Source organism: Asparagus officinalis, chromosome 7 (genome assembly GCF_001876935.1).
Source record: "Asparagus officinalis chromosome 7, Aspof.V1, whole genome shotgun sequence".
NCBI classification, from domain to species: domain Eukaryota; kingdom Viridiplantae; phylum Streptophyta; class Magnoliopsida; order Asparagales; family Asparagaceae; genus Asparagus; species Asparagus officinalis.
Genome location: NC_033800.1, coordinates 6,712,595 through 6,773,616, shown reverse-complemented (window position 1 = coordinate 6,773,616; position 61,022 = coordinate 6,712,595). Strand labels below are relative to the sequence as shown.

The window sequence follows — 61,022 nt, the reverse complement described above, 5'->3', positions numbered from 1 at the left end:
CCTCTCTGCTTAAAAGTCGGGACTAGCAGTCCCGACTTTTAAGCAGAGAGCCCAGCCGCTGGTCAAGACGAAGTGCACGGGACTAGCAGTCCCGTGCACTTCGTAAAACACATTCGGCTGCAAAACCGACCCTTTTCTTCAGAAAAGGGTCGGTTTTACTAATATTTTTCACTTTAGGTCGATTTTGCCTATTAAATTCTAAAAAAGGTTGGTTTTAAAAATTTCTCCTTCTTTTTATATTTGAAAGTTATATCACAAACACTCGGTAATTTTTTTCTAGTTTACACGTCATGCTAATTTTCTTTGTGAATCACAAATTCCGTAATTAATTTGGTAGTCCAGTGTGAGATACTTATAACACTTATCTAGATGCATCTTTGTTCTCTTAGAGGTCTGAGAGCTTATGCATTGTTTCTGCATTTTTTGCTCGGATAGCGAACATATATGAGCATTGAATAAAGACTTCTAAATTTCATATGAATATATGATGATGCCTTATCTTGCTCGGATAGCGAACATGAGCACGGATCTGTCCTATTTTGGGTGAATTGAGATTTTTAGAGGGTTAATTCCCTCCTTTAAATACTGCCACGTCAGAAAATTCGTGCTACATCAGCAGCTAAAAAATAGTTTAAGTCATCACGTGCCACGTACATGACGAGCTCTCGCCGGAAAACTGGTCACCGACGAGAAAAAAGAGCCTTGTTGGTAAGTTGAATCAATTAAAATGTCTTAAAGCAGGTTTACCTAATTAAAATACCTTCTTGGTAAATGGGGTGAAATTAAAATACCAATATGGGTATTTAGCCTAATTAAAATACCAATATAGGTATTGTAACCAAAAAAAATCGTCAGAGGATGCTGCTAATGTCATCACTGAGAAGAAAGTTATTACTGTAAGTTCTCCTTTTGCATCTCCCTCCCTCTATAATTTCCTCATTAGCTTAATTATCTCCCAACTCGCGGTCATATTAACTAAATGTTATTATAGGTGGGGGTGTTCCCTGAATTTTCTGGTGAGGAGTTTGATAACTTCATCGCGGTAGCAGAGAAATTGCGTTCTGATTGTGACTTTAGTCGTGTGTCTGATGCTAATTAAGCTCCTTCCTCGTGTCAGATTCAGCAGCAGTTGCTCTCTTCATCTTATTTGCTCCACAGCTCTTGCCACCACAAGTACCCATCTCGACCCGTGTCATTTTTGAGGATTTTATCATTTGTTTTCAAATGTATTCTGAATAAACAAAGAGATGTTTGTATTAATATGCTGATCGCATTTGCTAACAGAAATTTGTTCAGGTTAGCCGAATCAGGATCCTCGACAGCTTAGCTTTCTATGTTGCGGGTGCAATCATGGTGCAGCAAGGGAGGTTAGAAGCACGAAGCATAAGCTGGCTCCATTTATTCGAGTTCTTTCATTATGTGCTCGGTTTCTCAATCAAAGTATGAGAGATTTTGATCAATATTTCTAATGTTTTTTATTTGATTATATTGATGTTAGAAAAGAAATTAGATTCAACTATTTTGATTAATTTAGCTGGCTGGACTACTGTTATGATTAACAGTAGTCCATCCTTTCTCTCAAAAAAAAAAAATAGATTCAACTATAGTGATAATAGAGAGATTTTTGTGGAATTAGCTTTAGGCGTGATTATTAAGTGGTACGTCTATGGATTTTGAAGTTGTGAATAATACACTTGTAGTTTGGAAACAATAACTTTTAAGGTATCTATATTTTATTATGTGAAGTTCATTTTTTTTCCCTCCCTATGAGAAGTTACTTGGCGGAAGTGCTTACTAGTTTATCATCAACCAAATCCATTTAATTAATCTTCATGCATACACCGACTTTATTCTTTCTTATATGGTCATATAGTTTGAAGTTGTGCAATTAAATTGTTATTTGGTACCGTGACATGTTAACTTCTCCTTTACTGAAAATTTAAGATATGTATAGTATATGATGCAAAGTGCAACTTTCATGTAGGCTTCATCTTGGATAATCAAGAATGAGAATATGACGAACTCGTAGAGAGTTTCAACTGGTGGTTGAGATTCTCGAGAAGGAGATGTAGAGGATTCATGCAATTGTACTCATTTTTTTTAATGATTTATAATTTTTGTTAGTGTACTGATTTTTTTTTATTTGATGTTGGCGAACATTAAATTGTATGCTATCTTTTTTTCTAGTTGTTAGGAGAATTACACTAATACTTGTACTTTCGATTTTTGTGACATTCAATAATATACTCATTTAAAGCTTTACAATTTGTATTTTTGTTGATGAGAATTGTATTAGTGTTTGTAATTAGATATTGTTGATAATCAAGTGGATTAGTGTGGTCGTACAGGTGAAGAATTGGCGAACGCGACGAGCGAAGTGTAGGAAATCAGCAAGAGAATTCAGCCAGGCAGACTGGCGGTCGACCGCGAGTCAGCGACGATCGACTGCGAACGTGCACAAGAGGGCAGTAGGATTCGAATCTGAAGGCGATCGACCGTGGAGGTCGACCGCGCCAACCCTGTAGGTGATTTTGGTCTTGGGATGAAATTCGGTCGACCGTCGCGGTCGACCGTGGGTTTCCTGTAATCAATTTAAGTCTCTGTCGTTTGGTTTGGTCGACCGCCACGGTCGATCGCGATACCTGCGCGGTCGACCGCCACGGTCGATCGCGATACCTGCGCGGTCGACCGTCGCGGTCAACCGCAGAACAGTTTGGGCTGGGCTTTCGGTTTTCAACCCGTTTCGTTTTAAGTTAGTATATAACTCTAATCCTGATTAGTTAGGGTTAAGCAATGACGTTTTAGGGTCACATAAGAGTCCAGAGGCATGCCTCCAATTTACTTAGCTCGAATCTAATTCTATGAACCACATCTATCCATAATCTAACGATCATGAAGAGTAATTGACTCGAAAAAAACGTAAAAAAAAAAGAAAGTGATTACTCTTAGGTATCTCTGGATTTTCAATGTGTTGCTTGTGGTGCACGTGATGCATGCATAACATGGTAAACACTAGCATTTAATAAAAAGCTATCAGTAACAAGTTCACACTGAAGCTAATATGAATAGACATATAAAAACTTATTGCAATGTGTAATATAAATTTATCTCAATTCACAAATCAATATTGTCTTAAACAGATTTTCTCAGATCTAATGAGAAAATTTTGATGGTCCCCTCGGATCTTCACTATTTTGATAGTAGTCCACCCAAATCATTAAAATTTAAAAGTACTTTACATATTTAACTTAATAACCAAAACCTATTCCAAATTCTCATCTTCTCCATGTTATCCATTCACAAGTCTCTTACTCATTTAACTCAATTACAAATTCAAACTCATTTCAAGCTCTCATTTTTTTCTATTTCAACCCCTTAAAAGCCCTCTTATTCATTTAACTCAATTACAAACCCAAACTCATTCCAACTCATCTTCTCTGTTTCAAACTCTTTTGAAATGGAGAAATGAAATGGAGAAAATGAGTGATTGAAGTGGACTTGAATTTGTAATTGAATAAAATGAATTTGGGGTTTGTAAGGAAATGAGTTTGGGTTTTTTATTGAGTTAAATGCGTAAGGGTTTTGTTGAGTTAAATGCGTAAGGGTTTTGTAGAGGGGGGATAGAAAAGATGACCGTCCGAAATGAGTTTGAGTTTGTATTTAAGTTATGTATGTAAACTACTTTCAAATTTTAATGATTTCAGAGGCTAATATCAAAATAGTGAGGATTTGACGGACTAATTTCAATTGTTTTTCTTGCCAGCGACTAAGTTTTGGGCTTAGTTGACTAACAACAAAAATATCAAATTGTCACCGGAGTAACAAAAAATACCAAGCTGTCAAAAGGGTCAAAAAAAATACCAATCTGGTAATTTAGCCCTGAGGAAACTATTTGGAAGTACTGCTCTACTTCAAGATATGCATCTGAACTTCGAACTTTCTATTCTAACAAAATAATTTGCAGCGTCAAAGATAACAAGCTAACTGAAGTTTTAAACAAGCAACCAGAATCATAAAATGTTGGCAAGTCAACACCAACATCATTGTGTTGATGAAAAAGTCTGTTCATAAAATAAGCTAAAAGCAAAATCCCAAAATACATAACACATAATTTATCATATGCTGCTCTATGCTTTGATGGCGTACTTCCTCATTGGGAAGTACATTTCTCTCTTCTTCTCGCGCTCTGTCTTCAAGGATTCCTATGGTGCAAACACAAAAGGTAATCAGCAATTAATTATACAAATTATAATCAGAAAACGTGATGGTATCATTCCGTTCTGCAGAGTATTAATCAAGTAACATGCATCCAGATGATTAAAGCCATACGTGAGAAGCATTAGAGGAGACTATGACATGGTTTCTGTTATAACTAAACCCCTCTTTATACGCTTCAGTGGAAAATAATGATCATACTCTCCAAAACTCAGTCTTTTGGTATTTGGGGACGTTCACAATAGTTCTTGCATGCGCTGAATGAAGGCACTAATATCTATCAACACATTGTTGAACTGTGCGATAAAGAACAATATTTTGATCACAAACAAACTACTAACAACTTCTCCTTTTAATTAGAGATGTAAGGACTAAAAGAAATCCATATTGTTCAACAAACACGTGATCACCTAACAAGAAGCATTATTATCAAACCCTGACCTGAGTAGTATGTCAGAGTAGCATTTCGGTATTTGCTTCCAATGTACTTTTTGACACATCCACACACTTCTTTGTGTCTGCTTTATTACTACCAAATATTCCTCGAGTCCCTTCATGGTTAATTTTGTTTTAGGGCTTCTTTGCTTCAACTTGTTTGTTGTGGCCTTTTAAGCACTATAGCATTTGTAACGAGTCATGACTGCTATTAATGTCAATGGAAGTACTTCTCATCCCCCTTCAATTGGTTATTATTGGTCCAACACCTATTATGATGATGGACACCAATTACGATGGACAGAAGAAACTCTAAAGGTAAGTTTGAATTCTGTCAAGAGCCAAACGACTTGAATTAGAAGACACCAACAGATGCTTCCTTCTGCTACGGGCAGAGACACAACGACGGCCTTTGTTGCAGGTGGAGACAAAGGAGAAGAGAAAAGCAGAGAGAGCAAGAAAAAACAGTGACAACAAAGTCAGGTGTGGAAAGAAAGAGAACGAAATAGAAAGGAAGCAGATTGAGAAGATGAAGCTTGTAATATGATATTCAAAAATGGGATGCTTCAAATAATTCTAATGCTTATACTAAATCAGATTTCCGTTTACGCTGGATATCGAGTTTGAACCTCATTTTTTCCCATTAAGTACATTTTTATTTAATATGGACATTGGGTTTTTACACAACTTTTCTACCAGAGACCATGCTAGTGCAGACTATATAACCATTTTTCAACTTAGGAATGTACAGCACTTAAGCAGGGGCACCTAAGATTAAACCATGTGGCCCTAGTTAGTCACCTCCACAGAGGGAGTTATACATGCGACTCTTTAAAACAATGATTTTGTCCGTGTATTGTTCAAAATTGCCAATTTTCAAGTCTTATGATTTTGTCCAGCACACACAACATGTACTAATTTCTAAAACGTATAATAACAGTAAACTCTATATTTTCTCAAGGCAAACATTTGTATGATATACTTCTAGTTCTTTTCAAATCACACAGCCTCCAACTCTCTACTAAACCTATTCCATCAAAATCCAAAACCTTTCAAACAAAAGAAGAGACTAGACAAGCTAACATCAAAGCACTTGCAGGTTCATTCGAACAAATGTTAAGTTTGAAGAACCAAAATGTTCTAAAAACAAAACACGATCTAAATCTCACCTCACCACCATTACATATTTAATCAAAATTTCATTATTTCTATGCATTATAAGATATCACATTATCCAAGGTTTATACGCAGAAACAAAAAACAAACCTAAATCTTCTATAAAGAGCCCGACCTTACGTTCACCCAAAATAATTTCAAGCAATGAAATAAGTCAAAGACAACTAAACGCGCTAGTTAGGTAAAGTAATAAGAGTACACTTAACTTATCAGAGGAGATGACCTATAACAGAAATGAATGGAAAAAATGGGATTCATGCAGTCGACCTAAAATTTTGGCTTAATGAAAAATCACTCAACAACATAAAACTAAAAATTAGTAAATTATAGCACACTCAAAAAAGCCAAAACAAAGATCACCACGCAGCAAGTAACTTAAAACGAGCAAAAAAAAAAGTGTCAAATATTGAACCTGATGCTTAGTAAGCTTTCGCCTAATAGCCCTAGTCTTCTTCGGCCTCAGATCCAGAGGCAAAAACTTCTTCTTTTTGTACGCTTCCCTCAGCGCCGCCTTCTGCTTCTGCGAGATCACCGTCAGCACCTGCGCAATCCCGAGCCTAACCACTTTTCTGCACTCAAAAACCAGAGCAATTTCAGGTCCAGTCCAGTCAACGAAACAACGTTAAAACCCTAGAAATCGAAACCGTAGAAAATAATGGGAGGTTATCTTACATCTTCGAGAGCTTGTTGGGGGCACCGCCGGTGACTTTAGCGACGCGGAGGAGGGCGAGCTCCGCCTTGAGATCCTTCAGTTGGTTCAAAAGGTCGGCCTTTGACTTCCCCCTTAGCTCGTGGACCTTGATTCTCGCTGCAAAAGAGAACAAGAGGGTGAAACTTCGCGGAGGTTTGAAGAGAGTTGAGAAATTTAAGATCTGAGATTCGAAATTTTACCCATTGGGAATGTTCGATGGCCTCCAATGGAAGAAACCCTAGAAATGAATGGAGGCGGGGATTTTAGACAGAAAGAGGTATAAAAACCTCTACAGTTCGCGAGAAACCCTAGTGGGCTGTACAGAATGGGCCGGGTATTTTGACATAGTGGGCTTGGCCCAGTAGTAATTTTTTGACAACTAAAATCAGTATTAGGTATTTGTCCTCTCAAATTGTGCTCAGCACTCTAAATTAGAACGAGAAGCCCGATAGCCAATGTCTCGCTAGTTGCTACCCATTAATCTCAAGGGTTAATCTCACAAAACCCTTTGAACATTGAAAGCGCTGTTTTTTTTTTTGAGAGAAAGGATGGAATATCACAAAGGTATTCCAGCCAGCTAAATTAAGATAGTTGAAAGCGCTGTGCTTAACCTCCTAAACTCTGTTTATCTCACATAACCTTTCTAAACTTTGCACTTTCCTCGTCGATTCCCCTCCACGTAATTCACAAATAACTAACAGTTCGTAGAGAGAGAAAATTAAGATATTTTTTTAAACCCATTTTGTTATGCGTGAAAAAAAAAATTCTAAAATTTAAGAGACAAATGTGTAGGGTTATTTTAATGATTTGGAGGGTAAAGTTGGAAAATATGATTTTACCCCGCTGTACGTGAACCCAACTTGGCGCTAACGCAATCGTCACTTTCTCGTCGGCGCTCATCTTTCGATCTCAAAAAAAAAAAATCTATCTTCGTTCCAAAAAAAATAAAGTACCTGCTCCAGCTCACCTGAAGCCGGTGAAATTTCAAACTAACTCTCTCTCTAAAAAAAATCCTCAGATCCGCCAAAACCCCCCCCCCCCCCCCTCTCTCTCTCGTCAAAATCCCCAAAAATTCTCAATCTCCGGACCTCAAATTGCCCCAAAAATTTTCCACCATGAAGCAGCTCTACAAGCAATCAAACAGCTTCGGGCGCCAATCGCCGACCTCCTCATCTCAGATCCCTTACACATCCAAACCCTCAAAACCCCGATCTCAGCAGATCTCCGTAGCCCACCGCCTTCCTCTTCCTCCTCCTCGGCGCCCTGATCGCCTCCTCCCTCTTCCTCATCCAACCCTACCTCTCCTCCTCCTCCGACGCCGCCGCCGCCTTCGCAGCCGCCGCCGCCGACGACCCTCCCAACGTCGAGTACGGCCACCGTGCTCTCTACCACCGCCGCTCCCGCCCGTGGGCCCCAGCGGGTCCCGTCGCCCTCAAGAACCCTCGAAGCGGATCGTGGTCACGGGGGCCGGATTCGTCGGGAAGCCATCTCGTGGATCGGTTGCTGGATCGGGGGATTGCGGTGATTGTGATTGATAATTTCTTTACGGGGAGGAAGGATAATTTGGTGCATAGGTTTGGGGATCCGAGGTTTGAGCTGATCAGGCACGATGTTGTCGAGCCGATTTTGCTTGAGGTTGACCAGATTTATCATCTTGCGTGCCCGGCGTCGCCCGTGCATTACAAGTATAATCCCATCAAGACCATCATATCCTTTTTGTTCGGTTTTAATCTGTTATTGTGTAGGAAAGTTTGGATTTTGTAGTTGGAATTGGCTGCAAGGTTAGTCTTCTCGTTGAATTTGGCAGAAAGTACATAGCTTCGGTGATATGGGTATATCTAGTTATCTTATAGGAGATTTTGATATGGGTATGTCTTAGTATAGGAGAATTGTAGGAATTTTGAAATTTTGATTTTAGGGCTATGTTTGTGTTTGATTATGTGGGAGCTATTATGTTTTTTTTCTTTATGGTTTAGAATGTTAGTGATACAAAAAACATCCAAATTTGGTAGTTGATCTAGTGGTCTTTACTGATCTGCAAGTTTTCTGATCAGAGTGTATATAACCTTTTTAGATCTGTTGTTGTTATTATTAAAAGTTTTGTTTTGTTGGCTATAAAAATTTGTCTCTTACACCATGATTGCTGTTTTGGAGTTTTTCTATAATAATATTTATTATAACATGTTGTCTTTTATCTTTACACAGTTTAGTTCACATTAGGACAAAGGAGTTAGTTATGATGTTAGTTAGTTGAAGGACGAAAGCAATTTGGAAGAAATCTTTGTTTCTGCAAAAATATGATGGAATTACTTAATTTTTTGAGAAGAGTCTCTCTTTGTTTTATGGGTTCATCATAGATCACATTATCTAGGATTGAATGTTTTCTTTGGTGAGGGTTATCTGTTCTATGTTGAAGTGTCAGTTATTCTGGAATGATTTTAACGGTAACAATACATCTGGCATAAAGGTAGTGTTAGGTAATGATTTCTTATCACTTACAGCAGAAAGTGGTACAAAATTGATCTTATATGTGGACGTGTACAAGGTGTCTATTGATAGTAGATTTTGCCTGCAGTTTATGTTTCGTGAAGCTTATTGGATTTTGATTGAATTAGGAATAGGACATTCAGTTAGAAGGATAAAATATGATTATTGGATTTACTAATACTATGTTCATCTCCTGTCAATGTTTTGACATGTTATTTTAGGTCAACCTTAGATAATTTTGATCTGCATACAACTTTAATCTATTTATGATTCTTCTGTCGAATTTATCTGGGGATCCTTAACCATGAATACAAGACAAATGTGATGGGAACCTTGAACATGTTGGGGCTGGCAAAGAGGATTGGGGCACGTTTCCTGTTGACCAGCACTAGTGAAGTTTATGGTGACCCACTTGAGCATCCACAGAAGGAGACTTACTGGGGCCATGTCAACCCTATAGGTTAGTGATCCTCTTTTGCTAGTTTTAGTGAAGCTAATGTTTGTTCATGGACTTTTTTGAAAGAAAGTAAGCTTCCATTATTCTCTTAGTGAGTTATCATTATATTAATTTCACTGTTATGCCTTTCCAGGAGTTAGGAGTTGTTATGATGAAGGAAAAAGAACAGCAGAAACATTGGCTATGGATTACCATCGAGGTGCAGATGTTGAGGTAAGCTAATTTAGTTTTAATATCATTTATATGTACTGATTGTCTCTTGCTAAGTACAACACTGTCATAAGCATATGGTAGCCTGGCCTTTAAAGTGGCTTAGCAAGGGAAATCCCAAAACATTTTCTCCCCCAGTCTCTCTTCTGGATAGCTGTTAACTATCCGTACCAAAAGCATTTGAAATATGCGCCCAAAATATTTATGTTTCCGTTCCAATCCTTTGGCTTCCACTACTTGTTCACAATTTGGAAACTCCTCTCGTGCAAACATTACGTACCTAGTTGCATGTATTTTGCTTTAAGATCATTTTGTTCATATCATTTTGGCTCTTCGTTTTGTTTATTAATTCGTTCTACGATTGATGTAAGAGAAATTGCAATATTGGTTTTATCTTTCAGACACATTAACATGCAATCGTTTACCTTGCAATTTGTATGTCAACCAAGCAGAAGCTGTTAAGTTCTTGACTGTCCTCATGCTCATAGAAGAGACTGCTGACACTGTTCAAATACATTGAATACTGAAGTCCATAACAACTAAAGATCCTTACTTTAATGCCTGTAATTGGCAAAGTACCACTTTGTAGGTTTTCAGAATAGTTTGAGGGCGCTTCATAAACTAGGATTTAATGTGGTCAATGTATGCTGCAGTTGATCATATGATAATTATCAGTAGCCATTTACAATCATGTATTTATGATCGGGCCTGATAGCATTTGCATGTACTACATATGACATATTTAGCACATATTACAAAAAAAATAATATCAAGTGATTCAACACTGAAATACAAAAAACTACCTCTTCCTGAATATAATTCTGGAGTGTGGATTGCCTGTTTTTACCTCGGAAGTGGGGAAGCGATCCGGGCATTCTACCAAAGCAAGGCGGGCGGTTCGTGAGTCCGTGACCTTGTCTTAAGAGTTCGATCCAGGCAGGGAGAAAAGAAGGCATTTGACGTGAAAAGACTATTGCCATTTAGTATTGGTTGCAGCAGGAAGGAGAGAGGGTTCAATACCCGATTTGAGAACCTGGTAACCTAGCATCCTCACTATTAAAGTATGAGTTAAGCGCGCCCCGGCTTACTCCCCCCCTCATGTTGTTGACATGGGTGAAGTACTCTCCTTGGCCTTAGGTTAGTACTACACTGCTACCTTTGTGTGTAGATGTGGTTAGGTTCCGGGTATTGGTGTGGTAGTCTATTCCTGATGCAGAGTGTGGGTAGGTCGAGCTAGTAGTCTTTCCTCGGGTTATTCGTAACTACGTAATTGGTCTTACGCCGACGAAAGCGATGAGCTTGGATGGCTCCATACTGTTCCCATGTATTTCTAACCAGTTGGTCTTCCTGCTAGTCGAATAGTTGTGACTCTGTATTTGCTTCGGATTGCTTGAATTTTTATATTGAAAATTTATCGTCAGAATTGCCGAATGAAACAAAAAAAAATACAATTTGGATAAGAATCTACAAACATCTGCATCTATTACATATGACATATTTAGCGCATATTACAAAAAAAATGATATCAAGTGGTCCAACACACTGAAATACAAAAAACTACCTCTTCCTGAAGATAATTCTGGAGCGATGAATTTTTGTATTGAAAATTTATCATCAGAATTACTGAAAGAATTAAGAAATACAATTTGGATAAGGATCTAGAAATGTTTGCAATACTGGAAAAAGTAACATATTTTGTTGAATAAAAGTCGAATACTGAAAATGATGGAGATGGTAAGGTAATGTTTTAAGACATTTCCTTGCCCTTCACAAGCTAATTGACAAGTGGGCATCATGGTTGGTGATGAATTGAGCTATTGGAGGGAGCTTGATAGAGTAGGGAGAATGGTTTAATTAGACACGGGGGCAAGGAGAGAGGCAGAATAGGGAAGGTGTTATTATGCCCTAGGCACGCGGTCTGTTTGGGACCTATTGAGTCAGTGTAGCGCATTGTTTTAGCTCAAACCACTGCCAAAATCAACTAGCCGATGCTACACTTGAACTGCATGCTTTATTATTTAAACACTCCAAATTATTCAGAACCCACCAATGTGGGACTAAATGTTATGGGGCATCACAGAAGGGGACACTGAAATATGAAAATTAGGGTCAGTGAGACTTGGGCTGAGCGTAACTTGAATTGTTCCCCACTTGGGATGAGCTTAAAGATATGGCACGAGGAAGTTACATCAAAGTAAGTATCATGTTGACAAATGCTCCACATACATGCTTACATGAGCTATCTAGCCTATCTTTATATACACATGTATACATCTTTAACTTTATATGCCCTTTGCAAATCGTACCGGAATGACTTGGGTAGACCACTTACACATCTTATGCTTACTTGGTTTTTATATTTCAGGTTCGTATTGCTCGTATTTTCAATACATATGGACCACGGATGTGCTTAGACGATGGGCGGGTTGTTAGCAACTTTGTTGCACAGGTGAGTTATGCCTTTGCCGTTGCGGATAACTATTTTCGACTGCTAGTGCAATGCAATGATGCACAGAAACTGGCAATTTTCAAATTTTCTAATGAAGCTTATCATTCGTTCTACATAGGCCATCCGGAAGCAGCCAATGACAGTATATGGTGATGGAAAGCAAACTCGAAGTTTCCAATATGTTTCTGACTTGGTACCGAAGTCCCCCTTCATCCTGCTTATAATATGCTATTGCGTTCAAAGCCATTTGTTTGTGTTCTTTATACATCAGTGATTGCCTTCTACTGTTTTAGCACTTATTTTTCTGCAAAAACTATAAGCAGCTGTTCTTTACCTTTGTTTATGAATGCATCTCACATCCTCCTCAAATTTGTTTATGTTGAGCATATATTCAGTAATGTGCTACGAATTGTGGCTAATTTACTGTCGCTTCTTTTCCATATCATAATTGTGCACACAATAGTAAAAGCTTAATATAAATACACCAAAAAAAAATCTTGCATAATGCGCAGGCAATTAATAATCCATAATTCACATAGCAAGTTGTACCGCCAGTGTATCTGTACCGAAGAAGCATGAACAAATATTAAACTCTGCTGTGTGGATAGACAGAATGACATGTTATGCGAGCTAGAGTTTGGGGAATAAAGTTTCAAATTTGGCCAGAAAATCAGGTCTTGAAATCAGGACCGGTCTTCTTTATTCTTGAACAAAGTCCAATATCAGTTTTCTCTTCAGCTGAACCATAAATTCTGCTTAGGTGATGAGCAGCATTATCTCCTAAAGTTAGTAGAAAAAATAAATTAGCTGTTGAGCTAATGATATTATTTAGTTTTGGTCCTGGAGTCTTATGATTCTTACATTAAGTAGGTATTGGCAGTCCTTTCCGTAAAACAGGCCAGCCGTTTAGATAAAGTAATATTTGACCAATTTTGATGGTGAACACCAAAGTTACCTGGATACTTCATCTTGGCTCCCATATCCGTATCCATATCGGACACTTCTTGGACACTTCTTGAGTATATACATACATTTATGCAGATATGTGCCCCATTATACAATACATGTTATAGTTTATAGTTTAAAACATTTGTGGTACACTTTTTTTACGTATATCTTATACTTCACATCAAATTTCTGCAACTTGTTAGACTCGGATCGGGTTCATTTCAACCCATATCATGTTCATAAGTATGGTTTTAAACGATGATTTGGATATCAAGTCCAAAAGTGAGCAATTTTTGAATTTATAACCTACTCAATAAAAAAACATAAATAAGTTATATGGACTTTAGTTCTCATAATATGTAATACAAAAAACAATATCAACCTAATATATTTCAAATGAATAATTGGAAATCAATATAATGTAACGGTTAGATGGATGAAAATTTATATATTCCATTTACTTGACTTTATAGAATTGGCGGAAAGGTTCTTGAACCTCAAGTAAAACAAAATCCGTCTGTATAATATATTATGTATTGTTATTGTATTGTTCTATTTCAAAAACAGCGGCCCTTTCAAATCAAAAGGGTCTGTGATTCTTTAAATATTCATGATTACTTCTGGTACCAATCGTTCGTTGTATATGATGGATACGAAAAGATTAGGTTCTTGCGACCTTTTCGCGTCATCGAAATAGCTTATATTTGGTTAATAACTAAGTTCCGGAACTGGAAATCTATTAAGAGCCTTTCTTTTGAGGTTTAGAATTTATTTGTTCGAGAAAAACAGTTTTCATGATTCACCATCCCGAAAAATCTGTTGAAGATGTAAATAATACTTAAGTAAACCCATTTTTCGTCTTTTTTTTCTCTTTTTCATTCATATGATAGAATATGGGACTTAAATCTTTTCTAAGACTTTTCTAGATAACTATTTATCTATCCATAGATACATAGAAAGTATTATATACCGTTGATCCAATGACTATTCATGATTCTATCTTGAATCAATTCCATACCGGTTAGAAATTTAATTAGAGGAATGTTATGGTAAAACTTCGTTTGAAACGATGTGGTAGAAAGCAACGTGCGACTTGAAGGACATGATTCGATGTGGATTCTTACATCCACCATTTTCTATAGGAATGAAGATGCTCTTGAATCGACATAGTTTGTTCTGTTCTTGCTAGGAACCTAATTTGTGTTGGGTTGGTAAATAGGAATAGTACATGATGGAGCTCGAACAAAAAGTATTGATTCATTTATTGGGGGGAAGAATCTAGGATATATATATATATATATATATATATATCGCGGTGTTACCTATCTTACATTTTACAAATTGGATGTGTCCCGTATTTGCACCCGTGTCCGTTTTTGCACCTGCACCCATACCAGTATAACATAGGTGAACACTAAACAGATGCTGCTGTGGTTAAAAGCTTTTAGTGACAAAATAAATGATTTCATTGGAGTCTGTAGCTTGTTCATCAAAATTTTCACCTCCGCTTATGCACCTTCTCTCGCTGGAAGTCCACTGAATGAAGTTGTGTTTGCTTCCTCTTCAATGGTTTTAATGCCATTTTTTCTTAAGCTGAAAATTCTACCTATTTGTCAAGGACATGTTCATTTCACCAAATTTTAAGATCTTCTCTATGAAAGCAAGTTAGTAATTAGTTCGGTATGTTGGTAGTGTTAAGGGTTCATATTCTTCTGTAGGGTCTATTTATTTTGGAATATGCATAAGCGATTATTGTTACAAGACATCAAAGTTCTAAAGATGACAGTAATTTAGTTTCTCCATTTGGTTTCTAGGTTAATGGGTTGATGGCACTGATGGAAGGAGAACACATTGGACCGTTCAATCTTGGCAATCCAGGGGAATTCACCATGTTAGAGCTTGCTGAGGTTTGGCAACAAAAAAGAACAACATGTTTCATTTCTTTTCTGAACTTTTCTTTGGATTTAATAATCTTTAATCATGCAGGTCGTGAAAGAGACAATCGATCCCAGTGCAACAATCGAGTTCAAAGAGAACACAGCAGATGACCCACATAAGAGAAAACCCGATATCTCCAAGGCGAAGGAGCTCCTGAACTGGGAACCCAAAATTTCATTGCGTGAAGGGCTACCTCTAATGGTGACCGATTTCCAGAAAAGGATCCTCAACGGTGAAAAATAGAGCAGAAGGGAATCCAATCTAAAAGCTGTATCATAGAAGCAGGCTGTTTGTTACTGACACGGTTGATCTATGTATTGGATCATTGTTTTTTTTGAGTTCCTATTCTTGCCTGCTGTTTATTTTCAGTCTCATCTGTGAATGAGCTCTTCTTTTACCTTGTATTCTTTTGTTTCCCAAACCAACTGCAGACTGATAAGATGTAAGAATTTTGTTTTCCTTTACTTTTATATATATATTGATCGTCTCATTTCACATGTTCTTCTAAACAACAAGGTAGAGATTTTCTGCAGACTGATTTGGATATGTGGATTAAGTTAGCAACAAACAACAACAACAACCAAGACTTTATCCCAAGTATTTGGGGTCGGCTACATGAATCATATATTTCCATTCAATTCTGTTGCAAGGTCATTTCCTCCGTTAGGTTATTTTTTAATCATATAATGTTTAACTGCTTCTGACCAAATCATTCTATATCGACTTCTAGATCTTCTAGCCCCATTAGCTTTAATATTATCACTTTTTCTAATCGGACTGATTTGGACGTGTGGATTAAGTTGGCAGTATTTTGATTTTCATTTATAATGTTTACCTCTATCCAACCTCTCATTATGTGAAATTGCTTTGAGCTAAGAGAGTACTGCATATAAGCTGACGATCACTTTAAGAAAATGAGATTGTGCGCTCAACTTAGTTGAAAACAGTTTCAGATAATGTGAGGTCGAACTGAGGTAAGGCCACTAAGCATGAGAAAAACTAGTTCAGGGGGTTATGTGAAGTTAATCGAAGATGAAAATATCGGGGCTCAGAATCTAATGGCCAGCTACACAAATTAATGGGAAAGGGAGCTTGAGGTCGAAGGAGCACCCTGTTAACATCAAAAGGAGAAAGAAAAGCGAGATTCCACCACCCCTCATCGGTCCCTTTCGGCTCGCACTCCTGCACTCGGCCATTTGACGATCAGAGAATCCCACCAGCCAACTTCTCTGACCACAAAACCCTCACCTGCTGCTTTCCAAGCTCTCGTTCATTATTATTCGAAACAGCAAACCGAAACATCTGACTGATTAAAAATACAGAAAATGACATGCATAACGTCTCTCGACGAAGAAAGAACTTTATTTACAGACAAAAAAACAACATTGGTTTGAAAACTTAAGAGGACGTTCTAGTCTGCGACGGCCACAGCTGCGCGTTCTTCACCTTCGAAATGCTGTTCAGAACGCCGAGAGGAGTGACGTCTCCGATCACCGTAACCTTCTTGTTCGCTAAGTCCGTGGTGAAGGACCTCACCCCTGGTCGAATAAAACCGAAAAGGTTTAAGAAAAAAAAATAGTTTTGAAAATGTTCGAGGGGGCTAAGAACAATTTGGAGATTAGGTGTACAAACACTTTCATGATATGCTTTGCATATATTCCCTAAAAGACCAGTTGTCTTCATGGCTTAAAAGTTTATGATTTGCATATATACCTTTGTAGCTTTCATTTATACTCCCATAATATGACAACAGAAAAATAAATTAATTATGACCTGCGGATGATTGAAGTTTTTTATTAAAAGTTAGCTTTTAGCCTATAGGCGTAATAAATTCTACATCAAATATCAGCATTTCCAAAAGTCGTAGTAACTCAAATTCTTGAGTTTTTCAATGATGGGTCTAAATTTATTTTGTTTAAAAAAACATTTATGGAAGCAAAATATATGCACAAAGCGACAATATGATTCCTAACAATTTAGAGGTATATATACTTGCATATATTCCCCTCTCAATTGCTCTAAAAGTTGGCACTTCCATATCTACACTTGATTATTTTTAGTCAGAATTTGAATCTTTTCTTTCTTTTTTTTAGATCATTCCACAGATTACAACAATCCACGTATATTATTATTCCAAACATATTTTCTGTCAATTTCCCACTAAATTGTACTTGATTCGTTTTTGTTTTATGGCTTATTTTCTAACTTTCACTTGACATAAATCCACCAAAAATAATTAGAAAGTGGCGACATCTCTGCTGATAAAAAAGGACCTGGATTGAATTTTATGTCAACAAAAAAGGATTTTATATATAGGTGCTAACTAAATTTTTGATATTACATAAACGTTTGTGAACATAAATTTTTGATATTAATTTCCAACAAATACATACAAAACTATGCAAATTTATGCGCATTTTTAAGGCAATTATATATAAGTACCAAAAAAAAAATTTAAAATTGCAAATTACTAAAAATTCTCACCTTCCATCTTGGATATGTGCTTCCTCACCTTCCCTTCACACCCCTTGCAGTGCAACGACACCCTCAAAACCACAACCTTCAAAATTACAAAACAAGCCCAAACACTTAACAAAAAAAACCCCTAACAACAACAAAATTGCACTAACGCTATCTGATCCAAACCTGTTCCTCTTTCGGCTTGTTAACAACGGCAGCAGAAGAAGAAGAAGAAGGCTTTTCATCCTTCGCTTCTTCGACCTTCACACTCTGAATCCTCGACGGAACCACAACAAACCTCGATTCTTCGATCCTCGGGGACCGAAACCTCGAGACTTCAGGCTCCAAGAACTCCTCAGAGTTGCTGCTTTCACTCAGAAGGTAGCGTCGGGAGCTGCTGGCAGGGCTAGGGAGCTCAGCAGCTTTCTTCCCCTTTGAGTTTATGCTCTTGGGCTTGTTGTTTGGTGTTTGAGGTTGAGAGAGGACGGGGTTGAGAGATTTCGACCGGAGCGGGTCGCGGAATGTGCGGCGAGCATGCGGTCGATGGCTCGGCCGGCGAGGGTGCAAGATGTTGTGAGTATTGAGGGACGGTTGTTGATGCTGAAGGGGAGTTCTTTTAGTTCATGAGTTTGGAGTTCTGTCGTCATGGTTGGAGATGTGAGAGAGAGAGAGAGAGAGAGAGGTGCTTGGTTTGGTTTGGTTTTTAAAAGGATGAGAAAGAGCGAAGAGGAGAGAGTCAAAAACTCGAACAAAGAAAGTAACGGTCGGTGAGGGGATCAATGAAGGGAACAAAGACCAACATTTGCTTGATTTGCAGTTTAATGGGGGAATAAACACAAATGACTTTAAGGACCTAAAATATAAGACCAAGGAAGGAGACAGATGAGGTGTCCCCTCCCTATTGCATATATGGAGAGGACATCTCACATGTCCCTTCCGTTGGTCCCATATTTTGGGTCCCCGTAGCAACACTCGGAGAATAAATAGAGTTAAATTAGTATTTTCTTTTGTCAGGAGATTTTTTTGGTAGGATAGTAATATCCCTGGAAAAAAAATGAAAAAAAAAACATGGTTTTGAATTAAACGAGTCTAGAGGTGGCGCAAATACAAACGCTTCCATGGAGAAGGGGGTTAATGGGATTATGGGATCAATGGTCATAGTTAGATGTTCCCACCCACATTTCAATTACTTGGAAGGCCGGCCATGTAATTAAATACTAATTGAATTATTAATCAATTCTAACGCTTTTCGTCAATTTGAGTTGTATATTTTTATTTATTTCTAACTAATGTTGCTTGCTCACTATGTCACGAGTAAATATTTTCGAGCACAAAATGCCAACTACCAGGTAATTACTCAATGCAAGTTACTTGATACATCACAAATTTCATTTCCATAAGTGATCAAGGTATTATACATAGGAAAAAAAACTATTATGTCAAACGATCATGACTTTTTCATATCAAGACTCTGAAAATTCATTATGTTAATTGGTGAAAAACATTACATGTGCTTAACGATCTAATTAATAATTTATTACATGAGCGGTCATCTAAGCAATTAAAATATAGATATAAGTGTTCAATCATGAGATAAATACAATGACTGGTATTAATAATGCATATTCATTTTCAGACCAGTACACAAATTTGCAATCCCAACAATGTAAGATTTGATATCTATTTGGTACATATTAACACTATTAAGTCATCAATGAAATGAATCGAATGCGAAGAAACAAATTTTTTCCTTGAAACCACGTGTCCAACAGACTTGATATCCATCAAGTCATCTCTCTCTAGAAATGATGGTCTTCACTCTTTTATTAGTCTCTCATGAAAATGATGATCTCTGCTCCCTCACTCGTCCAAGTAAAATTTGTATCCTCGCACCAGTTATTCATTTTTTATGGTGACTTTTGTTGCGATGCGCTACATCTTTTTCACCGCATCAAAACTCTGAAGTTATGATGAGAGTTGAGAAAAGTAATTTTATACTAGAGCAATGATCGAGTTCATGAGGCAGAAGATTCAAGTTGATTAGTTGAAAACAGTAACTCTTCTTGTTTATAATCTATTTTCATGAGAAATTTGATATTCTCGGAGTTAGCTCAGACATGCCACAAGCATGTAGCACCTTAGACGCCCTCACACGTCACTCGACTGCGTGCATTATTTTTTGGTGGGCCAAGCTTTTGCTCACCATCTCATTCATGATTCGGTAGAGGAAGAAGCCATAGACTTTTTAATGAGAGGACTGCACATCTTTTGTCTACATATATGCAAACTTATTATTGCAGTCAGTTTAGAAAAATCAACTCGGATTAACTCTCTAGTGGTCCATACCCACAATTAATGCGAACATTGGGAACTACAATTTCTAGCACAATTCTAGAAATGATAATTAGCAAAAAAAAAAAAATCACTTTTATACATTAGTATAATTTTGATGGCTAATTGTAGAAACATCTCATATTCATTGTTGTTATGGGGAATATCTGTTCCACGGATATATGATCTCATAAGTCTACATTTTGACTAGCCAGACAAGCCGACACCTCAGTGTCGACACGAGGAGTGGTGCTAATCGGCATGAGAGATCATGACCTTCCAGACGAGTCGACATCTCTATATCGACTTGAGAAACGGTTGTTAGTTGGGACGAGACGACATTCCGACCAGTCAGGCAAGCCAGCACTCTTGTGTCGACACGAAAGGTGGTGTCAGTCGACACGAGAGTCAATGACTCGAAGATATGATATTATAGGCATTGCTTCTCGACGAAGCTAAGAGGTTATCCTTGCCTCGAACCTATCAGCATAGGTGTCACTTCTCAACATTGTTTAATCTTCGATGATCATCATTATATCTTCATCCTTAATAGTCTTGAAGACTCGTCGGACTGCTAATTACCAATGTTGCGAAAGTGACCTCCCTTCACTCACTAACCAACACGTGTAGAGTAAAGGATAACTCAACTTCCAGCTCACCCCTCACCACTGTCTTACTATACACTCATGAAGTGACCAATCTGCCATTGGCATCCCCTATAAATACAGATGTTATTCGTCATAGCCAGAGGTTCGCAATCTAAAACCCCTTAAAGCACACATTGCACAAAAATAAGAACACACGGTTCTTCTTTAACCTCATTCAATTTCATCAACTGACTTGATCGTTGGAGGTATCACGGGGGAACTCATCCCCGCCCTCTTACGACTCTTTGTGTGCAGATTGCTCGGCCATCCTATTTCCAGAATCAGGCATAAAGTCGAAGAAGAAAGCAATCCCCTTTTCTTTTATAAACTCCGTGACTTTAATTGGATGTGTGATATTTAACATCAACAGTTGTAAGGGTTTACCTAATTTTTCTATGAATGTTCTTGAAGAATGTCTAACTGTTATCATTTTAGGATTCCCCTGTAATTTAAAAAACTTAGGAAAAAAACATATGATCAGATAATGGAAGGATTAAGGCTTCAAAAAATTTAAGAACGAAGAGTTAATTAAAAAGGGGTTTTTTTCCAAAGTTTTTCCGTTCTTTTTTAGTGATTTGCAATATTATTTTTGCAAACATTTTCTTTTTATAGAAGAAAAGGAAAACAAAAGCAAATTTTGGCTCTTAACTTAGCCTTGGACTGTTTCTCAAGGGATTGGGACGGGAATAAATGTGTTGGCAAGCAACCGAGCAAATAAGTGAGGAGACACTTAGCCAAACTTTTCTTTTGCCATTATCTCAACTTCTCATCCACATAAGTAAATAGAATCAGATGCCGTCCCCTTTTTCATTTTTCTTCCTTGCTTTTTTTTATTTATTTAATATATTGTTCTTTTTTGGAAGGGGAAAAAAAGGATCTTTCTACTCTATGCATATCTAAAGTCTACGAGATATTTCGAATTGCCACCGCCATCAAAGAGATCTCTGCTTGTTTTGCTTGTGGGCTGGGCTAATCGTTGGCTTAATTCCCTTTTTTCCCATGTATCTTTAAAATTTAAAAATTAAAAAGAATTTCCTTTAGTTAGGTCCACCATAGTGTTGTTTGCAAGTGAAAAACCTTCGAAAGGCTTGCAAAAAACATAGGGAAAAAACAATTTAGTATTTGACCCGTACTCACATGCAAAAACCTTTATTGATTTTTATATTTTCATATCTCATAGCGTTACACCCTGATTATTATATTATGTATAGTTGCAGATGAGGTGCACAAATCTTAACTCCTTATTATCTCATAGCCCAACCCTTTCGTCATGGCCTGGCCTTTTTGGGCCCAGATCGATAAACACTAGGCCCATTCTCCTTCCCTTCGTTGCTTCCTAGACTGCTTGCAGAGACACAAGGGAGCAAAATGAGAGCTAAACGGTCACAAAAATCCCAATGGGCCGAAACAAACAAGCTGAAAATGCCATTACTGTCTGATTAAAACATTTATTTATTTGTTTGTTTTTTTATTTATTTATTTTTGGGATAAGCAAGAGGGAGTTAAAATGGGCTTAGTGGCACTTATAGCAAGGTTTTGATGGTTAGCAAATCTTTCAGCATATCTCCATGGAATAATAGTTGGCGTTAATGTGCTAATATCTAAGATTGACCTGTGAATGAACAAGTAACACATTGAGCTACCAATAGCTAGAAATCCATCAATTAACTTAGCCGCATTGAGTTTCTCAACGTGACCCACATGGGAGATTGTAACCAAATACCCGTCGGCGCCGTTTGGCTAATGGTTTAAGGAAGAGAGATTAAAGAGAACGATTAACATAATTAGCCCGTTCGATAATGCGAATGGCTAAATTATTAACTTGTTATAGAAGTTTTATTTTAGCTGTTGTGATCATTTTTAGTGTTTGGAAATAACAATGATTTTGATTATTTTCTTATAATTAGGAGGGTTAACTTTCAATCCTTTTACATAAGAGTATTAGTAAACCCCTCATGTTAAGGGGTTAGCTTATTTTAATCACTCTAGAAGGTTTAGCCTAACAATTCTGTATTTTTGGCTTTTAGCAAATTACAGAGGGTTAACTCTATTTAACCATTATATAGATTTTTAACGTTTGACGGATTAAAAAAAGGTTAAACCTTAACCCCTCACTTAACCATTTGCCAAACAACGCCTTTTAAGTTTATCATGGAAATGGATCAATTCACTGTAGAAATATAGTAAAAGATATGTTCTACTTGTTTCTCGGAGATACCATTTTAGTACAATAAGGAGAACAGGGATAAACGTGAAGGCTGATAAATACTGAAATAAGGAGGAAAAAAATATTTCGGAAGAAAGACCATGGTTGAAATATATTATGTATTACATGATTACACAATATATTACAGTAAGCTACAATATCTGTCTGCATCAATTACTCAACATCAGTAGGAGATTTAGGTTAATCCCACGCCCATGTATTGGAACGGATCTGAGTGGACTCAGTAAATTATGTGCAGAAGAACTGATCACAATGGCCAAACAACTGAAATTTAATTGCATGAATCAAGACCAAAAATGATCAGACTGCCGCTTATGATGACTCTTCAAATGTGTAGGTCTTTTTTCATATAATCTGAGAGAGGAGCTCTTCCATGAGATCATCAACTAAAATTGTCTCCAACTCCTTTCCGATCGTAGCCACGTCATCTCCTAAATTCAACCACCAAGGATCCAACAAGAGCTGCTCCTGGTTGCCACCCAACTCTTTCCTTTTCTTGACCACAAGTTGCCATACATCTTCGACGAGATCCTCACTGGAGGGACAACTCGATTTCATCCGGGTGAGAATATCAGATAAAATGGAACTTATAAGATCAAACAAGAGTTTTCTCTCTGATTTTGACCATGATGTCATCATTCTGTACTTCTTTTCGAGCTTTTCGAACACTTCTTTGCCAACTGGATGTTCCTCAGGGTAGTATGCATTAAAGAGTGAATTCCCGCTGGTATAACGAACACCAGAATCAATGAGTACATCAAGTAGGTATGAGAAGTCCCTATCTTCGTCATCTCTAAATGCTTGGAGTACCTCTCCCGAACTGAGAGGAGAATGACACTTTCCTCCACTATCCTCCTCGTCACTGGAGATAAAAAGCTCCAAGTCTTCAGCATCTGAATCTGCTGACTCCAACTTGAGAAGTCTCAGCTGCATTCGTAGGTCTGCAGGAATAAGGCATAATTAGTAGAAGCAGTACTGACTTCTGAGATGAAGACGAACTGCTTCAGTTTTCATGCTCCACTTACCCTTGAGGCCCGCACTGATCTTCTCAAAGTCATCTGAACCGGATTTGTCCTCTTCAGATGGTGGTGGCTCTAGAACAGAGATGGGAGTAGGTTGATCCTCCTTGGGGCTAGAAGGAGAGAGTGGCTCTGATAAGTTACAGTGAGAAGAAAGGGAACTGACTTGAGGATGATCAACTGAGGTTTCCTGAAGTAAGAAGCAAGCAATACGTATTCAAATAAGAGGAGTTGTGTAAGAGATAACTGCTAATCTCCTATAAGGATATGGTCCACTCTATCTAATTCAATTTGTGGAATTGCAAGCAAATTGTTCAAGATAGGTTCTATAGATAAATGGACGCTCTGGATATCTTATTAGAATAACAATACATGATGAGAGACAATTTGCATTGACACATATATGGTGTGATACCGGTGGCACAGAATCAGTTACGTAAACCCCTGTAACCAAATATCATAATGAATGATGTTATATAATTCCACCACCTGAACAAATATTATCTTTATATGCTTGGTTAAGAAAGTGGGAACATTGAAAAAATGCATCAATAAGTTAAATTGAATCCTAAAGCTCATCACTAATTAATTACATTACTAACATTTTAGCGAGTGATGTGTTTGATATACTGAGATTACTATATACAAGGATATGTCATAAAGAATGCCCAAGTCCAACAAGCGATAGTAGGATATCAAAGTATTCTGCAATTACTGGATATGGAAACAAATCCTCTAAGAAGTCTCCTTGTTGGAATAAGTAAGTAGCTGCAATACAACCGTGGTAGATTCTTATATATATTGCTTTAGCTATGAAGAATTTTTCTGCTGCAATCTGCTTCATGCAAATAAACATGGAAGTCAACACATGCACACAAGCATACAGAAAGGGGGAAAATCACCATCAGTAGGATCATTATAGTCTAAAGGCTGTTTATAACTATAACTACAGTACACAAAAGAACAAAAGAATTCAGAGAAACTAGTTCATATCAGAAGCTAACCTTTCTCCCAGTGTAGTTTAGGTCAGGACCAGAAATCTTCCCATCATTCGCTTGCACTTCCAATTTTGTGGACTGCAGCGCCTGCTCATTGTCAACCGCAATATCGAACGTGGCATCCTTACATTGAGGAGCTCTTCCAGCAACATAATTGTCTGTGAGTTCAGGAAAACAGTAAACCTCTTCACCAGTGTGTGTTACATGGAACTTATCATGCAATTGTTCTGAATTGACATGAATTTCCCGATCAAAAATCTCACTTTCCTCTCTGCCAGAAAAAGATTGAGATGCGTCATGACGATAGCTTAGTCTTTCGGTTGAAGGTCTTGTTCTTTGACTAACATTTGTATCGAATGAATCATTTCGGCTCTTATTGAGCACATTCTGGAGATGACTGCTGTCACTAATACCAACCCTGTTCTTTCTGTTAGATTTATGGTCTCCATAAACAAATGATGAAGTTGGAAGAGATTTTGACCTAGACAAATTCCTGGACCACCCATCTCTCCAGTCATCCTTACTGCCAATGCCCATAGGGTATTCCCGTCTTGCAAGAATCTCATCTCCCAACACCTTCTCACCTGAAACATTCTGAATAATCGATGCATTCTGAGTAGTTCCTGGTATCTCTCTATCAGATACAAGCATTTCTCCCAGTGTGCTGGACCCCTTATCGACGAGTCCAACCTTATGAATTTGTTTGATCGAATCCAATCGTTCAGACAGTCGTTTCCTTGCCTCCCTGCTAACTGAAGACTCAGTTGCATAATATGAGGAAGCGCTGAGGCTATCACCACACTCATTTAACTCGTTATAAAACCATATATTTGGTTCTGACTTCAAATTTTCCATGCCTGACCTGTTACGTGGGTTTTCATCTCTGACAGACCTGCGCTTTTTCGAGTCTGCTACCACTTTACCACTATTTCCAGCATGTCTCAATTGTTTGGTAACATCTCTAGCAATTTCTCTTAAACCTTTTGACTTGTGCCCCATAACTACCATACTAGCAGACAGTTTATGCCTTTCTCTGTCTCCACAAAACTCAGATTCTCCAGATATTGGAACCCGCTTTTGCCTTATGAGCCGATAAGGATAATTGTCAGGGGATCTTGCTGAGGGAACAGTTTTTATTATGTCCTGGGCCCTTTCTAGACTAGGTTTCAGAACAACAATCGGAGTAGACTGAAAATGACCTTTAGTTTTTCCTGTGCACAGTGGCTCTGACAATTTATGTTGGAGAGAACAGTTATGTTCCTTTATAGAGTGGTTAACAAGGTTAGATACAGGCTTCTTGAAAGATTTTACACCATCTTTTAGCAAATGAGTGTGCCTTTCAGTATATGTTTGGGATCTACAACATGATTCATTATCAGACTTGGCAACTCTTGATGGCTTTAAAATTGTGATGTGCCTTGCGTGTGGAGAAGGTGGAGAGCACTTCAGATCCTGGAGATGTTTTCTGAACAAGGAATTGGGTTCTCGGAGATATTTCACAAGAAGATCACTATTGGGATCAAGGTCTTCCAATGCATCATTATATTCCTTGTAGTACTGAAATTCATCATCAGTTGACGAATGGTCTGCATCCATGAACTTCTGCTTTACAAAAGCCAACTCGATGTCACTTGGTCTCAAATCAAACTCGCCTTGTTCTAGGCTTGACGCTCCCTTTGATAGTGGCTTATGTTTTTGCTTCTCGGTTTTTGGCACTTCCATGACTTCAAAAACATCTTTACATTCCTGATGCTCATTATTGCTCTGAAGAGGATAACACTCGTGTGACGTATGTTTCCTGTGAAACCCAACAGATGAAGTCTTTTTGGAACTAATTCCTCTTTCCTTATGCTGTCCGGTGAGTACAGAAGGCAGAGTATCAAGACCCATCAATCGTGCAACCACACTCGGTGAGGATCGTCTCATTTGCATTTCTTTTGATATCTCCTTGTCTATCAGTGTTTTTATTGTTCTGCTGGCTTTCCTGGACGAGACGCGCCCAAAGTCGAGACCAGACTAGGAAATTGAACATGCAATGTAAATTTAGTCATAAACATCAGAATACAAAATGGATATGTAGGTGGAAAAGGCCAGCAAAAATGGAAAGGAAGAAGAATAACTACACGATAGAATGCTCAGCCATAAATTTTGGTACTGCATATGATAGTATGTACGAAATCAATCATACGGGCTGAACAATGAAGAAATTTAAGATTTCATGGATCTCATTCAGAGATAGTACATAGAGACAAAGATGACGAATAGAAATTTTATGCCTGTCAAATGGCATATAACATATGCACATGTATGGGGAAAAAAGGATGCACTTACAGAATATTCTTCCACAGGAACCCTACTGCCGGGAATGGAGTCCAATGTTCTTTTTGACAAATTTATTTGCTTTCTCAATTGACCATTTGCTGAAACATAAGTTTGCAACGTTAAGGTAGAGACTGATCAAATATCTTTACTTCTAGATAAATTATGCAACACAAGTAAAAGATAATGACATCACAAAGTTCAGTGACATGCGGTTTACTGCTTGAAAACTGTTACTACGAAATATCCATCAGCAAGCACAGACATAGCTCCTCTAATCCTCTAAATTTGATGGACAATGACTTGCTGACTGTTGCATGCAGCGAGACTAAATAGATTACCATCTGGCAGCATGACCATCAGATATGCTACATAAGTTTCATGACAAAGGCATGAAAAAATGGCACTAGCACAGAGGAAGAACAAATCCAAAACCAATCACACGCATTAATGCCCAACATGGCATAAAGCTATTATCGAAGCCCTTGGCAGACAGAACTGCTAAACAAATGCAAAAGTTGCATGCTCTCAAAGAGTTTCAGTGAGGTCCAAGTCACTAATTTGCCATATGTGAAAGTGTTAAATTATTATAAAATGCCTCACCTAAAGAGAAGACTGTCCATTTCCTTGGTCCCTTAAGCTGATATGGAAATCTACTATCCTGCAAGGCCTTTTTTGTTTCTTTTTACTGGAAAAATGGCCATAATCAGGAATTGAACTGTGACCCGCACTTCCCATAACCCGAGTTACTCATTCACCAATTATGCCAGGACTCATGACTACTAGGACATCTATCGGATATTGATCAGTGTTATGGTACAAGATAGTTTGTGATCATAAAACTACATAAAAGAACTAGAGATTACTTGAAAAGCTGCAACCTTTAGCTCCACACATGATATACTGATTGTGAATACGTGAGGAGACAAGTGGGGGCCACACCCATGTGAACGCAGTCTTCACCAATTGTTTGACGAGTTTGAGTTTCTTTAACATGGTTTTCGTTTTCCGCGTGATTAACCGGCCCACCCGAACCCGAAAATTAAAGCTGCTATAAAACCACCGCCTAGGGTTTTTGTTTTCCGTGTGCAAGGAGATTTATTTGGTTTTGATTTGTGCGGCTACAGGTGTGCAGGCGCAGCAAAGGGGTTGATTTATTTCGGCTACAGTGATTCCTTTTGGTGCTGATTTTGTGCGCAAGGGTTTTGTGCATCCTCTTTTGTAGAGAGATATTTGTGAGGGATTTGAGAGAGTTTGTGTGAGGGTTTAAATTGTGAGATTCTTGTGTAAACCCTAGTTGTATTCTCTCCCTCTATTAGTAGATCTCCCCCCTCCTTGCCCCGTGGACGTAGGCAATTTGCCGAACCACGTTAAAATTGGTTGTACTGCTTTTGTGTGATTTGTAATAGCTTTTAGGGTCCCTCGACGCGCAGTCCTAGAGCTGACGAGAGGAAGAGCTAATATCCTACTTTGATAGGATATAGGCTTCAGATTCTTGTTTTGGAGGAGACCATCATGGTCGATGTGAGGCCACCTAAATATGAAGAGGCGATATGGGAAAAGATGAATCGAAATGCTTGCGGGGTGATCAGGTCCTGTTTGGAACAGGAGCTGAAATACGATGTGATTGGGGTGACGTCTGCGATGAAGATGTGGGAAATTCTCAACAATAAGTACCTTACGAAGAGTGTTGAGAACCGGTTGCACTTGCTGCGAAGGTTATTCAGATTCCAGATGTCCAGAGGTACCTCGCTTGCGGCTCATGTGAACAACTACACTAAGTTGTTGTCGGACTTGGCGAACGTGGATGAGAAGATCACAGATGAGTACAAGGCTATTATTCTTTTGGGCTCCTTACCGGATGAGGAGTATGATACCTTCGTGCTTACGTTGCTGAACGGGAGATCTTCTATCACTTATAGTGAAGTGACTAACGCATTGACGAACTATGATTTGAGGAGGAAGGATAAGGAGACTTCCCGCGCTAGTACTTCAGGAGAGGCCTTGTCGGCGAGAGGTAGAAGCTCATATCAGAAAGGTGGAAACAGAGGGAGGTCAAAGTCAAGAGGTCGTCACCAGCTTGGAAAGAATCAATGTGCATTCTGCAAGGAGCAGGGACATTGGAAAAGAGATTGCCCGAAAGTCAAAGAAAAGGAGAATAGCAAGAATAAGGGCCCGAAGGCCAATGAGGTGAATGTTGCGAAAGGCGATGATTCCGATGATTCGAGCTTTTCTCTTTTGATTACTCCGGAGGTGAACCATTTGGATGCATCGGAGTGGATGCTTGATTCTGGCGCTACTTATCATGTGACTCCTAGGCGAGATTGGTTCTCATCATTTGAGAGACTCGATGGGGGTGTTGTGGTCATGGGAAATGATCAATCCTGTGGCGTTCGTGGGATAGGTACTGTGAGGATTCGGATGCACGATGGAGTAGTCCGTGAGCTGAAGGAGGTGAGATTCGTTCCTCAACTTAAGAAGAATCTTATCTCAGTGGGGGCTTTGGAGGCGAAGGGATTCAGGGTGACCTTTGAGGATGCTGTAGCAAAGGTTACTAAGGGATCTTTGGTGGTGATGAAGGGAGTCCGAAATCATAATTTATATTATCTGAAGGGGAGCACCGAGATTGGCCAGGTTGCTTCGGCGATTTCAGAGGCGGACATGAGCAGACTTTGGCACTACAGGCTAGGGCATACAGGTGAAAAGTCACTGCAGGCATTGTGCAAGCAGGGGCTTTTGAAGGGAGCCAAGAGTGGTAAAGTAGAATTCTGTGAGCACTGTGTACTTGGCAAGAAGACGAAGGTGAAGTTCGGGACGGCCATTCATAGGACGAGGGGCATCTTGGACTACGTGCACACAGATGTTTGGGGTCCCACTAAGACGGCATCACTTGGTGGTCGACATTGGTTCGTCACGTTCGTTGATGACTATTCTAGGCGATGTTGGGTGTACACCATGAAGCATAAGAGTGAAGTCCTAGATTTGTTTGTGGAGTGGAAGAAGAGATTGGAACTGCAGACTGGGAGAAAGATCAAGACGTTGCGATCCGACAACGGCGGCGAGTATACCTCAGACCCCTTTCTGCAGCTATGTCGAGACGAGGGCATAGAGAGGCACTTCACAGTTAGTCATACACCGCAGCAGAATGGGGTGGCGGAGAGATTGAATCGGTCTTTGCTGGAGAAGATTCGATGTTTATTGGCGCATAGTGGTTTGGAGAAGATCTTTTGGGCTGAGGCACTTTCTTATGCGAGCCACCTCATTAACAGGCTGCCTTCATCTGCGATTGAGGGGAAGACCCCTATGGAGATGTGGTCGGGAGAGACAGCACATGACTATGACCAGCTTAAGGTATTTGGTTGCCCTGCATATTATCATGTTAGAACTGATAAGTTGGAACCTCGAGCTAGGAAGGCCATATTTGTAGGATTCAAGCGTGGTGTCAAGGGATACAAGCTTTGGGATCCAGTTGATAAGAAGATTGTGCTGAGTAGGGACGTCACATTCGATGAGGCTTCTATCTTGAAGCTTCCCAGCTCTCATCAGGTGGAGAGCAACCCGACAGAGGAGATTTCGCAGGTGGTGGAGATTGATGCAGCTCCACAGAGTCCAGATAGTGCAGTATCCATGAGAGTGCCGACTGAGGTGACGCCAGGCGAGCACGACGGTGATGCGGAGGATACGGGTACTCATGAGCAGGATCAGGGACCGACGGCTCAGGTTCAGGATTCTATTGCGGCACGGAGACAGAGGAGAGACATACGGGTGCCAGCACGGTATGCCGACACAGTTGCATATGCACTTCCGGTGGAGAGTATCGATGAGATGGTGCCTACTACATTCAGAGAGGCCGAGCAGAGTTCGGAGGCTGATTCGTGGCAGGTGGCTATGCAGGAGGAGATGGAGTCTCTTCACAAGAACGATACATGGAAGCTTGTAGAGCTTCCAAAGGGGCGGAAGGCGATTGGGTGCAAGTGGGTGTACACGAAGAAGGAGGGCATTGAGGGCACTCCAGTGAGGTTCAAGGCTAGGTTGGTTGCGAAGGGCTATGCACAGGAGGAAGGTATTGACTATAATGAGGTTTTCTCTCCGGTGGTGAAGCATTCTTCGATTCGGATTTTGCTAGCTTTGGTGGCACAGTATGGTTTAGAGTTAGATCAGTTGGATGTGAAGACGGCATTTCTTCATGGTGATCTTGATGAAGAAATATATATGACTCAGCCATTGGGATTCCGAGCTGCAGGGAAAGATAAGTTGGTTTGCAAACTGAAGAAATCGCTATACGGTTTGAAGCAGTCTCCTCGACAGTGGTATAGGCGATTTGATGGTTTTATGCTTGGTCATTCGTACACTCGGAGCCAGTTTGATCCTTGCGTGTATTTTCGCAAGTTGAGAGGAGGTGCGTACATTTATTTGTTGCTTTATGTCGATGACATGTTGGTTGTCTCTAGTTCCAGGTCAGCTATAGATGAGTTGAAAGTTCAGCTTTCGAATGAGTTTGAGATGAAGGACTTGGGCGAGGCGAAGCGCATTTTAGGGATGGAGATCGGCAGAGACAAGAAGAAGGGCAGAATTTGTTTGACACAGGTGGCTTATTTGAAGAAGGTTCTATAGCGATTCCATATTAGCATGGATACGGAGCCAGTTGGTGTACCTTTGGGAGCCCATTTGAAGCTTTCAGCTGGTCTTTCACCGAAGTCAGTTGAAGATCGTGAGTTGATGTCGAAGACTCCATATGCGAGCGCGGTTGGGAGCTTGATGTACGCAATGGTATGTACGAGACCAGATTTGTCACAGGCGGTGAGCATGGTATCGAGATACATGCACGATCCAGGAGTGGGTCATTGGGACGCCGTGAAATGGATTTTGAGGTACATTCGAGGTACGCTCAATGTTGGTTTGGTTTATGAGCGAGACACTACAGGTGGGCAGCTATGCATTGGCTATGTTGATTCGGATTATGCCGGGGATTTGGATAAGCGCCGGTCTACTACGGGGTATGTGTTTACTTTGACCCGTGCGCCGGTGTGTTGGAGATGCACCTTACAGTCGACGGTGGCTTTGTCTACGACGGAGGCAGAGTATATGGCAGTTACGGAGGCTGTGAAGGAAGCTATTTGGCTTCGAGGACTTTTGGAGGAACTTGGTATATCGCAGAGGTCCGTCACTATTCATTGTGATAGCATGAGTGCTATCTATTTGGCGAAGAATCAGGTTTTTCATGCGCGGACGAAGCACATCGATGTTCGATATCATTTCGTTCGGGATGTTCTTGAAGATGGCGATGTGGAAATTGTTAAAGTCCACACGAAGGATAATCCGGCAGATATGCTCACTAAGGTGGTTCCGAGCAACAAGTTTGATCATTGTCGAAACTTGTTGCACATTCGTAATTGTTGAGGCCGTTGTCGGCCATTTGGGTGAACTACGTTCGGCTTGATTCCTTGGGCAAGAGGATACGTAGGCAGTCTTTCAGATGCAGCCGGTTTGGATTAGTTGATGGGGGTGAGATTGTTTGGACTCTCGTTCGGGTTCTCGACTTGTTGTGGATTGCGGCGTACTGGACACAACAAGTGGGACATTTGATTGCTTTGGTGTCGGTTCAGTTTTGAGAAACTTCGCCGAGGTGGAGAATTGTGAATACGTGAGGAGACAAGTGGGGGCCACACCCATGTGAACGCAGTCTTCACCAATTGTTTGACGAGTTTGAGTTTCTTTAACATGGTTTTCGTTTTCCGCGTGATTAACCGGCCCACCCGAACCCGAAAATTAAAGCTGCTATAAAACCACCGCCTAGGGTTTTTGTTTTCCGTGTGCAAGGAGATTTATTTGGTTTTGATTTGTGCGGCTACAGGTGTGCAGGCGCAGCAAAGGGGTTGATTTATTTCGGCTACAGTGATTCCTTTTGGTGCTGATTTTGTGCGCAAGGGTTTTGTGCATCCTCTTTTGTAGAGAGATATTTGTGAGGGATTTGAGAGAGTTTGTGTGAGGGTTTAAATTGTGAGATTCTTGTGTAAACCCTAGTTGTATTCTCTCCCTCTATTAGTAGATCTCCCCCCTCCTTGCCCCGTGGACGTAGGCAATTTGCCGAACCACGTTAAAATTGGTTGTACTGCTTTTGTGTGATTTGTAATAGCTTTTAGGGTCCCTCGACGCGCAGTCCTAGAGCTGACGAGAGGAAGAGCTAATATCCTACTTTGATAGGATATAGGCTTCAGATTCTTGTTTCCTTTGAGAAACAAGAATTCTTATTGCGACCTGACTCTCTTGTTGTGCTGCCGAAGTGCTGCCGAAATTTCCGCTGCGCGCAACACTGATAAGGGGGGAGAAAAAGCTGCAAACTAGAATAAACTATGCTGTGCAAGGATAATTAGAGAGCCAATTATGGCAACCCAAAGTGATATCACAACACCATATGATCAGGTATTTACTATCATTGGATCCATTTGTTAACTCGTAAACTAAACTGGCATTGTTCCCTTAAAGAGAAAACTAAGTCCAGGTTTAGATTTATCGGGCACTCAAGAGAGGGAAAAAAATGTCTATATTATCCTAAGAAATAACAGTCTACAAAGTAGCGCGCTTAAACTCTAATGATCTTCTTCAAAAAAACAGACCAAAATACAGAAAGATCAAAAGATTACTTGGACAAGGAGAACTCCAAGAAGAAGAACAGCAACCTAGGCCCGAAAGCACTGAATCTTTGCTTCCTCTTCCAAATAAAAGGTCGAACATAATTTCCTAAACTCAGAGATGAAGGAACTCCAATTTTCCAGAACATAACACAAAATTTGTCTGAAGCGTTATAAGAGCTTCCAATAAAATATTTTAAGCAAGTCCAAAGAAAATGAAAGTGATGTTTTATCCGAAAAAAAAATAAAGAATGGAGTATAGAAAATTAAATAAACAACATCTTATTCTGCTCATAACACAAAGTAGATTTATGCCTAAGAAAGCATTCATTGGGACACATCACAACACAATCCCGGGATTAAGAACTAACATCGGTACCCATCATGTGAATGGTCAGAGTCCTTTACTATTAATTATAATGGGATGTCTCTTGGAAGAAGAAAACTAGTACTAAAAATTTGATCTTTCTTGTTACTGATAAAGTACTCCAAAGATACCGCTCAAGATTTCCAGAATTGAAAAATAATGCTATATCTTTTTCTTGAGAAAAAAAATTGCCAGAAAATTACCAATATTTTCTTTTAAGACCCGTGGGATTTGAATATGGATATGGTTTGATAGTTGTAGGAGGTTTATAACTGTATACTATAACAAGAAAGAAAGGGGATATAAATAAATAAACAAATTGTTTTCTGTAAAAAAAAAAATTAAGTACCAGTTTCAGAATAAATGAATCATTTGAATAAAAGCCATACGCAACGCTGGAATCTGCTAAAGATTTAATATTTTCTTCAAACGCTAGCTACCAATAAGAAAGTCATGCTCTATTATCGAATCTAGCTCAGCAAAGTCGCAATCTTATTTCATATAGAAGCAAGACGATTTAAATAATTATAAAAAGAGAGATGGTCTAGGTCATAATGTGCTTATAGCAAGAAACCTAATTAAAAAAAGCGCGTTAATTAAAAAATTCATATCACTAAGCATCATGTGCCAACGTTAACACTGCAGGTTCTAATTAATTATCGAATTAACATCTCAGAAAATGAAAAGCGCATTTCACCCCAAAAAAGAAAAAGAAAAAAAAAGTAAAACTACTACCATTTCTGAACATTCTCGTTTCAGAATTTAGGTTTTTAATTTCTAAAAACCGAAAATTGCACAAGAACAACTCGATTTCCCAAATCCTCTACCAGAAAAAAAAAATCAACTTTCATCAGCTCAAGATGTGATCTTTCTCCCTGAGCCCGCTTCCTGGGGTTCAAATTGCAAATTTTAATTTCAAGACAGAAAACCACGCAAAATTCCGAGAAACGACATCGATCCAAATCCACATTTTTTTTAAGGAGATTTGAGATCTCACCTCCAAGCTGAGCTCGATCCACCGCTTCAGAATCAGGATCGACGATCTCCTTCCTCTCTCCGGACCTCGATCTGCTTCTCCCCTTCTCTCGAAACTCCCCGTACATTTTTCAACGAAAACAAAAACACCAAAAGGAACACAGCAGCGGATCCGGATTCGAGAAGAAGCGGGGGGATTCGAAATGACGAGGCGAGAATGAGAATTAATGAGCTTTAATTAATTTCACGGGGGGGGGGAATTTTGAAGCATTTGGATGAGAGAAAGCGACAGAGGACGACGAAGAGAGATCGCATTCAATGAGGCTTTCAATGGAGGCGTTGCGATTAGGGGAATTATTTATAATTAATAAATGCGATGGGTTAGAGCTCTGATGAGCTCTGAAGCGCGAACTGAGCTTGGGGAGACATTCTTGGCACCGTAATATTCTTGGATTTGTTTTTTCAATTAGGACCTCTATTATTTTTTATTTCACAAAATGGGTCATTTTGGTCGCCATGTATGCAAAAGTCGTTTTGAGGAAAGAAATAATTATAGATAAAAACTACTAAAACTATGAAAACCAATATGGAATAAGGATGTAAAGCCAGAAATAAGTAGGTTTTCCATAGTTTTTGTCGTCTAACAAAACTTATCATCGGGATATGAATATGTGATAAAGAACAAAAAGGTAGTTTGTGTAAGATAGCAGTCTTAATTGCAGATTGCATCATTTTCCTCTCGCTGGAAAACATAAAATTTAACTTTAAAATTTTTTATATGACCATAGATACTGTCTTTCTGTTTTTATTTATTTATTTATGTGTGTGATATAATAATTGCATGTGTTGACTGGAAAATGATAAGCCGGGTTTATATATAAACTTTATCGTCTTTTTTCAGTGCCGGGCCATGTATAAAAAGCTAAGTTGCATGGAAACGGGTACTAGTACGGGTGCGGGTACAGGACACGGTAAAACTGTAAAATGTAGGGTATGAGGACACGACTACATATATATATTGAATTAATGTTGTACACAAGATAAATTTTTTCCCCTTCATGTGTCATTAGAATTAAAATTTCGATCACATTTTTGTGTTTCTTTTATCATATTGATGATCGTGAATTGTCAACTACTCATGTTTTTACTAGGCATATAAACGACCCATTAACTATATAGTTTTAAACTTGGGTATGCACTGAAATGAATCTGACCCGTATCCCATTATTTTCAAAAGACAGATGTAAAGTGTAAGCTCTACGTCCAGGAAGTCTTTGACAAGTGTTTTAAATTAATACATATATCTTATAATTGAGTACGTGTTGTAATAAATACATGCATATATTCAAGAAGTGTCCATGAAGTTTGGGTACGGAAAAGTGTTGGGTACAGGTACGGCTTCATTATAGAAGTACCCGGGTAACATAGATAAAAAGTTTTCATCTCTCCTATCATATCCGATAGGATTTTTCAATTATGTTTTCAGATTAAAAAGTTCACAATTTTATTAATTTTTAAAAGGTTACAAACTGCTTCTTTCTTCGCTTAAAAAATAAAAATAAATAAAAGTTCGATTCCGAGGATCTTTTCTGGAGGTAGAAGCGATCATGCCTCTGTCGACCACAAGAACAAAATTATCGAGTTGTTGTCGTCGTCATCGTCGATTTTGGTACGAGGGGAGCTCCTCTTTGTTGAAGAACCCAAATTAACTCTCATCACACAGGGCCGCCTTTGAATTATGTCGGGCTGAACTCCGCTGCAGTATAGTTCCTCTCAGAGGGATCACCTCCGAAGATGCAGCAAACACCAAAAAAAGGGGGAGCAGCAGCGGTAAAGCGTCAAAACGCCAAGCTTCGTTGTTGAACAAATTAAGCGGGGTACGTACGACGCGAGCAGGGTGCTCAAACAACCAAGCTTCGACGAACGGATCGAGTGGGTAATGGCGCACCAACGGAAGCCGAATAAACGGCAGGAAAACTCTTGAAAGCGAGAGCTTTTAGCAGCAGACCCGCAACGTACGTACGTACATCTCTCTTGAGAACCGCGCGAGCTGATAAAGTTGCAACAGTTGCACTACGTTTAATGTGATTCCGACAGCTCTAGCCTCGTAATGTTGACTTCGGTAGCCTCGCGACGTGAAGCTAATAACTTCGTTACCCAATTTTAACTCGGAAACAAATAAAGCAAATTTCAGTCTATAAATCTGGATCGATGGTGACGTGCGTAACGTGCGTTAGGTGTCAAATCATCAAAACTATTACCAACGTATGCATTTAATGCAATTGGCTCGCTGATGTATTGGTATTGCCTTCTTTGAGACTGATGAGCTGATAAAACTACTACAATCATATCACACATAATGAAAGCTAATAGCTTTAAGCTTGACAGCCTAAAGTTAACCTCGCCGCTTTCACTTTACGATCGATTGAAGTTAACCTCACGATATAAAGTTGACCTCGCAACTTAAAGTTAATCTCGCGATCGTAGACGGTTTTCAGCCTATAAATTCAATTTCTTGGGCAGTGGCGTCACCAGGATTATTTTTTGCCCTGAGCGAAAATTAAAGTTGGGATGTTCACAGAGTTGTTCTCAGTGACGGATTCGACTTTCTGTTACTTGATGGAATGTACAGCCAACCTCCTAACGGGGCGACGATGGGATTTTTGGACGACGTAGGGAGTGCGAGCAGTGTTGCGTTGCCAAAGGTCACACCGATGGTGGCACTGCCAGTGCCTCCGAGAGCAAGCGGAGGAGGGGAGGTTGCAGGCGGAGACCCGTTTGCATCATCGGTGTGGCCTTTGGCCACTTTCTTGCCACGAGTAGCTGCCCAAGGCAAGTCTTGACTAGCTACGCCACTGTCTTGGCCTCCATTTCAGCAAAGCTGGGATCTCTAGTTTTTGTCTCTCTTGGTCTATTGCTGTTGAGTGCCTTAGCTCTTCTTAACTTCATGAATGTAGTATCTTGATGGTAATCACGAGAATTTGAACTCCATCACCGGTCGTTGTCAATCAAGTACATTGTTGATAGTTTAAATACACAGGTAAAAGAAAATGTAATAGGGATTGGGTTGATATGCATGGGCCGCTCACTTTTTCGAGTATTCGATTTGAAGTTTGGTTGTTCGTCCTTGCATGTATAACGATTCGTAAGAGGAAGGGATGGATTCCCCCGTTGTTCTTCCAACGATCAAGTCAGCTACATGCTTGAGTGGGAATATGAGAAGTGTAGCGAAATGAAGCAAATGCTAAGAAAAAATTGCTTACCTTTTTATTTGGAATTGTTTTTCTTTTTATAGCTATGCCAGAGGGGTAGTCTAGTCTTTTTGGTGACTAAGTCAGCGTCTACTTTACATGTGTCAGTCGTAGAGCGGTCACGGGATGAGCGTTGTCACTTCGGCAAATGAGATGAGATAGGCTGCGCACGAAACAAGCGTGGTCCGATGTGTCATAAATAGTATTGGGGATGGAGAAATGATGGTGCATGCCAAGCATTTAATGTGAAGTCGACGCGCTGTCAACGGGGGCGGGGCAGGGGGTATCGAGAAGTAACGCCTTTCGAGTCGACCCAACGAGGTGTCGAATAACTAATCGAGTGGATTCGCAGCGAGTCATCTTCAACAAGAGGACCGATAAGTACCAACATTCGAGTCGGCCTAAGGAGATGCCGACTCGGCGAGTTAGCTAGGTCGGGATCCTGAAAATACTGAGCGTCAATTCGATTGAACGGTGCATGTCGAGGAACGCCTGTCAGTTGCTGGCAAAGGTGCATAATTTGTTAATTGAAAACACCATAACATATATCATCTCTGATTAGCTTCGAGATGGTTGCGAAGCAAAATCTACTTCAACTTGTGTGAGTCTATATTCTGCATGAGCTAACAGCTATATCCATTTAACTCTGCATTGCATCACGTCGAAATAACCCATTTCCTCTAGTAGATCCCGCATTGCATTGGGTAGATATTGTTTATATTTTTGACCGTCTACAAACTAATACACATCGATACAAACTCATTAGGCAATGATTTGAGTTCATGATAAGCAGATGCAATCAGCAGTATAATATTTTTCCTTAAAAATAGTATAATACTTTGTTGTAATCCTACAATACAAGCGGATAATAAATTTTTTTCATTTACGTAATGGGTTTTTTTTTTCTTGAAATTCAAAGCCAACGTGTGCAAAAAAATGTTTTATGGAAGAATTGCAAAAACATAAAGAATAATAGGGTCCTACATGCAAACAGCGAGATTACCTTTGACACCAAAGAACCCGTTCAAATTCGAAATGCACATCGGCTCGCGACCCTTACTCAATTCAACGGCTTAGATACATCGTGCACGCATCTCAATATAAAATGGCAATAGGCCGAATGCTTCCAACCATTGAAGTCGTTTCTGATATGGGCTTCTGTGCTCGGTGAGGCCCATACCTGTTATATCTCTGCGGAAATCTAGATGTCCATGGCTTTTAAGGGCATTTACGTCATTTACTGTGATTTTGTGATAATAAGGTTAGTGAAAAATAATAGAGACGTGACATCTTCCCGTCACGTGCTTTGGATTTGCGGCCAAAGAGGACAAGTCTGTTTGGTAGATGTCAATTTGTTTTTACTAAAAAAAATACCAGAATCTTCGTTAACAAATATATCTACGGTTTATCTTAAAATAAAAATCCATGAAAAGATATGAATACTAATTTTTCATGCATTGGATGCTTCTTTCCGATTACGGTCTTTTATGTTATTTTCAGTCGCTAACGGCCATTTGTCAGTAACGGACATGTATTGCCCTACGTACATCGCTCAAACTAAATTGACGATCAGGGCAACCAAGGTTCCAACTTAGTCGACCCGTCGATTCGACATCTCCTTAGATCGACTTGAATGACGGAACTTGTCGGCCCTCATGTCGAAGGCGACTCCTCGCTACGAGCATACTTGACTAGTTATTCGACGCTTCGCGAGGTCAACTCGAAAGGCATTACTTCTCGGTCAAGCTAAAGAACGACTTTAACCTCGAACCTCACTCGCTGTCAACACGTCGGTACATTAAATGCTTGGCAGACGTCATCATACCTCTAGCCTCAATAATCTTCTGTTGGATTTAAATCTAATTAAATCTATTTGTGGACACATATGATTAATCTGTGTGTATTGTCATTCTTCAGGATAATCCACTAAAGTGATCAATTAATTTGGGTTAATATGTATTTAAATAAATCATGGGGCTATATGTGCAGATACCAGGTTATAATTATAATTTGATGAGGGGCCAAATTACAAATGTACAACACCTATATATATGGGGTTATGGTCCCTAATCTAGGGTTAGCCACTCTCATTCTCTTATCCCAATCTAAAGAGATCTTAAGGAGAAAAACCCTAAGATTAGAAGATCCAAAACCCAACTCAAGTCCAATCCATGGATTCAGGTATAAGCTTCCGCTCTTAATATTTAATCTCGATGATTTAATCATGCTTAGATCAAACAAGTGGTATCAGAGCTACCTGTGATTAATTCTTAGGGGTTTAAGTTCTTAAAAAATTAGGTTTTTTTAATCTTAAAAAATCTCTGATTTTTCTCAGAACTGTTCATGGACAAACAGTAAATTTCCGTGAACAGTAAAGTTTTTTAATTTTTGTTGGTTTTTCCTTCGATTTTTTTGGGATCTGGATCAAGAAGTTATCTTTCGATTCTGGATCTGGTTTTAAAATAAAATTGAGGAATTTTTGGATCTATTTTGTTTGGTCGTCGGTCCCGTGCTCCTCGCCGGCGAAGTATCGCTGACGGCCTCGCTTTCGACTTCGACGACGACGGCAGCGTCAAGAAACCCTAGGGTTTCAACTTTGGGTGCAGGAGCAATGGCGGTGGCAGTTTCAGAATTAAGTCGAACCTTAATTTTTGGCGAGGCTTGAAAGCTTCAAACAAACTTCGCGTTTGTTCTAAGGTGAGCCTCGCGCTCAATTCAAACGAACTTCGCGTTTGTTCTAAGGTGAGCCTCACGCTCAATTTAAACAAACCTCGCATTCGTTCTCAGGTGAGTCTCGCGCTCAATTCAAGTCGAACCTCGCGTTCATCCTCAAGTCGAACTCCGCGTTCATCCTCAGGCGAGCCATGTGCTCAATCCAAACGAACCTTGCGTTTGTTCTCAAGTTAAACATCGCGTTCATTCTCAGGTCGAACCTCGCGTTCGTTCTCAAGTTGAACATCGCGTTCATTCTCAGGTCGAACTTCGAGTTCATTTTCAAAACGAATCTTGCGTTCGTTCTCAAGTTGAACATCACGTTCATTTTTTTTCAAACGAACCTCGCGTTCGTTCTTAAGTGAGTCTTGTACTCAATACAAACGAACCTCGCGTTCGAAGTCAAGAGAACTTCGTGTTCACTATGGTTAAGCCTCGGTTTTTTCATATTAAATTATGGGTCTACTTTGGTATACTTAATTTATTCAATTAAGTTATAGGCCCTAATTAAGCTATGAAAAATTCTTCTAATTCAAATTAAGTTGTTTAATTTGAATTAATTTTGGTAGTTAATCAATTATTCAAATAATATGACGCTAATATATTAAGTTGTCTCTCATTCCAAATGATTAATTGAAACAAGATGTTGCCAAAGTAACATCTCTTGTGTAGATTAATCATGAGGGATGTCAGATGTTTGTGTGTATGTTTTTGTGTAAATATTTAATCGGCCCAAAGGAAGGTTAATATTTATTTAGACTGCATAATTTAATCGGCCCAAAGGAAGGTTAATATTTATTTAGACTGCATACACATCTGTGATGATAAACATGTGATAATTATAAGGTTTACATGTATCTGTGATGATAAACATGTGATAATTATAAGGTTTACATGTGGATAGTGAATCGATCCAAAGATAGTTTTATTATTTGACATGTGTTATTATCAGTGTTTGATTGTTGGTACAACAAGATATCACTTGTAATTAATATTACTATCCAAAAACTTGATATTAATGTTGTACTGGATATCTTGGATGGGATTTGTTATTATTTGAATTTTATTAATTACTAATTATGGTTATTAATGTGAGCATTTTTTTTGTTTTTCAGCTAATACATCAGCTGCAACAATTTCTGCTAACATCAACTCAATTCCCATTCTAAATGGGATAAATTTCAAGGTTTGGAAAAAGAACATATTAATTGTTCTTGGCTGCATGGATCTAGACCTTATATTAAGAACTGAACAACCTCAACCTCTCAATACGGATAGCACTCCTGATGCAAAGAAGGAGTATGAGAAGTAAGAGCGTTCAAATCGCATAAGTCTTATGATAATTAAGCGTGGCATTCCGGAAGCCTTCAGGGGCATAGAATCCGAATGGATCACTAAGGCTAAAGATTTCATTGCCGAAATTGAGAAGCGTTTTGCGAAAAACGATAAGGTAGAAACAAGCACGCTCTTAGCTCGCTTGATTTCGATGAAGTATAAGGGCAAAGAAAATATCAGGGAGTACATTATGGAAATGTCTCATATTGCTTCAAAACTTAAGACACCTAAACTCGATCTTTGTGATGAGTTATTGGTGCATCTGGTTTTATTGTTTCTTCCTGCACGGCTCAGTCAGTTCAAGGTCAGTTATAATTGCCAAAAGGAGAAATGAACTCTAAATGAGCTCATTTTATACTGTGTGTAAGAAGAAGACAGGTTGAAGCAAGATAAGACAGAAAGTGCTCATTTGGCTTATGCCTCTAAGGATAAGGGCAAGAAAAGGAAGAATGATAAGGAAGCTGCTAAGGGTCCAGTTGAGAAGAAACAACATAAGGATAATCAGGGTTGTTTCTTCTGTAAGAAGCCTGGACATGTAAAGAAGGACTGTACAAAATATCACGCCTGGCGTGATAATAAGGGTACGTTCCTTGCTTTGGTCTGTTCTGAGGTTAATTTAGCTTCAGTACCTAGAAACACTTGGTGGTTAGACTCTGGTGCTACTACTCACATAAGTGTTTCTATGCAGGGCTGCCTGAGCTACCGAAAGCCAAGTGATGTTGAAAGACACATCTTTATGGGTGACGGGCAATCGGTAGATGTGGAAGTAATTGGGCACTTTAGGTTGCTATTAGGAACTGGTTCTTATTTGGATTTGAAAGATATTTTTGTAGTACCGTCTTTTAGATGGAATTTAATTTTAGTTTCTATATTGCACAAATCAGGTTATTCTTATTCATTTGGAAACAATCAATTTAGTTTATCTTTTAATTCAAATGTTGTGGGAACTGGTTACTTGAGTACTTATGACAACCTATATTTGCTTGATATAATTGCTTCTTATAATGAAACTTTGCATGCGGAATCGCGTGGTACTAAGCGTAAATTAAATAAGAAAAATTTAGCAACATTATGGCATAAACGCTTGGGTCATATCTCAAAAGGTAGAGTTGAGCGTCTTGTGTCTGATGATATTTTGGATTCCCTTGATTTTTCGGACTTTGACGTATGTGTTGAATGTATCAAGGGAAAACATACCAAAGTTAAGAGATTAGGTACCAACAGATCTTCGAATGTATTAGAATTGATACATACAGATATTTGTGGGTCATTCCCTACGGTATCCTAGAATGGTCAACAATATTTTATATCATTCATAAATGATTACTCACGTTATGGGTACCTATATCTTATTCATGAAAAATCTGAGTCTCTGGACATGTTCAAAGCCTATAAAGTTGAAGTTGAGAATCAACTCAACAGAAGAATTAAAACCATTAGATCTGATCGTGGTAGTGAGTACTACGGCAGATATGATGGTTCAAGTGAACAACGTCCAGGACCATTTGCTAGATACCTAGAGGAATGTGGTATCGTCTCACAGCACACCATGCCGGGTTCACCTAGCATGCATGATGTAGCTGAAAGATGAAACATGACTCTTAAGGATATGGTAAGAAGTATAATTGCTTATTCTTCTTTACCAGAGTCACTCTGGGAAGAAGCACTAAAGACAGCAGCTTACATTCTGAATAGATACATTCTGAATAGAGTACCAAGTAAAGCAGTTGCTAAAACATCTTATGAGTTTTGGACTGGTTGAAAGCCCGGTTTAAAGCACTTACATATTTGGGGATGTCCAGCTGAGGCAAGGCCTTATAGGCTAAATAAAAAGAAATTAGACTCCAAAACAGTTAGCAGCTATTTTATTGAGTATTCTGAACTGTAGGCGTCAAAAAATGTTTACGGACATCCAAACACCTCTCAAGACAAAATAGAAGAACAATATACACGTCATCATGCAGCACTGTGGTGCGGCAGGACATGGTGCCGCGGCTAAGGCGCGGCAACCCATGGTGCCGCGGCTAAAGCGCGGCAGCCCATGGTGCCGCGGCTAAGGCGCGGCAGCCTAGGGTGCCGCGGCTTAAGCGCTGCAACCTGCAGTGCCGCGGCAATTAAAGAAGGATGCTATGGCAGTTATAAGGCAGTTATTCGATGATTTTTTCTGATGAGAGAGCATTTTGGAGCAGAAGAGGCTTGAGCTTTCAGTGATTTTGAAGAAGAGAGAGAACTTTCACCCTTTGACAAGCATCATTCGGTGATTCCTAGAGATCTAAGCTCAGACTTGATCTTTGGAAGAACGGACATCTTACATCGATAAGATATTCGTTTTCAAATCTTTACTTCGATAAACGAAGGAGAGATCCCTAAGCACCTTCACGATCTTTGAATCGGTGGTCAACGAGCCAAAGCACTCACGGCATAGGCAAAGTCCCACAAAAAACAGTAGTTGATACACGACTTCTGTGTTATTTTCTCGAAAGTTGTAATTTTGTTTATTTTTCATTGTAATATTCTGTAAGCAATCGAAGTTTAATGGAATCTGCAATGGAAACGACTTTCGCTGAAAACAAACTGGTCTGAAAATTCCACACCCGCGAGGGGGTGGAGTTAAAAATTCAACTTTGGATCGGCCAGAGGCGACGAATAGTCGTCCTGTGCTTGTTAACAAAGTTCAGAGGCAAAAGATAGGTTGCTCGAATCACAATAATGACGAGCTATACTATCAGAAGAATAACTCGAGAAAGAGGATTGTCCAAGAAAATGAGTCCCATTGTGCATGCGAGAGACTCATTAAGACAGTGTTGACAGAATGCGGATGCTCTAAAAATAATTCAAGAGTCTCCGTGTTTCAAAGATTGTCCAATGAAGCGTCAAGACCCAAAATGAGACGTTTCAACAAGAAGAAACATGCAATCCGACAGGATGAGTTCCCTGAAGTCACTATCAACATGACCAACAAGGGAAAGCAAAAGTCAGTTAACCACGACCCTGATTTCTCTCCGGGAGGGAGAGTTGAGCGGGGTCTTTCTCAAAGGATGGCACGGCTACAAAGAAGAGCCAACTTACGTCGAGATTACAGGAGAATGCACGAGGCTTTATCTTCAGATGAGGAAATGTCAGATACTTGTTCCGCCATTGCATCGGACGATACCGCGTCCAGTGTTGGGCGAGTCAGAGAATCATTTGCGATCACGCCGGATCAACTGACTCACATACTGCAGGAAGCGTTGGCTAAACAACGCGAAGAAATCAGAGCTGAATTTAAGACCGAGATGGAGTTGACTATGCAGCAGATGCGAGATTTGCAGGTCAACCGGAATCAAGCCAAAGAGCGGAATCCAGTCGGCGTAATGAAGAGGATGAGACGATATTTGAAGATCATCCTCTAGATAAAGACAACTCCGGAAGCGATCCGACCAAGTCAGCCACTCAACCTCCACAGATCTATTTGAAGAAAAGCGAGGAAGAGGACAAGAAGATGCATGATCTCGAGAGCAAAGTCAACGCTCTGATGACGGCTTAGGAAGTGAAGAAAACGGGCATTCCATACCCGTACCCGAGGGAGTGGGACCTGATTCCTTATCCCCAGAAATTTAATTTGATTAACTTTACTCCTTTTGATGGCAGGGGTTCACCAACTCAGCACTTGATCTATTTCAAGTCGCATCTCGGCGCAATATCCGGGAACGAAGCCCTGATGGTCCGATCATTCGTAGGAACCCTTCGCGGGACTGCCTTCGATTGGTACCGACACCTTAAGCCCGGGAGTATCACTAGCTGGGAGGATATGGAAGAACTATTCCTTACCAATTTCTTCGACGACGACACAGAAGTCTCGATCGGCACGTTGTTGGACGAAAAGCAGAAGGATGGGGAATCTGTTGATGTCTTTGTCAAGCGATTCCGGGACAAAGCAGTGAACTGCAGAGATCCACTTACTGAGGAATTTATTCTACAAACATGTCATAATAACCTGTCCTTGGATGTATTAGAAGTGGTAGGGGTTGTTCACTCTAAGACTTGGAAAGAATTGAAAATGAGGGGTGAACAGGCTGAGCGCTTTCTCAAGAGAAAGAATTTGGAGAGAGGTTTGCCACCAGCCAATAATCAGAATCAGAAGCAGAACTTTAATCCTCGAGGCAGAGGAAGAGGGTCGGTGGCCGCTGTCGATGCACATCAAACGTCACAACAGCCACCGCAGCAACAACCGCAACAATCATCCTTCCAGTTGGCGCCAAACCAGAATCAACAGCCTTCGAAGCAGTTTAAGAATTCTGAGCCCAGATTCCCAAAGGAATACTCTTTCAAAGATGATGAAGTTCCGGTCATCTTCAAATACTTGTTAGAGAACAACAAGATCAAGCTTCCACCGGTCACAAACCAAGAAGAAGCAACGAAGATCAATGACCCAAAGTATTGTGCATATCACAGAAGGGTCCACCATCCTACTAAGACATGTTATGTTTTAAAGGATAAAATTCAAACATTGATTGATGTTATACAAACCTTAATTGATGTTGGTATTGTGACGCCGAAGCCAAAGGAGAAGAAGGTAGGCGCAAACGCGGTCTCTATTAGCTTCGGATCGGTTCCTTTGTCCTGGTTTCAAGCCGAGCCAGTATCAAAGGTCAAGATGCAAACCATCAACGATGACCCTCATGGACAGCGCCAGAAGGGGCTCGTATCTCACACAGCCCCCAACGGCGAAATCCTTTGGGTTCATCCGGATTTGCTTGAAGATGAACAGTGGACGACATCCAAATCAAAGAAGAAGTCAAAAAACAAGGGAAAAGAGAAGTCCTGTTATGGAGTCTCAGCAATCCCCGAGAAGAATGATGAACGGATAGCAGCTTTATCCCTTTCTGATGAGGAGCAGGAAGTTTTCGCTACACGAAGTGGAAATGAATACCATTACAAATATCCGGAAACTTCTAACCCAAACGCTACAACTTTGAAAGAGTTGGGGATAGCTACAACTCCTCCAGTACCTGCTGAAAAGCCGCAACAACCGGCTAAGCAAAAAGAGAAAGAACCCCAACATAAAGAGGTTCAAATTCCGAAGCAGTCTCGTTTCAGCCGACCGATTGGACGAGATAAACCGGAAAGTTCGAACGCACCATATCGTTTCGACGTTATGGCTCAGTTGGCCAATATCCCAGCAAGGATTACGCTATACAAGTTGTTGCGCCTCTCGAAAGAAACCAGGGAAGCTTTACAAAAAGCTTTGGCTGATTCTGAGGTATTCCTTACCCAGGTCAAGCCAGCTCCTGAAGAGCCAGAGTCGTCAGTGCAGCATTACAATCTGGCAGCCACAAAATTCTGCAAGTCAGAAATTCGAAGCATGATAGACCGTTATATTTTACTGGATATATCGGTTCGAGCATGGTTAACCGGATCCAAGTCGATCCGGGTTCCGCTGTTAGCATCATGCCACTTCGATTGATGTACCACCTCGGAATTCCCGCTAACAAGTTAGCCTCTACAGGAACGGTTATCTATGGTTTCAACACAAGCGGATCACGACCGTTGGGAAAAATCCGGGTGAAGTGTCAACTCGGAGATCTGAAGTCTGAAGTCACCTGCTATGTGATCGATGTGGAGACTTCTTATAACTTACTGTTGGGTCGGCCATGGATCCACGGTAATCTTATAGTTCCCTCTACCCTCCATCAGTGTTTGAAGTATGTCGACACTAATGAGGAGGTCAAGACGGTGGTCGCGGATAAGCAACCATTCAAGGGGTTAGAAAATTACTTTACTGACTCCCTTCTTTATGGTGCTGAATTCGATACTGAACCATCGGCCCATGGCACGGACAGCGGAGAAGAAGCTGATACCGAAGCCGGGCTCGATTATAGTGAAGGTCTTGTATTAAATGACATTGAACCTCTTGTAATTGATCTTGACGGTGATGAATCGTCGGATGAAAGTTGTAACTGGTAGCTTGCCGATAAAATAATAAATCATGATTTAGAATACTCGCATTGTCTTGATGATGTAATGCAGAGATTGTATGACGACCCTAGTCTACATATGCCACTCCGTTCGTCCTATACGACGATGAAACGTCTCCAAGATTCAGACGGAACAACTGTGATCTTACCTGCAAAGACAGGGGGTGAAAAGGAGATAGTCTTTGGAAAAGGGGAATCATCCCCTACTCCAGATAATTTCTTGGACAGTAATTCAGACGAAGAAAAACCCGGGCGACATTTCTCTCGGTATAGTTCGCAAGCGAATGATTATATGACGAATCGGGGTTATAACCTCTCACTCGGTGAAGGTCTTTATTTTGGTCAAGGTATTAGGGTTCCACCCCGTCCTGCCTATGTACCAAAAGGAAAACCAGATAATTATTACAGTCGTAATAGGGGTCTGGGTTATGCTTCATCATCCGATGACGATTATGGCCAACAAATCATTAACCAATTAATAGATAGGAGCGGACATTCATCCGACACCTCGAATTGGGATTCTGATATGAGCATTGGAGAAAAGTTCAAAAGTCTCATGTCAAATATGGCAACAGTCGATCCTTCTACAACAGAAGAAGACGACCAGTTACCCACTTGGGAAGATCCTTGGACACATTACATGAATATCCAATACGGTGATCGATTTGAGCAAAGAGAACCTCCTACTGAGGACAAAGTAGATCAAGTTAATATGGGTGACGAAAGTAATCCGAAACCTATATTTATTAGTGGTGATCTTCCACCGGACGAGAAAGATGAATTAATCACCCTCGTTCGAGAATATATCGACGTTTTCGCTTGGAATTACGAAGATATGCCGGGACTCGACCCAGATGTAGCAATGCATAGCTTTAACATTAAACCGGATGCCAAACCTGTCAAACAACAACAAAGACGGTTTCGTCCGCAGATTATGGAAGCGATAGAAGCTGAAGTCAAAAAGCTAATTGATTCAGGATTTGTCAGAGAAGAACAACATCCTGAATGGTTAGCCAATATTGTTCCAGTCCTCAAAAAGAACGGAAAAATCAGAATATGCATTGACTTCAGAGATCTAAATACTGCCTGTCCCAAAGATGACTTTCCTCTACCGATTACGGATGTCATCATCGACAATACATGCGGGTTCGAGAGAATGTCATTTATGGATGGATTTTCTGGGTACAATCAAATCAAGATGCACACGGATGATGAAAAGCACACAGCATTCAGAACACCCCTGGGTGTCTTCTGTTATACTGTTATGCTATTCGGCTTGAAAAATGCCGGTGCTACATACCAGTGAGCAATGACGAAGATCTTTCAAGAGCACCTCCGGAAGACTGTCGAATGCTACGTTGATGATCTGGTTGTTAAAAGTCGTGATAAAAACGACCATATTAATGATTTGAAGACGATGTTCGAGCTTATGAGAACTCATCAACTGAAAATGAACCCAACTAAATCCTTCCTTGGAATGTCCAGCGGTAAATTCCTCGGGTTCGTCGTCACCACAAAAGGTATTCATATTGATCCTGATAAAGTGAAGGCGATAAACGAACTGCAGCCTCCAAGAAATCTTAAAGAACTCAGAGGATTGCAAGGTCGATTAGCATATATCCGTCGGTTTATATCGAACTTGTCCGGAAAATGTCAACCGTTTTCCAAACTCGCAAAGAAAGGCGTGTCGTTCATTTGGGATGAAGCATGTCAGAAGGCATTCGAAGATATCAAGAAATATCTAGCGAATCCACCTATTCTCGTTGCACCGAAATCGGGCAAGCCGTTTTTGATTTATGTCAAAGCGACGAGCCATTCGTTAAGTGCCTTACTTGCACAAGACGACGATAACGGTCACGAGCAAGCTGTGTATTATCTGAGTCGTACATTGGTAGGAGCTGAGTCTCGTTATCCGATGATTGAGAAGGAATGCCTCGCTTTGGTATTCGCGATTCAGAAAATGCGACATTATTTAGTCGGACAGACGATTTATGTCATTTCCAACATAAATCCCGTCCGAGTGTTCATGACCCAACCGGCTTCCATGAATTGGCGTTTGGCCAGATGGGCTTTACTCTTATCGCAATATGACTTGTACTTCAAACAGCAGAAATCTGTTAAAGGACGAGCTATTTGCGACCTTCTGGCAGAAAACCCTACGAAGGATGTAGTCGAATTGTACGACGACCTGCCAGATGAAACTCACGAAGTTAATACCACCTCACATCAACAAGTGTGGCAATTGTACTTCGATGGGGCTTCCCGATCAACCAACGTGGCAAGTGCACCCGGATGTTCTAAAATCTCCTCAGGAGTGGGGGTCGTTTTAGTTTCCCCGGAAAAGCACGTCTTGCCTAGAGCATATTCACTGACTGAACCATGCTCTAATAACGTGGCTGAATACAATGCATTAATAATCGGACTTAATTTCGCCAAAGAGCTGGGGGTCGAATACCTTGAAGCTTTTGGAGATTCTCAACTGGTGGTTAATCAAATACGAGGAGAGTATGAAGTCAGAAATCGAGACCTGATTCCATACCACCAGGTGGCCATTGAGATAGCAAGCTCGTTTGAAGAATTTTTCATTGAGTACATTCCGCGTCTCCAAAATACATACGCAGACGCATTGGCAGCATTGTCAGTATCCTTGGCTCAACCTCCCGAAACAGAGCAATTGATTACAGTGAGGACTCACCAGCTTATCGTTCCAATCTACGATTCGAACGTTAAAGAAGTATACTCCACTGGAGTTGAACCCGAAGTTCGAGATTGGCGATTTCCCATTATCGACTACGTCTTACATGGTATATTACCTGAAGATGTAAGAGAAAGGGAATCGATTCGGCGAAGAGCGCCGAGATTTTATTACAATGCCACATCGCAAACGTTGTATCGACGAGCTTATGATGGTCTTTTACTTCGTTGTCTATCCAGTAAAGAAGCGGAACAAGCACTCAAAGAGGCACATAATGGGATATGCGGTGCACATCAGCCCGGTCCTAAACTCTGCGACCGACTTAGGAGAATCGGATATTATTGGCCAACTATGGTGAAAGACGCAGTCGATTACGCACGACAATGTGAAGCGTGTCAATTGCATGCAAATTATATGCACATACCCCCTGAATATCTACATCCTTCGGCGACATCATGGCCGTTCGAAACTTGGGGAATGGATATAGTAGGTCCAATTTTTCCACCTTCGGTTAAAGGGGACCGTTTCATTTTGGCAATCACCGATTATTTCTCGAAATGGGCAGAAGCAGTTCCACTTAGAGAAATAAAGACAGCTGATTTTGACAATCACCGATTATTTCTCGAACTGGGCAGAAGCAGTTCCACTTAGAGAAGTAAAGACGACTAATGTCATCAAATTTATCAAACACCATATCATATATCGGTATGGTATGCCAAGACGAATAGTGCACGACAACGGTCCTCAGTTCGTGAGTAATGCATTTATCAAATTCTGCGGTAAGTTCGGGATTAAGGACGTTTCGTCGACTGCTTATAATCCTACAGCACAACGGTCCTCAGTTCGTGAGCAACGCATTCATCAAGTTCTGCGGTAAATTCGGGATTAAGGACGTTTCGTCAACCGCTTATAATCCTACAGCTAACGGACTGGCCGAAGCTTTTAACAAGACTATCATCAAAATTCTGGCGAAATTGGTGAAAACCAATAAACGAGATTGGGACGACAAACTCGGCGAAGCTCTCTGGGCTTATCGTACGACCGTCCGCACGCCTACAGGAGCCACCCCGTATGCTTTAACGTATGGGTGTGAAGCCGTTCTTCCATTGGAAGTGCAGATTCCTTCTCTCCGTATCGCTCTCGTAACGGGAATGACGACGGAAGAACATCATCAGAAACGTCTCGAGGAATTAGAGATATTAGATGAGAAACGCTTGGAAGCTCAACAACAGATCGAGTTTTATCAAGCTAGAATTTCTCGGGCTTTCGATAAAAAAGTCCGACGACGAAGCTTTAAAGAAGGAGATTTAGTTCTCGCTGTTCGAAGACCTATGATTCTCACTTCTAAGAAGAAAGGCAAATTTGAACCTAAATGGGAAGGACCGTTTGTAGTAGAAACAGTCTACTCGAACGGTGCCTATCGCCTGGTTACTCAGGATGGCAACAAATTGATGATGCCAATCAATGGAAAGTTCCTGAAAAAGTATTATCCGTAATGCTTTCAGGATAACTTACGTAAAACGGGAAGTTTCTAGAAAATCCTATATGGGATATTTCAGGATAACCCGATATCAGTTGATTATTTTAAATGAGAACTGATTATGCGAATGATACGTTCTTAATTGTTATGAAAATAATTAGGAACCTTTTACTACTTTTGTTGAGATGAGATTTAATGACAAGTTAATCTTTCCTCACAAAACCCTGTAATGTGATCATGGAAGATGAGATTCAATAATTTATAATTTCACGCTATGAAACCTCCACCGGTCGGATTGAGCAATCATCGTCAGTCGGTGTCAGTTGACAAATTATTTCATGTTAAATGTTTGAAATCAAAATTTCCCATCGAGTAGTTCGTGCAAATCAACGAACTCATTGTTATTTGTACCCTATTCCAATTTCTCACCTGGTCAAACCTTTAAATAGTTAAGACCAAAACCAAAATCCCCTCTCGATTCCTTCCATGAACGAGAGATCCTCAAAACTCCCACTTGGTCAAACCTTACTACAGTTAGGACCACAACCAAAATCTCCTTTCGATTCATTTTGCGAACGAAAGATCCACTTTCGAATTGAGTAATCAAACCTTACGACAGTTAGGATTATTCAGGTCAATCCAGATTCTCTAAGTGAAGATCCCACTTCGAGTTTCTTTTGCTCCAGGAGATAGAATATAAAATTCTTCCTCTCCGATTCTGGGTTTATCTCTACCAACAAACAAGAGACCAGGAGATAGAATATAAAATTCTTCCTCTCCGATTCTGGGTTTATCTCTACCAACAAACAAGAGACCAGGAGATAGAATATAAAATTCTTCCTCTCCAATTCTGGGTTTATCTCTACCAACAAACAAGAGACCAGGAGATAGAATATAAAATTCTTCCTCTCCAATTCTGGGTTTATCTCTACCAACAAACAAGAGACCAGGAGATAGAATATAAAATTCTTCCTCTCCAATTCTGGGTTTATCTCTACCAACAAACAAGAGACCGGGAGATAGAATATAAAATTCTTCCTCTCTGATTTCGGGTTCGTTGTCCTATATAGGAAGCGCAACCTATTCACACTTTAAAATCCATGTCACATGGGGGATGTTATCCTATCCCTTATTAGAGATAAGCCTACATCTAACACATGTAGCCTACATATTCAATATGATAGTTCAAAGCCTAAAAGAGTTTAATTCTTTTAGCGCAACGTTATATGTGAAACGGACTTAGATAATTCACATACTAGCCCGATTCAAACGGTAATCGGTAAAGGCATATCAAATCCGTTGATGGCTGAGGATTTGCCAAAAATCCTATAAGTATTATGACTATTTATTCTAAACAAGAATGAGTAATCATAATAAAATCCAAAAAAAAAAAAGAAAAGTTCATTGTATTAACCAAAAGAGTTCAAGCAAAGCAGCACAAAAGAAAAGATGCATGTTTTCAAAATTACAATAATTTGTAATGACGGAGTTCATCTTCTAATTGGGAAAGCCTTGTCGCATAAGCCAGTTCGAGCTCAGGTATCAGATTGGCTTTAAATTTCCTTTCATCGATGCTGCGGATTTTGGCGGCTTCTTGTTCCTTGTCAGCAAAAATTTTGTCTTGAAGATTCAGTTGCCGTAATGTACTCACTTCAGCTTGAGTTACTTCCGCCAGATCAGACTCTAAAACTTCACAAGCTTCTCTAGCTTCAGCAAGTCTCTTTTCTAATTCGGCTACCACTGCCCGACGCGATTCCAAGTTACGATATAGATCTGCCTTGATTTGTGTCTTCTTGGAGGCGCTTACCCGAAGTTGATTAATACGAGTCTTCAGTATTTGAAGTTCGGATTCAACAGATTTCTGAGAATCACGCCATGCTTGTAGCCTCAGGTCCATTTCGGAAGTGATGTAAGAAGACGCGCCATTAGCTCGGAAATTCTGCAACTGCTTGATGTGTTGTTTAAGATCAACCAAATAAGCTTCAAGAGAGTTAGACAATTCGGCGCACCCCTGTTCTTTAATTCCTGACACATGATGATCGAGAGACTTCTGGAAAAGTTCAAATGGTGAACCTTTAAGGAGAATCCGATCAACCATGGCGTTTAAGAAAAGAATGAAGCTTTGAATGTCAATGCAAAGGGCAATTTTGTCCGGATCTTCATCTGCTAATAAAGCTCGAATGCAATCGGACAATGATGAAGAAAGATCTGCAAAGAGAAATAGATATAAAATATACACGTTCGCATACGGTAATGAGTAGAATTATCCCAAATTCAAAGTGTGATTACCTTGACTTGTCGAGGCTGAGACCTGCTCCACGACATCCGAAGTTTGTGTAGAGGTAATGCTGGGCGGTGGATTCATTACATCAAGCTGTTGTTCAATTACAATTTTTGACGACTTCGGGTCTAAGTCGCCAAGATCTTGAGGAGCATGTTCTGTCAATGAGAAAAGAATGAATAAACACTCCGCAAGTATTAATCTAACTGTGAAGCACAATTAGATAAGACGTACCAAGTTGAGCTGAAGTAGCAGGAGGTTGCTCTTCTACCGTAACCTTCGAACCTCCTACTTCATGATCCACTGGAGTCGGAGTGGAAGGCACAACAGGTCCAGCTTCGATAATAGCAGAAGTCGAAGGAGCAGTGGCTGGTGGTTCAACTTCAGCTGGGGGACTTACCAGAAGTAAGAAACCCAGACCTTCAGGTTGATCACATTCACCGATGACGGTAGACGCATCAACTTCGTTAGTTGGTCCTACGTCTAAAATTCTTATTTCAGTCCTTCAAGAACAATAACAGATGAAAGTACAGTTGAAAACTGGAGTCTAAAAGGGTATACCTTTTGATGCATCTGCTTCAGCTGAATCAACTCGAGTAGTTGGTCCTGTAGTAGCGGATGGAACCGGAGTCGATAGTATATCGGAGATCTCCTGGTGTACATCTTCAGAAATGTCAAGATCGAAGTCTCGCTCATCGAAATCTCCGATACCCATATCATGGGTAAGTTCTATGTCTTTCGGTTCGTTGACAGGGATGTCTATTAAGCAGAAAAATCTGTCAACATATATGCAAGAAATATGAAAGAATCAAAACAAATAAAGTGAGATTACCTTCAACAATAGTTGCGGGATTAGCAGCGCTACTACCCGCACTCACCTCCTTTAGTTTAACTAAAAGAAGATAAAGCGCACAAGTTAGTAGGAGAGGAACACGTTCTGATTCACTTATCTTCCGAAAATGTCCCCCAAAGGAGAAAACATCAGTACCTGTATCTGCGGTTGGCGAGGTCGATGTGGTGGCTGGAGGAGGAACAATGTCCATATGAAGGGGTTCCTCGTTCATAGCCTTGTGCACTTGTTCAGTGAAGCTAGATTCATCAACATCCATTAAACCCGGAGAAGAAGGCTTGGGCACGATTTCCCCTTCCTCTTCTGATTCAACTGCAATGATAAAAGAATAAATGCGACGCCTTATTCAAAAAAAAAATAAGATAACAGAAAGGAGATGAAGATGAAACTTTACCCCTTTCATCAACTGGAAGATCCTGAGTAAACTTCTCCTCAAATAACGGAGAAAGTTGGCGTTCCCGATGAGCCGTCTTTTTAATCCTCTTCGAGGCACGAGAATCTCGAGGAACCTCGGAGCTTTCATGTCGAAACTTGGTACGTAATTCGGTTCCTTGAGTCGGCTGAGGTTGAACCTCAGAAGGAGCAGTAAGCCGAGATCTTTTCCTGTTAATAAGCGGGGCAACCTCTTCTTCCTCTTCTTCTGCCTCTCCCTCCTGAGAAAGCCATCTCAAGGTCATCTTGTTGGAGGACGACAGGGGAATGTTCTTTTCCTTCATTTGTATACCTTTTGAAGGAGCACCGGGTAATTTGGGCGAAGAAGCTCGACGAGTCCTGTGAGCCACGGGAGACAAAGGTACATCACCCTCTGCGTCGCCTCGGGTCTCATCCTCTTCGCTGGATGTCTCGAAGTCGTCGCTCTCTTCGGAATCAGCTACCTGTTTTCCTTTACGAGAAGACGTAGCGGGCTCCTTTCCTTTTTTTGATACAATTCTCCGAACTACAGCCTCGGATTCCAGTTCGTGGAGCTTCTTCTTCGCAAGAGGAGTATTGGCGGCTAAAATCCACCGGCAGTAGAGGAAGGTTAAGTAAAGACCAGGCTCAGCGACAGGCAAACTAAATCGAGCTCCGGTACAGCCAGCAACATTCCAGAACCAGGCACGTACCCCATCAATAAGGCCTCCGCAGTTTATCAACCATTTATTGGGATTCCCGATATACAATTGATCGTAGCCGAATTGTCGCGCAAAACGGCAAGGAAAATAAGGCTCAATCCTGCAAATGTTCTTCGATCGAAAAACATTATAGCCTGGGCGAATGTTCATGAGCCAATGAAAACTACCCGTATCGAGAGAGGTCCTGTTAGCCCCAGGCATTTCCTCGTCAACAAGCGTGTCATTATAGGCACCAGAAAACCGAGGGAAACACTTATAGAATTCCCAGCATTTGGCATTCTTGAATTGCCTCACACGGTCAGTCCATGGTCGGGAAGGATATAACCACTTACATCCTTCTAAGAGCTGCAGCAAGGGGATTTCTGGATCAGACGCATCAGGCGCTGACATCATGTCCGATCGATGGAGAACTAGCCACGCCATCAAATAGGTGTACGGAAATTCGACGCTCGACAAAGGAATCTTAGTTGAAGGCTCGGCACCCACTTTGGTAAAGGTGTTGGCTAGGTTACGCAAACCGCTATGGAGGTCAGCAATCATAGCAGAAAGAAGAGATAACCTGCCTCTGACAACTAGTTGCACGGCGGGAAAGAGAACTTCAAGAGGAAGCGCCTCAGAAGACTGATGCGGCACTACACATCTCTTTAGCCAAATGGCCAGATAACCGGAAAGAAGAGTTGCAGGCTTCATTCTCTTTGTGGCTTGCCACAAGAAAGTGTTGAACTTGGTGCCCTTAAGAAAACCACCTTCAGATGACTCAGTTCTGTAAGACTGAGCATTAATCTTCGTGATTAGCTGGTTGACGTCAGAAGGGGTCAGAATCGGTGATTCACAGACTTCTTCACCGGTCGGGCTCTCAAGGTTCTGAAATAGGTAGTCGGCGAACTGTTTTAAACTGACTCGAGCCGCCTTCTTACTCTTCACTTCAATCTTGGCTATCGCTATCTGATAATGACAAGTTAACTCCCAGAGGATGTCATAAGCAGGAGAGCAGGCCTTCTTCATTTTCATCAACTGACGATTATTAGGAAAATATTCTTGGTAAGGAGTATTCCCCAATGGCAATCCGGATACCTTCATCATTTCGTGGAGCGGAAGCCCTAATTCCCCATACTTGGTAAGAAAGGTATTGGTCTCCGGAATATAAGACTCGAACAAAGCAAGCTTCTTCTTTGCAAGAGGAGTGTTGGCGGCTAAAACCCACCGACAGTAGAGGAAAGTTAAATGAAGGCCAGGCTCAGCGACAGGCAGACTAAACTGAGCTCCGGTACAGCCGGCAACATTCCAGAACCAGGCTCGTACTCCATCAATGAGGCTCCCGCAGGTTATCAACCATCTGTTGGGGTTCCCGACGTACAGTTGATCGTAGCCGAATTGTCGCGCAAAACGGCAAGGAAAGTAAGGCTCGATCCTGCAAAGGTTCTTCGACCGGAAGACATTATAGCCTGGGCGAATGTTCATGAGCCAGTGGAAACTACCCATGTCGAGAGAGGTCCTGTCAGCCCCAGGCATCTCCTCGTCAACAAGAGTGTCATTATAGGCACCAGAAAACTGAGGGAAACACTTATAAAATTCCCAGCACTTGGCATTCTTGAATTGCCTCACCCGGTCAGCCCACGGTCGGGAAGGATATAACCACTTACATCCCTCTAAGAGCTGCAACAAGGGGATGTCTGGATCAGACGCGTCAGGTGCTGACATCATATCCGCTCGATGGAGAACTAGTCACGCCATTAAATATGTGTACGGCAGTTCGCTTTGGTAAAAGTGGTAGCTAGGTTACGCAAACCGCTATGGAGGTCAGCAATCATAGCGGAGAGTAAGGATAACCTACCTCCAACGGTTAGTTGCACGGCGGGAAGAAGAACCTCAAGAGGAAGCGCCTCGGAAGACTGATGCGGCACTACACATTTCTTTAGCCATATGGCCAGATAACCAGAAAGAAGAGTCGCAGGCTTCATTCTCTTGGTGGCTTGCCATAAGAAAGTGCTGAATTTAGTGCCCTTAAGAAAACCACCTTCAGATGACTCAGTTCTATAAGACTGGGCATTAATTTTCGTAATCAGCCTGTTAACGTCAGAAGGGGTCAGAATCGGTGATTCGCAGACAGCTTCACCGGTCGGGCTCTCGAGATTCTGAAACAAATAGTCAGCGAACTGTTTTAAACTGACTCGAGCTGCCTTCTTACTCTTTACTTCAATCTTGGCTATCGCTATTTGATAGTGACAAGTTAATTCCCAGAGTATGTCATAAGCAGGAGAGCCAGCCTTCTTCATCTTCATGAGCTGACGATTGTTGGGAAAATATTCTTGATAGGGAGTATTCCCCAATGGCAGTCCAGATACATGCATCATTTCGTGGAGCGGAAGCCCTAACTCCCCATACTTGGTAAGAAATGTATTGGCCTCCGGAATATAAGACTCAAACAAAGCAAGGAAATGATCTACGCTGACTGGAAGACCATGCATGCTGGCTCGGATCGGAGCATATAATCCCAAATTCCTTAACTCTTGATCCTAACGATTGAGTACATACTTGGTCATCCTAGCCCACCATTTGTCGGGAAGAGAATGAACCCATCCATAACACCTGAATTTTGGAATGGGAAGTTCTCGACCAACTCGAGCGAGCTTATTCTTTACCGTGTTGGCCCTTATCATCAGTTCATTCTGGGGCCCGCCATCTGGTCCAAATAGCCCCGGATGAAGACCACGAATATTATACCTACCTTTGGAACCAGGAGCACTAATATCTTTACTAATGTATCCGCAATGAACGCGCTCGTGGTCTTCTGTCAAATGACACGTCATTTCTCTCGAAACAGCCAAATTCCTCAATTGCAGAAGGGAATACTGTCGAGGAAATGGAGGAAGGAATAGAAAAGCACCTTCATACTCATTCAACCAAATTTCAGGGCCACGGCAGAGATTGTCTGGATCTTCTATCGAATCGCCAAACAAATAATCAAGTTTCTTTAACGGTTCGGTAGAATCCCGAGTTGAAGTCAAAGGAGAATCAGTCAACAGAGCGCGTAGGGTACGACAACCTCCCTCACGAACCAACTCTGGAACACTATTATCACGATCTTCACTAAATTGGCGAGCCTCTCTAACCAGAAAGTCGCCGTTAAAAGAAGCGTGAAGAGTACCATTCTGACCCGGGTCTTCTCTCTCAGAGAAGGCCACAGAGGGAAAGGGGACTACAAAGAAAAGTTGGAAAACAGTTGTGTAAAAGAGGCTAAACAGAACAGAACCTCGCTCTAAGTGACCGCGGCACCATTTACTGACGTTAGTTATCGCGGTAGGGTATGTTGCCGCGTTCAGCCGCGGCAGCACGTACTGCCGCGGTAACTAAACAACGGCCCCTTGATTTCGACAAGACACGATTTCGACAAAAACTCGCATCTTGACTGTGGTATATGTCTTGATTGAACAAGATATATATTTTTAAAGCGTCAATCCTCTCGATGGAGGATGTCAACTCTTCCCGAATGCCTCTCAAAGGAGGCAAACGAGGTTATACATGCAAAAACAGCAGTTTTGAAGGGGGGAAGTGTTAAAAACTCACCTCCAAATGAAGCGGCAGCGGCCTCCGTCTCTTCAGATGCAGGGATGGGGGGAAGTGTTAAAAACTCACCTCCAAATGAAGCGGCAGCGGCCTCCGTCTCTTCAGATGCAGGGATTGCAGATTTACCCTTCGAAGCACGGGTTTTCTTTGGCGACATGGTGAAATCAACCTAGGATCAAAGAAAATTAGGGTTTAGAGACGAGATCTCGAGTTAAATAGCAAAGCAAACATAAAATACAAGAGATGGGCTCGGTTTTACCAGAGGATAGAAGGAATCGAACTCAAAAGATGAGGAAATTGAAGAAAAGGCTCAGAACCCTAGATCTCAAAACCCTAGATCTTGTTCGAGCAAGAAATAACCCAAATATGAAGAGGTGGAGAGGGGAAAAGCCAGAAGATCCTTTTATAGGGTGTTTGAAGAGGTTTCGAACTCAAAAGAGCGGGGAAAAGTGACCCGAAGAAGCCCAACATCAAGTTTATAACTTGACTGGCCGAAGCACTGCGCGGCACTCGACACTGTCGCGCTCGAGCGTGACAGTCTATGTTGCCGCGCTCGAGCGCGACAGTCTATGTTGCCGTGCTCGAGCGTGACAGTCTATGTCTACGTGCTCAAGCGCGACAGTAGAAGCTGCCGCGGCAGTTCATTCTGACACGCCGAGACACTGCGCATACACAATAATCCCTTGGGTGTTTGAACACGTACATCTCCCTCTGTATTTGGAATATATTTCTGAACACTCCGATGAGTATATGAGTATAAACTGCATCTCCTTGAACCTCCCAAAGGGTATATGAGGTTAA

The 61,022-nt window shown here is 40.5% G+C and overlaps 5 protein-coding genes across 8 annotated transcripts; 1 reads left to right on the top strand and 4 right to left on the bottom strand.

Moving 5' to 3' along the window:
- On the bottom strand, positions 3,972-6,823 carry LOC109849779 (60S ribosomal protein L35). Its single transcript, XM_020419653.1, has 4 exons — positions 6,718-6,823; positions 6,499-6,634; positions 6,239-6,395; positions 3,972-4,202 (listed from the first exon to the last, which is right to left on the bottom strand). The coding sequence occupies exons 1-4, from the start codon at positions 6,719-6,721 to the stop codon at positions 4,128-4,130; spliced, it is 372 nt and encodes a 123-aa protein (XP_020275242.1). The 5' UTR covers positions 6,722-6,823; the 3' UTR covers positions 3,972-4,127.
- Positions 7,553-15,501, top strand: LOC109846671 (UDP-glucuronic acid decarboxylase 1-like). The gene is given in 10 exon segments (XM_020415919.1): positions 7,553-7,758; positions 7,760-7,952; positions 7,955-7,995; positions 7,997-8,224; positions 9,317-9,464; positions 9,595-9,674; positions 12,037-12,120; positions 12,239-12,313; positions 14,883-14,975; positions 15,055-15,501. Coding segments are annotated over 10 exon segments (1,263 nt in total). The 5' UTR covers positions 7,553-7,632; the 3' UTR covers positions 15,250-15,501.
- On the bottom strand, positions 16,259-18,087 carry LOC109846672 (heavy metal-associated isoprenylated plant protein 6-like; the record flags this gene model as incomplete). The annotated part of the gene is made up of 3 exons (XM_020415920.1): positions 16,259-16,544; positions 17,491-17,566; positions 17,653-18,087. Coding segments are annotated over 3 exons (651 nt in total), but the record flags the coding sequence as incomplete, so codon positions are not given.
- On the bottom strand, positions 22,736-35,398 carry LOC109847259. 4 transcript variants are annotated; one of them, XM_020416494.1, is made up of 6 exons: positions 35,004-35,398; positions 27,020-27,108; positions 24,848-26,704; positions 24,694-24,787; positions 23,697-23,885; positions 22,736-23,612 (listed from the first exon to the last, which is right to left on the bottom strand). In XM_020416494.1, the coding sequence occupies exons 1-6, from the start codon at positions 35,107-35,109 to the stop codon at positions 23,017-23,019; spliced, it is 2,931 nt and encodes a 976-aa protein (XP_020272083.1). In that variant the 5' UTR covers positions 35,110-35,398; the 3' UTR covers positions 22,736-23,016. The 4 variants fall into 4 exon arrangements, with proteins under 4 accessions (XP_020272083.1, XP_020272082.1, XP_020272080.1 ...); XM_020416493.1 differs by adding an exon at positions 33,652-34,894 and having other exon boundaries at positions 24,694-26,704; positions 35,004-35,086; XM_020416491.1 differs by having other exon boundaries at positions 24,694-26,704.
- LOC109846622 lies at positions 54,895-58,930 on the bottom strand. Its single transcript, XM_020415868.1, has 6 exons — positions 58,489-58,930; positions 55,937-58,375; positions 55,681-55,854; positions 55,525-55,584; positions 55,254-55,451; positions 54,895-55,175 (listed from the first exon to the last, which is right to left on the bottom strand). Exons 1-6 carry the CDS (start codon positions 58,928-58,930, stop codon positions 54,895-54,897), a joined length of 3,594 nt encoding a protein of 1,197 aa, XP_020271457.1.

Bases quoted from the DNA above. Each gene is read 5' to 3' on its own strand.
- LOC109849779 (XM_020419653.1), bottom strand. The intron at 6,396-6,498 runs GTAAGATAACCT...TTTTGAGTGCAG, and splicing joins CCCAACAAGCTCTCGAAGAT to AAAAGTGGTTAGGCTCGGGA. The intron at 4,203-6,238 runs GTTCAATATTTG...TTTGCACCATAG, and splicing joins GAAAGCTTACTAAGCATCAG to GAATCCTTGAAGACAGAGCG.
- LOC109847259 (XM_020416491.1), bottom strand. From the start codon at position 35,109: ATGTACGGGGAGTTTCGAGAGAAGGGGAGAAGCAGATCGAGGTCCGGA. The intron at 26,705-27,019 runs GTAAGTGCATCC...TCAATTTCCTAG, and splicing joins TTCCTGTGGAAGAATATTCT to TCTGGTCTCGACTTTGGGCG. The intron at 23,886-24,693 runs TTAGCTTCTGAT...CTTGCTTCTTAC, and splicing joins AAACTACACTGGGAGAAAGG to TTCAGGAAACCTCAGTTGAT.
- LOC109846622 (XM_020415868.1), bottom strand. From the start codon at position 58,930: ATGAAGAAGGCTGGCTCTCCTGCTTATGACATACTCTGGGAATTAACT. The intron at 55,855-55,936 runs GTAAAGTTTCAT...TTATCATTGCAG, and splicing joins TCTTCCAGTTGATGAAAGGG to TTGAATCAGAAGAGGAAGGG. The intron at 55,452-55,524 runs GTAATCTCACTT...TCTGCTTAATAG, and splicing joins TCCCGCAACTATTGTTGAAG to ACATCCCTGTCAACGAACCG.